This window comes from Hermetia illucens, chromosome 1 (assembly GCF_905115235.1).
Source record: "Hermetia illucens chromosome 1, iHerIll2.2.curated.20191125, whole genome shotgun sequence".
NCBI classification, from domain to species: domain Eukaryota; kingdom Metazoa; phylum Arthropoda; class Insecta; order Diptera; family Stratiomyidae; genus Hermetia; species Hermetia illucens.
In genome coordinates this window covers 139,293,150-139,348,573 of record NC_051849.1, presented here as the reverse complement: position 1 = coordinate 139,348,573, position 55,424 = coordinate 139,293,150, and the positions used below count along the sequence as shown (strand labels likewise).

At 39.9% G+C, this 55,424-nt stretch overlaps 2 protein-coding genes across 2 annotated transcripts; one reads left to right on the top strand and one right to left on the bottom strand.

Moving 5' to 3' along the window:
- Positions 1-1,347: 1,347 nt before the first annotated feature.
- LOC119650530 lies at positions 1,348-27,011 on the top strand. The gene is made up of 4 exons (XM_038053364.1): positions 1,348-1,499; positions 12,340-12,534; positions 12,594-13,174; positions 26,744-27,011. Exons 2-4 carry the CDS (start codon positions 12,358-12,360, stop codon positions 26,790-26,792), a joined length of 807 nt encoding a protein of 268 aa, XP_037909292.1. The 5' UTR covers positions 1,348-1,499; positions 12,340-12,357; the 3' UTR covers positions 26,793-27,011.
- Positions 27,012-27,646: 635 nt separating this feature from the next.
- LOC119650514 (dyslexia-associated protein KIAA0319-like protein) lies at positions 27,647-53,031 on the bottom strand. The gene is made up of 11 exons (XM_038053363.1): positions 52,506-53,031; positions 52,202-52,429; positions 41,988-43,154; positions 41,629-41,927; positions 41,436-41,567; positions 41,268-41,376; positions 41,017-41,207; positions 39,616-39,903; positions 39,273-39,510; positions 32,316-32,483; positions 27,647-32,248 (listed from the first exon to the last, which is right to left on the bottom strand). Exons 1-11 carry the CDS (start codon positions 52,642-52,644, stop codon positions 32,091-32,093), a joined length of 3,117 nt encoding a protein of 1,038 aa, XP_037909291.1. The 5' UTR covers positions 52,645-53,031; the 3' UTR covers positions 27,647-32,090.
- Between the last annotated feature and the right edge of the window lie 2,393 nt (positions 53,032-55,424).

Sequence of the window (55,424 nt, the reverse complement as noted above, 5' to 3'; positions counted from 1 at the left end):
CGCAACGCGGAACCCCATCTGCTACATCACTCTACAGACTCTACAGACTCGCCTGGTCTTTATTGTAATAACAAGTGCAAAATGAGTACACTTGACAGTGGTATTGTACTACAACGTCACTACCTTTGAGGTCATAAAGCAAGTTCGTTCGTTCTGTTCAGCTTCAGATGGATCCTCAGAAGCTGCTGATCTGAGCAGTCGCTCTTATTCACATATTTTCCACACAAAGCAATTTCGCATAAAACTCCATTTACACACAGCTTGATTCCTTGGGTCTGTCAAACTCCAACGCCTATCTACATAGTTGCACATAGTGGAAGAAATAGTAAAACAGTGTACAGTCGAATACAACCAGAAATGAAAAATTTAGGTAATGTACATAACTGGGGGGTTAATGGATTCAGGGGAGCTAGATTAGGTTAAGTTAAGCAACTAAAGGGAGCCGCAGCTCAAAGCACTCACGCCGCATATGTTGGGCCAAACGTGGCGTCTCCCGAAAATGTTACTCAAGCATATGCGCTCCTTTTGCATATTCTCCGGTCCCCTTAAACTTTCGAAAGATATCTTTATCTGAGCTGCATATGAAATATAGTATATGTGGGATGCTAATAAGTCACGGGAAGTTTCGATCAAGAGGAGGCATTTTGATTCCTTCAAAATTTGAATGAATACGTTAGATGTTAAAGCTACGAAGCTTAGACGAAAATTTACCTAATTAGTTGATGTATTCATTACTGAAATGAGAGAAGTTATGAATTCAATGGAGAAGCAGAAAAGATAGCATCGAAAGTTTATTTTATCTAATGTTGGATGATATACAGATAATATATGGCTCTTGTAAGAGGTCCGCTATGTGTTACTTCGAGCAGATGAGACGGCTGATACCAAGCGTACCGTAACTTGCAATGGAAATTTTTGCTACATTTTACAAATTATTCAGAAAAATATATGTACGATCGTATGTGTTACCACAAATTAAATTCTACCTGGTTACTTCTGGCAAATATTAGAATAGGTATGAGAATATAATTGCTCCATTCACTGTAGGTAACATCCATGGCGGTAGGTACCAATTATTGTTCCTCAGTTCTCGTAAATGGTTTAGTGTTCTCAAAATAGTTAGCAATGTACCTCTTCAGATCGTTGGTTCTGTGGAAGATTATGGATGGATGCATGTACACACAAACATTACGCATGTCCGTAATTCTAACGAAATGCAGACTAGCGAGGAATGCTGAAGCGCGTAACCAGCACTATTGCTTGGTACATTCTTCCACTACGTAGGACAAGCATTTCAATCTTGGGCTAGTTCTTGAGTCTTCTGCTTCGCGTCTTCAGCTCTATTCTTATCCACGGATAGATGTTCGCTTTCATGAGAAAGTCAATGTTTGCTGGCTGTATAGGGTTCAGTTAGAGACTAGTTCTTGGAAAAGGCGGATGCCAGTTAGAGTGTTGAAAGTCCGTTGATTGATAGAGTTCAGTGATTGTGTTTGACTGTGGTAAGCTGCAGTGTTTTTGGAATTTAGTAATTTTTCGTATATGCGCTATCCACTTAAACAGAATTTTTATAATCTCATTCTGATCCACCAGCTAATCTGGACTAGCCTTTGCTTGGAAGATTCATATCACATATTGCACGTATGTTTAAGATATATTTTTCTGACTCACAGACTTTCGCTATCAAGCATTTGCATTTCAAACTGTTAATCTCATTTCTGTTTTGTGATCCAGTAGATAAAATAAAATATTCCAGACTCTTGTTTGGAACAGTCAGAAGTAATTTCGGTTAGAATTAGTTGACTAATTTTAAAAGACGTTATCTGCTAGGAGTATTCATAAAGTTTTCTTCTAACTAAACTGGACTGAAAAGAGTCGTTCATCGGTATCTTGTCTAAATTGTGTGAAACGATTCTAACAAACTCTAACTGAAAGCCATAAAATTATACATTGGCCGCAATATAAAATGACATCTTTTGTATTGTTTAGAACTTGACTTTTATCTAGTAACCGAGATACGCCACAAATTACCAAATGTTAAGATTATCGAATGATGGTATTTGTAAAACTAGACTAGACTAGACATTTGGTCCAGTACCTAAAAATTTTAATTTTCTATCTAATCTCTGTCTGACCGTTCTGTATGAGTATAAATTTGGTCAAAAGAAGGAGGACATGAACCTGGTATTGAATTAGGGAAAATCTGCGACTTTTTCTTAGAAGGAAAGTGATATAACAAAAGAAGAGGAGATTGGTTCGCTAATATTGCCAAATTGTGAAAAAGGATGCTAGCGTAATGAAGCTTAGAACACAGGAAATTAATTCATCTGGAAGCATGTACAGTTCCTAAGAATTTGGTACATTTCTGATCTCCCCTGAATATCCACTTTTAAATTTTATAATTCTTTACTGAAGCTTATTGTAGAAACTTTAGCATTAACGAATGAAAGATAATACCATGCAAATGTCCAACACGCTCACGTTTGCAGATGTTAATATTTTAACAAATTTTGGAGCATGTTTTTGCACAATTCTTACTCTTTTTCACAGATGACGTCTTTGGTATTAGTTTTGAGCCATTGAATTGTTTGTGGAATATTCTTGTGAACATTATCAGACATGATCTTGGTGGCTGGTTGACATCATTTTCTGGTGAAATTAAACCTCTATCAAAATTTATTTTCAATAGATGAATTGTTTCTTGTGCTGTGTGGCATATATAATACTTAGCTCCGTACAATTGAAACCATATGCCTTTCATATCCATATCATTTAAAATAAGCTATAAAAAATAATTATGTCTCATGTTTCATTAGCACTCTTCATTTAGAGTGACGTTAGCTGGGGCTTAAGAATTTACTTATTTAAATGGAACAAATTATTCAGTATAGAGAGGGAGAAATAAGATACAAATAAGCAAATTACGCGGCTACGGTTCGATTTATAGGCCAAACTGCAACAATACAGAAAGTCATCCCCAGAAATGTTTTTTCATATACCATTTTAAAAAGAGGCTCAAACTTCGATTCAAATAAGCTCATCCTAGTGCCTACTCCGGGGATATACAGATAAATCGGTTGCAATGATCATTTCAATGTATCTTAGTATATATTCTTAATTAATAGTTTTTTAGAGTTAACACGAATAGAAACAATTTACATCCTTCATTTGCTGTGTTTTCTCCACTGCGCCCTCGACATTTGCATTCACCCATCAAAACTTATCGCATAAGCTCCGCCCGTTCATCAGGCCTTAGATATATATTTCATGCTCAACTGACATATGTAACTTTAATCATTTTTCTCTGCAATGAAATCCATTCGAAACTATGACTTACTATGTGAATTTGAATTGGAATTAATACCAACAACTATATATCGTGTCATCCGGAATTTTGGAAACATGGTAATTGTCATGTATATTTTCGAATGAAGAAAAGGCATATTAGAAATTATTTATGCCAGTTCCCTTATGGTTTTTGGAGTGGTTACACATTGCACGAAAACGAGGTCGAGGGCCCCTGGAATACTTGCTTTCTCCAATTTGAGTAAGAATTCCGGCTATCATCATTATCAACGGCGCAACAACCGGTATCCGGTCTAGGTCTGCCTGCCTGCCTGGAACTCCAGACTTCCCGCTTTTGCGCCGAAGTCCACCAATTCGATATCCCTAAAAGCTGCCTGGCTTCCTGGCCTAGGGCATCGTTCCATCTCAGGCAGGGACTGCCTCATTTTCTTGTTCTACCATAGATATTGCCCTTATAGGCTTTCATCCTCATCCATACGGATTAAGTGACCCCCCCCACCGCAACCTATTCAGCCGGATTTTATCCACAACCTGACGATCATGGTGTCGCGCATAGATTTCGTCGTTATGTAGGCTACGGAGTCGTGCATCCTCTTGTAGGGGGCCAAAAATTCTTCGGAGAATTCCGGCTATATCGATTGAAAATTTGGGCAAAGCAAACTAAGTGGAATTGGGGGCATTTGAAAACGCTTCTCTTCCTTTTGCGGAATTATACTTTGCATTCTGATAAATCTAACGGCAGTTAATATGAATCCACTCTTGGACAGATTAATTTGTGAAAGAGGTTTTCCGTAGAAAGGTCACTAGGAAAAGTGATCACTAAAGCTAACCGTTCAACCCTCAGTCTACATTTTTGTTCCTGTTTTTCTTTCGGTATGAATCGATTTAATTCTCAATATAACACCACAGTGAACAAGTGAAATTATGGACGCCGTTTATCAAATAGACAAACCGACACAAAGTATATGCACGTTAAATCTAATTTCCTAATTGTCTGTTTTACAATAGGCACGCAAAATGTATTTTCTATATTTTAGAAGAGCAAAACGTTCACAGCGCGGCAATTAGGAAGAGTAACGCATCGGTCTCGTGCCAGGCCCCCAAATATGCGGGCGGTAATTCAGTGCATTGGCGTTTGTATGAGTGCCTGCATGCTTTGTAACAGAGGCTTCCTAAAAGTCCTCCAACATAGACGTTCTCAAGCCTGTTAAGGGAAAAATGGAATATTGCCTGGTGAATTTGCAAGATATAAGCATTGAAAGCGCTATTATCAAATTATGTCTGGCTTAGGTAAATATCCCTGTCTAGCTCAGACAACAGACAAACAGGTGCCCATGTCTGTTTTAGACATCAGACAGACAAATGCCTGTCTCGGTCTGCATGTGCCACACAAATGGCTGTCTGATAAATGTTTATTCAACACAAACCTCTGTGTCAGCAAACATCTATACTTGTGTCAGACAAATGTCTCTGTCTATCATAGACATCAGACTATACTTCTTCTTCTTATTTGTAAGCCTTTGTTCAGTTCAGAATCAGATCTGTTGTACCATTTTCCTCTATCAAAGACCTGATCTGGATGCGGTCGCGGGGCCTTCAAATCACCATACAGCGTATGACGCTAACGCTTTTTAGGCCGGCCTTTTGATCGTTTCTCATCGATTTCGATGTTTAGACCAATCTTGGCGAGTAAATTCTCCTTAGCGTGTTGCATGAGGCGACAATTCAAGGCAGTGTAGAAAGCACTGGTTAGATATTCCGTGTGACAGTGTCCATAACAAGAAGAAAGAGGGATGGTGAGAGGGCGGTTCCTGAATGAACATCAACAGAGTCACGAAACAGTTTTGATATACCCGTCACTCTTCGTAGTTTACTTTTTGGAACGTGGTAGAACAATGTAACGCAGCGCACGAGTTGTTCTGGCACCAATTTGAGTGACGTATGTATGATAGTGTGTATGAGGTGGGGGAGGGGCAAAGCCTCTAAAGACTCAGACTCCAATGGCGCATTGCACTCGATTCCCCGTCTAACGGAATAACCAGCATTTGTTTATGTATCGTAGGATTTCCTTTAGTAGATGCGATGCCACAGTTGGAGCACATCAATACCAAAGATCAGATATCTGGTGCGGGGAACTCACATCAGAAATATTCCATAGATTCTACTTCTTCTTACGGGATAGGCACGTATCATCTTAGATAATTCCTATTCTGAACATATGCCCTGCTGGTGAATTATGGGTAGTCAGAAGGCCCACAACACCCCTACAAGTCTTCTTGCTATTCGACAGGATAAACTTTGCAGTATGTTCTTTTATTCCTGACAGAAAGAAACAGTGTATTTAGCAGCATTAAGGTTCTGCGACCTGCCATAATGGAAAGCTTGTTCCCAGTTTTTGATTGCAACATTGGCCAAGGGTACTAACACCTCAAACCAGGTATGGGGAAGATTAAACCCTCCTTCGCTGAACCATCCGAGATTTCATTTCCCTCCACACCATAATGACCAGGTAACGCGATTATTTTCACGGCACTGAATCTAAAAACAGAGTTCAATCGGTTTCTACATTCCTGAACGATTTTTGAAGTCATCAAAAGGCCGCTCAATGCAGCTTGGCTATCGCATACAGATTGCGATACGCCTGCCTTTCAACTGCTCGACAATCATCCAGGTTGTTGCTCTTAGGATTGCATACACTTCAGCCTGGCGGACCGCTGTAAAAATGCAATGGAACCAAAGCAATGCTTCTCACCTTGCATTGATAAACCCACCATAGTTATTTGAACGCAAGTGAGGTGTTTGATGTCCGAGTGCCGTAAAGATCTTTGTAATGGACCACTTGGGTAGCATCGATTGCTTTCTTTGCTTCCTGGTTGACATTCTTGTAAATTTGCCAATTCGAGGGCGTTTTATCGTCGAGAAACTTATATTATAATCGTTGGATGATTTTTAATAAGAGGGTGGGGCACGTGATCTGTGGAAATGAATGTTCTCTAGATCATGTCTTCATACGCGCTACCCCCGCGGTTTATGCCCGCCTGCGAACAGAACTCATTAAAACACTCCTCCTTATTCCGCTGGATGGCGAGTTTGAGGTTGTTGCGAGCTTCCTGATAGGCATGATCCTTTTGCCTTGATTGATCTTACTTACCATCCTCTGAGCTGTTCATCAAACTTGGTAGCAGGCTGATTGAAAGCTGCCTAATTCACTATTCCACCAATAATTGGATCTTCTACTGGGGAACGAACTAGGCTCGATGCGTCATATGCTTAAACAATGCATTGTGTAGCATGAAGACCTCTATCCATAGAGTTGCCTGCCTTGCTACCCATCAGGCATTTGAACTACCTCTTGAGAGAGATCTATTCCCTTAGACGGGAAACAATCTATTCTATTCCAATTATCCCTACAGCCAACAACTTTTGCGCTGCCTCTACTGGCAGTTACATTGTGGCTGTTTGATCCCGACATAAACTTTTTTAGACTCACTATAAATTCTTCTCCGAATTCCTCAAACTTGAACTGTTTTTTCAGTGCAGATTTCTTCTCTGCATGTCACTTCATCGAGATCCAAGTGAGTTTATAACTTGGTTGCGAAAACCGTCAGTTTTCTCATGCTGGATTTTTCCAGCTTAAACATGAGATTCCTTTTTGTGTGCTCTGGATTTCGCTAACATTTCCACCTCTTGGGTCAGAGTCAGCTTTGACCTTTTTTAGTATCGCCGCATACGATATATTTCCCTTGCCAGAGAATATAATTGCTTCTGGGCGAATTCGCACCTTGGATTTTGTGTTTTTTATTTACAACCTTAGTCGATCCATTTTTCCTTGAATTTCGGCCAAAAAGGACCATCATTTGATGATCGCTTACCTTAGCTTGTAAAGTTGGAGAGCTTCGTCTCTCTAAGTTTAATACTAATCAGACGTTTTTTCAAAGAAGCGTCCGCCGTAAGAAGTAGATGATTGCGGATGCATGCAAACGAATTGATGTTAGTTGAAATGATCGTAGTGAGTGGCGGCGAGTCTGACCAGCTGCAACTCCGGTATCATGACTAATTTCGCGAGACGCAACGAAGCATAATTATTATTGCGCTAGTAAAGAAAGCAGAAACTGCTACAAATAAGTGAGGCCGTAAGCGTTTGGATGGTCCGGTGAAGTTCTACCGAACACGGGCTGGTCCGGTAAAGTTCAACCGAACACGAACTGCAGAAACGAAGTCATCCTGGCATCAAGAAGAGGAAGCTACCGAGTTTGATAATTTCTCAGGAAATTGGTCCTTTCTGCGGAATCGTTACTTTCACTCATTGGCAAATCCCGTACATCTGAAATCATTCCCAAGGATTGGAAAATTGTAACAGTTGGATGGAATGTGGATCCTGCTGCAAAAATCCGCGGGAATCGAGGAAAAATTGAAAAGTAATTTGAAGTCGAAGCGAAGTCCGCCAGTCTATCATCGATACTTTTGCTTTTAATTATCAACGACGTCCTTCATGCTGTATTGACTGGAGGATGTGGAGCGTTTCTTTGGGCAATATCTTTTCTCAAAGACCATGCCGACGCCGGTGACATGTAGACTCGATGTATCGCGAGGTGATAGTGCTAAGTCTGCTTTCGCTTTTGGCCAGAATTTGGTAATGAATCTTTGTGAACACCAACATCAGGTTGAGATTGTTTTGCGCCAATGTTTTCTCTGTTTTCTATATGGAAGTGATGTGTATTGTAAAAAGCTGCTGTTACTCAAAAGCTCCAAATTTTCGTCAACACTTGTCTGTGTCCTGTCATCGAGGTATTCTGGCCTAAGATAAAACCTAATGAACTCTAGACATCCCGGTTTTCAGCAGGGTTCCACCGATCCCTCCATATCAGACAGAGTCTGTCACGTCTCTTTTTCTACCATAGATGTTGCCCTTATAGACTTTCTGAGCTGGATCATCCTCACCCATACGAATTAAGTGAATGCCCACCGCCGGATTTTATCCACGACCAGACGGTCATGGTATCGCTCATAAATTTCGTCGTTATATAGGCTACGGAATCGTCCATCCTCATGTAGGGGGTCAAAAATTCTTCGAAGGATTCTTCTCTCGAACACGACTAAGAAGGAAGGATTCATGCGGGCTGGCAAGATCCATTGTATATACAGTAAGAGCTTTGACCCTTTGGTGAGACATTTCGAGCGAAACAGTTTTTGTAAGCTGAAATAGTCTCTGCGTGCGCGGATTTCATCGTTATAGCTGTTATCAGTAGTGATATTTAACTCTAGATAGGAGGAATTATCAGCGCTTTCAAAATTGTAGTCTCCTATGCTGTTGTTTTTTTTTTTGTTTTTGGTGCTTATGTTGCTACCGTGTGCGCCGCCTGCCCGATCTGGATGAAGATAGACTATACATCTCGGATTGCGGTTGAGTGGACTTAAAGAGGATCGTGCCTCTCGCATTTACCGCAGTATCGCAAGTCACTTTTGCCAAGGTCAGGTTAAAGAGGATGCATCATAGGGCATCCTTTTGACTTGGATCGTTGTTGATGTTGAATGGTCTCGGGAGTGATCCTGCTGCTTTTATCTGGCCTCGCACATTGGTTAGGGTCAGCCTAATCAGTCTTATCAATTTCGTCAGGATACCGAATTCTCTCATGGCGGTGTTCAGTTTTATCATGGCTAAGTCGATGAAAAAATGCTGAACCTGATGTCCATATTCCAACAGTTTTTCCATCGCTTGCCGCAGACAGAAAATCTGATCTGTTGCTGGTTTATCTAGAGTGAAGCCACTTGGGTGTGGACCGATGATTTTGTGTGCATATGGGGCTATTTGGCCCAGCAATATAGCGGATATCTTAACATATAGATGGTACTCAGGAACTGCGTGATATCCTCCTTTTTATGTATGGGGCAGATAATGCCTTTTTGCTAAATATCAGTTATTGATTCCCCGTAAACCTGAGCATAAGCTGATGAACCGCTTGTTGGTTTGTCGCCTCCATATTTAACCAATTCGGTTGTAATTCCATTGGCTCTTGACAACTTATGGTTTTTAAGCCGATGAATTGCATGAACTGTTTCTTTCATGTTTAGTGGTGACAGCATTTGGCGGTACCTCCATTTCTCTGATATTTTGGCTGTTGCTCTTTCAGTTGCAAATCAGATTTCTCTTTTTGTTTTGACAGGATGAGCATCGAGGTTATAAGGCTTTATCCGGGGGCTTTTTAGTAAAACTTCCGCACCTGGTGCGATTACCCCCTGTACTTTTCGAGTCAACAGACTTGTTGATTTTCCCAGGCCTTTTTTTGTCCGTGAAGTCGCTTCTCCATTCGACGGAATTTGTAATTGGCGTCTGCACGTGCCCGCGTTCCTTAAGGGTGTAGTATTGCTCGGCATGCAACATTCATTTACATTCATCTTCGAACCAGTCGTTTGGACTTTTCATGCAACTGGAGCCAATGATAACGTTCTTCAGATGGTTGTCATTTGGCAATGCCTCATCTTCAGGACCTCTGCTATCTGCGACTATTGCGGCATCTATTTCCCTCTTATTGGTGTTACGGAGGGCTTCGTTGTGGTGGCTTCAGTATTCACACTTACCTGATTATCAGGTAACACCATACCAACGAGATAGTGATTCGAGTGTATATTGGCCCCCTATATGTTCTAACATTCATCAAGGTTCAGAGTTGAGCGCGGTCAATTTGATTGAAAGTGGTACCGACTGAAGACCGCGTTTGTTTGTAGACTGCTTTCTGCGCAAATCAGTATTTTGTGCGATACTGCTAACTGACTAATCCGCAGTCCGTTATCGTTGGTGTTTTTAGGTAAACTATGAGAATCGACTGTTAAAATCCGCTGCATTACCTCATAGCAGATATCCTCCTATTCAACAATATTAAAACCTATCAGTTATTTATTTTAATTTAGTTTTATTACTATTTTTGTAGGTTCCTCTGTGGCCAGCTAATCTTAGGACACGATTATGACCTAATCGCTTTTCATGATCTATTTCTTGCAATTTACGAAATTTAACTAGAGTATATTCAGCATTCCGGTCATACGTATTGATCTGACTTTATGAGCTTTTCGGAGTTATGTTCACTCATTATAATGTTCTACCTTATAAAGTTAGTTGTTGCTGACTCCAATCCTCGGTACATTTGCTTCACACGGGTATGGGTTGAGCAGTAATATCTTTCGTCATCTATGTATGCCAGTTGCAAGGATTTTACATGGAGGATACCACTGTTGTTACTGAGGTCACCTTCCTGACTACCATATTGGGTGTCCGGATCGCTGAGTGGTTAGAGCACAAGGCAGTCGTACGGAAGGTCGCGGTTCAAACCTCACTGGTAGTGAGAGTAAAGGTGTACCAGAGAGTAAAGCAGGGTAATAATCTCGAGCGAACGCAATGCTGTAAAGTGCACGTTGGGCATATACTGGCAGTTTACTACTTTTTCCCTAGATATCAGCCGGTCATAATAATCGATCAACATTCTTCAGTAGCCGGCTGGAATTCAAATGGGGAGCTTTATTTGATTTTAAACTGACTAGATATATCTGTATTACATGGTCCTAACTTGCGTCGTCTGTAATGACAAAAGATTCAGTATATAGGGACGCCAAGCCTATGAGTTTTCTAAAGTACTGAATCCATTTTATTTTCGAGATTCTGTCACTTACATTCTTATCATCCGCGGCCTTACAAAGCGTCGTTCGCATTTTGTTACATTTCCCATTTATTTTGCATTGTTCGTCAATGAAGATGGACAATTCCGTAGCCTACATAACGACGAAATCTATGAGCGATACCCTGACCGTCCGGTTGTGGATAAAATCCGGCTGAATAGGTTATGGTGGGCGGGTCACTTAATTCGTATGGATGAGGATGACCCAGCCCGGAAAGTCTATAAGGGCAATATCTATGGTAGAAAAAGAAGCCGAGGCAGACCTTGCCTAAGATGGAGCGATGGCGTAGGCCAGGACGCCAGGCAGCTTTTAGGGATATCGAATTGGTGGACCTCGGCGGAAAACCAGGATGTCTGGAGTTCCTTATTAAGGCAGGCCTAGACCGGATACCGGTTGCTGCGCCGTAGATGATGATGATGTTCGTCAATTAATACATTTCTTCCTAAAAAGTGTTCTTGTGTGGCAGGTGTTCGCCTTCCAAGAAATAGTATTCGTTTTTCTTTGCGAACTTTGCTTAGCACTCATTATTAAACCAGTTATTTGCTTTTCTTCGCTTCAGCTGTGAGAAGGTCTTTTTGGCTTTATACGGAATGTCCCTCCTAAAGTTCTGTCTGTTGGGTGGTACCCACTTTATCTTGCCCAAATGTGCAAAATAGTTAGAGCCTACGACTAAGGTTTTACTGCTGGTAATGACAAAAGTTTTTGGGCGTTATTGTTCGTTTCGTTATGTAAGCTATGTCCTCCCGTATTCTCCTCTAAAATGATTCATTGCCTTTCGCATTGAAGCCTCCCAATAAAATTGGCGGTTAACCTTTCAAAGGTATTCTCCAATAAGCACAAAATTCGTCTTTCATCTCATCCTGCCCAACTAGGTAATATTAAACCATATATTAAAAATGTTTATACTTGTTAGCCTGTAGTGCTCGGAAGTGGCTCCCCCATTAAAATTTTTGCTAAAATGTTTTGTCTCTGGCAAATGTAACTCCCAATTCCTTGTTTCTGCGTTATTTGCTGTTGGAAAAATTACATGGAATTCACCGTTATCAACTTCGCTATAAATCCATTTGATATAAAGTCCAAGGACACCTCTTCGAAGAACCCGTAATGCACCACTTCGATGCACAGACCACACATATAAAAACTCACAAGATTTGTTTAGTTTCCACCATAATAGTGGGTCTATTGCAAAATACAGAGTTCTCACTTTATTGATTTCGCTGAAAGATAGCGTTTTCCTGTGGAATGCTTCAATACTGCGCAGTCCTTGTTCTTCAACTGGTCCCAAAATATATTTTTTCCAATAGGAATAAATAAAATTTCTGAACTCAAATGAGTTACGCTTTAATATTGACTCTTTTTCTACAGTATCCGCGTGACTGTAAGATGATTATTTGGGGGATACTTTCATTAGTACTTGCAAATCACAACGGCTTGTTCGTAAAGGCAGAAGAAACAGATCGAACGGCTACATTCGATCAACGACAGAGTGGTCATTATAATATTCATATTAGTATCCAAGATGTCGCTATCTTTGATTTAGAGGGAAACGATTTTACCGACGTAAGTTTATATGATTGACCAATTAAATTCTTTAATAAAACATTTCACTTCACTTTTAGAAAAAACCTGGACTCGAGGATTATTACTACGATGATAGTGATCTCACGATTAAGCCAATAGGTGCTTGGCTTTCGTCCAAACCAACTTTAGCGCCCACAACACCTACTCCTATAGCTTCTCAGATTGATACCAACATAACATCACAGAGTAGTTTAAATGCAACATCAGATATTCCAGTTATGTCTTCCACACAATCTACTATCGAAGTAGACATCACCAATCACTTGAATACCACGCAACAGTTCAACGAGGAAGTCCCTAAGCCAATGCTAACTACTAAAAAGCCAAATGTGGTAATCCTTGAATCAGAAGCTTCGACACCAAAACCGGTCAAAATAATGCACTTTCCTGCCACTCTCGGAACCTTGATCCCGGTTCAGGTGATATCTGAACCTCTTATACAACGGGGACGACATACAGCGGCGAGGCCGGCAGTAAGGCACAGTGATAGCATGAGAAATGGAACTTTTATTAAGTCTGGAATCCCATCGAGTACGCGACAATTTGCAAACCACGGATGCCGTCGTGGTCAAATCAAGGATGCAACGGGACAATGCCGCAGCAGGCGATCCACACTTCTGTAAATATTTTTTTTCAAAATAGAACAAATATGGAAATCTAGATTATAAGTAGTATAAAATTTTTATGGAATGAGTTTAGGCTTTGACGACAAAATTATATGCATAGTTTTATTATGACATTCTTTCCTATTTTTCATGATCAATAGCGTAACTTCGATGAGAAGGTATGCCCCATCTCGAACCATTCACACTTACAATTATTTACGAGCAACTTATCTATCATACAATCATTAGATAACCGAATGCTAATTTTCCTCTTCCTTCATAGTTATTATCTATTATATTTTGTGGATTAGTGATGATCAGGCGAGGATTCTGCTCAAATTTCAGGATCGAATAATTAACCAGATATGCTACACCAAGCCATTGACTGATTGACTACTGCCTGTAGACAATTCGTTTATCTGTCAATCGATGGTAATGGAAACCCTGCCGGTAAGAGGTCTGTGTCTGATAAGGATTTAGTGTAATGACTATACTAACCTTTGGAGGCCTTCTCCTTTCTGTTGCCTGTTATAGCTGAACATGTGACTCTCATCTGGCCAAGCAACCCTCCTCCCTACATTAGATTAGAATCGTAGCTCCAAGTACTCAAACCACATATGTTAGATCTATTGTATTATCCTTGAGAGTCTACCTGCAGTAGACGGCTTCCTTCTTTTGCTAGTTCTATGCTTTTCCTAGTCTAACGACGACCCCTACTCGCTTAGCCTTTTTTAAGGTTTTGTGTAAAAGAAAACCTTATTAAAATCGATTCAATGTCAACCGATCCGAACGAAATTTGGTGAACAGATGGGAACTATGAAATCCCACGCATACAGCGAGTGGCATAAATTTAGGTGGAGTTTAAAGGGGGGCTCCCCATACATGCAAAGGGGGGATTCATAAATGTTTTTCACCGGATATATTATATATAGTTGTGTAGGGTATCAATTGAAAGGTCTCGATTTGTACCTTCCGAAACTAACATTAGTTTTGGCATAAATTGCCAAGTGCGTGAGTAAGGAGTCAAAATGTACGCACTTGAAGTGAGACAGGACTCATTTTCGGAAACTACCCAACCTAAAAATCCGAAAAAAATCAGGGTGGTGCGCCTCGATGAAATCTAGGCCTCCAAATATGTCCCATTCCGATATCTGCTCAAATAAACTCACTAATAGTATATTACTACTTTCTAGAAATTTACTGAAAAACTCCCCTTAAATTTATACTAGGACTTCCGAATTTTTCACCAGCATAGAGGTATATATGTGAGTATATATGTGCTGAATTTCATGGAAATCTGGCAATTAACGCCAAAGTTATAGCAGTTCAAACTTAGCAATTTCGCGCGAATTTACTGCTTCCAAAGCCATGCAAATCAGATGCTGACGTCATAATTACCAGGAATAATTGACATTCGCGTGACATATTAAAGTCGCATTTATGAAGAATCTATTTATCTGCAGTCCTTTTTAAGGTTTTGTGTAAAACACTTATGTGAAATCTAATCTTCGAGAGATGTCCCATTCCAGTATCTGCTCAAATAAATTTACTAATAGTATATTATCAACTTTTAGAAATTGACTAAAAAACTCCCCTTAAGTTCATCCTAGGTGTACCAAATTCCACCGGCATAGAGGACAGTCTCGTGCATACACATGCCAAGTTCCATGAAAATGCAACTATTAGTGTCAAAGTTATAGAAGTTCAAACTTATCAATTTCGTGCTAATTAACAGCATCCTAAGCCATACAAATAAGATGATGATGTCATAATTAACGAGAATAATTGAAATTCGAGTGAAATATTAAAATTCCATTCAAGAAGAATCTAATTCTTCCCCAGCCCTTTTTAGGGTTTTGTTTGTAAAACAGAACCTTATTAAAATCGGTTCAATGTCTGTCTGTCCGTTTGTCGGTCTGTCTGTCTGTCCGTTTGTCTGTCTGTCTGTCTGTCACAGGCACTTTTCTCAGAAACGGCTATACCGATTGACACGAAATTTGGTGAGAAGGACCCCCCAGACATGCAGTGAGTGATATCCTCCTACGTTGAGATTTAGGGGGGGTCCCCATACATGTAAAAGGGGGGTGTAAAATTTTTTATCACCAAATGTAGGCACGTGGAGTATCAAATGATTAGTTCTTTTCGAAGCCAGTCTTAGTTTTGAGATTCGTTAAAAAGGGGGGAGTGGGAGGGGTGCAAAGTGATGATTTCTTTAACGGACCCATTCTCAGAAACTGCCAAACCGAAAAATCTGAAAAAAGTCATGAAGCTGCCTCTATACGGCGTCCAGGCCTCAAAATACTCTCCATGTCGATATCTGTTCAAATTAAGTTAATAATAGTATATTACCATATTTTTGGGAAAATTGAGTAAAACCTTCCTGAAGTTTATCTCAGAGTTATAAGAGGTGGTAGTAGTATAAAATATAATATGAAGCATATTATCTCCAAGTTTGATCAAAATCATACTATTAATAACAAAGTTACAGTAGCTCAAAGTTGTCTTTACCATGTAAATTTACAACCCGAAGTACTAAATCTGACATGCTAAATGCATATTCTTAACGGGCTGCGTACAAATGGGATAGTTCCACACTCAAATATACTCACACAAGAAGCAAACAAAACCTTTCATACCTGAAGCGCCCAGCTTCCGGTTTCCTGACTTCTTTTATCTTCATATTACGTTTTCTTCTTTTAATGGGTTAATGGAATTTCGCGTTTGCCAATTGTAAACGACATAGGCACGCACGGAGTCGGAATCCTCTAGCTGTTCATTCTTTATTGGCCTTTGTCCCGTTCGGTAGCAGGGTCCAGATCAGATTCGCCTCTTTCCTGGGTCATAATTATGGTCCGCGTGGAGACGAGAGGTTCTTAAATCACCATTTAGCGGATCAACTCATAGCTCTTTTGGTTGGTCTTTCCCATTGACTTCGATTTTTAGGTTAATCTTAGCTAGTGAATTTCCCACCCCCTTGTGGTCTTGACTACGATCGGCGGAACTGAATTTTTTGCAATCTAAAATTTGCTTAAACAATGAATTTTTGCAAAAAAAAATTTCACGCCCAATTTTTTGCCCTTTTGGGGGCTGTAAAAATAAAAAAAAATGAAAATCGTGCTGGGTCGATCAGAGAGGAATGTTTACTGAACAAAAAAAAATGACTAGATTCGATAAATATTTCTAGTGAAAGGTATATAAGCAAGTCCAAGAAAAGTAACTTTTAGGAAATCAGAATCAGATAAAGAACGGTAGAAAACTTGATTGGGGAACTTACACATTAAACTGTCATGGCAGGGTCATAAATCTCACCCTCCTCGTCCCGAATTTGCTCCAGGTTGGCTACATTCTTCTCCCTCTGCTCAACCCGGGCCCGTTCTGCCGCGTCACTGACTCTGCGCTCGGAACGGTCTATGCGGTTTTCGTCGAGTGGCGTACATTTCAGCTTGAGATCCCAAGGTGACTTCCATGGTTTGTAGAATCGATAAAAATCCCTCGTTGAAGATCATCACCGTCAAAAAAGTCAAAACTTCGATTACCTGTCTCCCCGAATGCAAATGTTTGGGACACAAACTCCAAATACAGCCATTGAGTGACACATTGTTATGTATTTTAGGTATGGGCGCCTAAACATCCTTCTAGTAGTCATCTGATGAGAGACTTTCATAAATCGGTTTTAGTAGTTCGACGATTGAGGGATTTATGGTCCCTTGGCCTCGGCTCAACTATCTTTGCCTAGGGGGCATTTGGAGTGTTGGTGGTTTTTATCTGATGAGGAGAAGTGCTGATCTATATGGTGCCCAGGCCTCAAAATACTCTCCATATCGATGTCTGTTCAAATGAAGTTAATAACAGTTCAAATTAAGTTAGTAATAATCCCCATACGACCGCGGATCTAGAATCTCTTTGAAAGTCTCACTGACCCCATCGCCGACGTATCGAACGTACCTGATACCGTGCTTCGGTTGAGACGCTTCAAAAATGGATCGTAAGCATGCGCATGCTTCAATTTCCATCTTTCCCGGATTTCCTTCATTCATCATCATCAATGGCAACAACCGGTATCCGGTCTAGGGCTGCCTTAATAAGGAACTCCAGACATCCCGGTTTTGCCCCGAGGTCCACCAATTCGATATCCCTAAAAGCTGTCTGGTGTCCTGTCCTACGCCATCGCTCCATCTTAGGCAGGGTCGGCCTCGTCTTCTTTTTCTACCATAGATATTGCCCTTATAGACTTTCCGGGCTGCATCATCCTCATCCATACGGACTAAGTGACCCGCCCACCGTAACCTATTGAGCCGGATTTTATCCACAACCGTACGGTCATGGTATCGCTCATAGATTTCGTCGTTATGTAGGCTACGGAATCGTCCATCTTCATGTGGGGGGCCAAAAATTCTTCGGAGGATTTTTCTCTCCAACGCGGCCAAGAGTTCGCAATTTTTCGGAGGATTTTTCTCTCCAACGCGGCCAAGAGTTCGCAATTTTTCTTGCTAAGAACCCAAGTTTCCGAGGAATACATGAGGACTGGCAAGATCATAGTCTTGTACAGTAAGAGCTTTTACCCTATGGTGAGACGTTTCGAGCGGAACAGTTTTTGTAAACTGAAGTAGGCTCTGTTGGCTGACAACAACCGTGCGTGGATTTCATCATCGTAGCTGTTATCGGTTATGATTTTCGACCCTAGACAGGAGAAATTGTCAACGGTCTCAAAGTTGTATTCTCCTATCCTTATTCTTCCTGTTTGACCAGTGCAGTTTGATGTTGTTGGTTGGTATTTTGTCTTGCCTTCATTAATGTGCAGCCCAAGAACTCGCGCCAATTGCCGCCTGCTCGATCTGGATGAAGGCAGTTTGTACGTCTCGGGTGGTTCTTCCCATGATGTCGTTATCGTCAGCATAGGCCAGCAGTTGGGTGGACTTCAAGAGAATCGTACCTCTTGCATTTACCTCAGCATCGCAGATCACTTTCTCGAGGGCCAGGTTAAAGAGGACGCATTATAGGGCATCCCCTTGTCGTAGACCGTTGTTGATGTCGAATGGTCTTGAGAGTGATCCTGCTGCTTTTATTTGGCCTCGCACATTGGTCAGGGTCAGCCTAGTCAGTCTTATCAATTTCGTCGCGATACCGAATTCTCTCGTGGCCGTGTACAGTTTTACCCTGGTTATGCTATCATAGGCGGGTTTAAATTCAATGAATAGGTGGTGCAACTGTTATTCATATTCCAACAGTTTTTCCATCGCTTGCCGCAGAGAGAAAATCCGATCTGTTGCTGATTTGCCTTGAGTGAAGCCTCATTGGTATGGGCCAATGATGTTCTGGGCGTATGGGGCTATCCGGCCTAGCAAGATAGAGGAGAATATCTTATAGATGGTACTCAGCAACGTGATACCTCTATAATTGCTGCACTGTGTGATATCTCCCTTTTTATGTATGAGACAGATAATGCCCCGTTGCCAATTGTCAGGCATTGATTCGCTGTCCCATACCTTGAGCACAAGTTGATGAACCACTTGGTGTAACTGGTCGCCTCCATATTTAACCAGTTCGGCTGTAATTCCATCGACTCCTGGCGACTTATGAAGTCAATGAATTGCACGGACTGTGTCTCCTAAACTTGGTGGTGACAGTATTTGTCCGTCGTCTTCAGTTGCGGGACCTCCAACTCGCCGATGTTCTGGTTGTTCAGTAGTTCATCAAAGTACTCAACTCATCGCTCCAATATGCCCATTCTGTCGGAAATCAGATTTCCCTCTTTGTCTCGGCAGGATGAGCATCGAGGTGTATATGGCTTTATCCTGCTGACTTGTTGGTAAAACTTGCGCGCCTGGTGCGGTTGCTCCCTGTACTTTTCTAGTTCACAGACTTGTTTTTCTCCCAGGCTTCCTTTTTCAGTCTGTGAAGTCGCTTCTCCGCTCAATAGTGATCCGAGTCTATATTGGCCCCCCTATATGTTCTGACATTCATCAAGGCTGAGAGTTGGCAGAGTTCGATCAACACGTGGTCAATTTGGTTGAAAATGGTCCCATCTGGAGAGGCCCACGTGGAACGCTTTCCGCGCAAACCAGGTACTTCCAACAACCATTTCGTGTGAAATTCCTTCATTATTGATGGAATAATCTTCCTCGTGATTTGCGAACCACTCTTCAAATTCGTCGGAATTTGCGTCCCCGACTGCTTTTTGATACTTTCATTTAATTGGTTTCCAAATATTCGTTTCATCTTTGTGCCCGATCCACATGTTTGCCAAACCTCAACAAGCCATCACAAATTCAAATGTGTCAATATAGTACATCCGTTTGCCGCCGACCCGAACAAATCAAAGGGAATTTGTTTGCCTGATCAGAAAACACGAGCGCACTTGCAAACGTGTGGATGGAGATATGTGGGCGCCAAACATTTGTGGTTGTTTGGAGTTTGCGACAAGGGCCAAACGCCGACATTATACCTATCTAGTTTCAGAAAAAGCTTTTTTTGTTGGAATCACTTAATACAATTAATACGTGCTTTTTATATTTATGCCTATCGAACATATTTATTCCAAGCCTTTCTGTGGAACACCCAAATGGTTCAATTCTCATTATTATAAATTTAACAAGTCGAAATACCGGAAGCTCGCACTTCGGTATAAAGGTTTTGTGTTCACCTTATGTAAGAAACTTCAACGCACATTTTCTACCTGTATATAGCTGCAAATCCAACAACATATTACAGCCACAGATATTATCCTCACCCTAAAAAAACAAACTGCCTGTACATTACTATGCACGTATATAAATTGATCCTACTCATATAATATTTCCGATTTACTTCGTGCCCAGAAGCATACATATGTACATATATATCATGTGTATTAAATGCGGCTGGTTTACTGTATAAATATATCTATCTGGATTAGACACTACCCGCAAACTTCGTTAGCACGCATATATTATACTATATACCTACATACACACATGTCTGTTTGGAGTAATTGATATTCATTTACAAATGACAAATGAACAACAAATGAACTAAAACAAAATAATTCTTTCCCACCCCATTCATACGGACTCACTTCGTTGCGGTATTGACGAATTGATATATAATGATGACGTCATACACGTTGTAGAATGCACAAAACTCACCAAAAATGGCAAAATTTCACCCCCTATAACTTTGTTAACAACAGTTGGATTTTCTTCAAACTTGACCAAATTGTGCACTATATTATCCCTTAAACCCATGCCAAACTTTATTTGTGTAGATATCGGAATCGAATGTATTTTGAGGCCTAGATTTCACAGAGATGCACTACTGTGATTTTTTTTCAGATTTTTCTCCTGGATAGATTCTGAGAGCGGGACCTGTAACACTTTTGATGGTCATATTTGAGTCTCACTACCTTATGTTTCGCCCGATATCAAACGTGGAACCAGTTTCGAAAAGTTCTAATTGAGCCCTTTCATGTTTCAGTTTTATGAAAATGGGTACATTTTATGAAAAAAAATGTTGCACCTTCCATTCACATGTATGGTAAAGTCTCCCTTAAACTTAACATGGAATGGCGCCACTTGCTGCATGTAAAGGGAACAAGAGATCACACGCTCTTACCATGCATGACTATCGGTCTAGCCGTTTCCGAATAAATCGAGCGTGACAGACAGACGGGCAGACAGACACCGACTCGATTATAACCTAACCTGATATAACCTTAAAAGGCCCAATTAGTTCATTGTTAAAGATGCGAATCACTTCCTTCATTGCCCCGTTCCACTTGATTTCATCGCTACTTTGGGGCACAGCATGGCTCCTAAAGGTGAATAATGTCAGAGACGAGCGTTTTAGAAGCAATCCCCCTAAGTAGGATCATTCTGGATGTCGTTTTATACCAACTCGGCTAACATAGAAGAATTTGTCCCTCTTGTTACCAAATGAATGTAATGAGTTAAGGTTGAATTAGACTTTTCCTTCTACGTTAGGCCTTGTCCTAATTACAAAATCGTTTTCCAATTAGTTATTCCCAATCCTTATCCTACTGCCTGATTATGGGATCTTTCCTCCTATTATAGTCGGTAGCCAATGATGAAACTTGTAACCCTGCTAAAGTAATTGTACACTCCACGGTCTGTAGATCGATTAGTTGAGAATATCTTCCCATATTGTACGGAGTTCTATGGCATATCTTTTTGCTGTTGAATCTTGTAGGATCCTCCCCATTCTCTCTGAAATGCATGGGGTGTAGTTGGTAAACAGGTAGCCGTTGGGGGATGTGTTCCTCTCGGTCTCTTCGGAGGTGTTGGATAGGGCTTTCGGTATCAGGCGCTTTTTTTTTTTGGAAAGTCATTCCTCATTGGAATTGGAAAACGCCTGCTTCTGCTGCCGCTGTGAAACTGCACATCATTCATTGCGGGTATAAGACTGTAAGCAGCATTCATTTCCTGCCCAGTGGGAAGGGAGAGTCGAAAGTGAATCGTCCTGATGCCGTTCCGTATGACAAGTGTATCTAAATATAGTAGTTGATGGTTGGATTCCATTTCTAGAGTAAACTGTAATTTATCGTGTAATGTACACCTCTGGTCTGAAGAGGATCAGGCATAGGTCATCAATGTATTTAAACGCTTTCCGGGCTATGTATAGTTTTCTAAGGCATTTTGCTAATCCGTCAAGAACGTTGGTAAATAGACTTCCTTTATCGATGAAAACAATCCCCTCGCTCCCCTGATTAGGTTTTCATTTTTTCTCTGAATTCTACAGATTTGTTTGTAAAAATTCGAGCCTACGTCGTCGCTGAGCCTATATGCGGGACTACTTACGCTAGACACAATTCATCTCAACGGACAGTCAGCTTTGTTGAATTTTGAAAGTTCATAAATTTTGGACATGACAGTTGTGTACGACGTGAGTTCTACTCTTTCGTTCTCTTCGATATCTCCTGTTACTGGTAATGATTCATTATAGGAATTGCTTTTAGTTTGCAGTTGGCTGTTCTTTTGCTTTTACAAGTTACTGTGTCATCTAAAAGAGCCTGATTTTTAAACGTGAATGCGTTTTCTTCATCGTTACGGTGAGATTTCCCTTGTCTGAGGTTAAAATCAGGATGTCCTCCTGGAATTTTAGAACATATAAATAACAGAACTAAATATATCTTCACCTTGATGATAATAAGGCGACCTTTTGAAACGCCGGGTTTCTTGTACTGGTTTCCTTTGGCCATTATCGTGATTATGTATACAGTGCTGTGCTAACGCCGCCTTGTTTTCATTTTTGTTTTCAAGATCAGACTTGTGCCCAGAAATTCTGGTTCTCATTTTTCGCATGGAAACTTGTAGACTACATTGGACTGATTGAGGACAGGTGTTGGATCTTTTAAAATCGAGAACAATCGCCCTATATTATAACGAGTTCTGGAACTTATGCTTTTTCCGGGGGGCTCTACACAATCCTTCTTTGATATCCCTGAAACACGCAAGATATCCATTGCAGCTTATATTTTTTGTTCTTGTTGTTCTGCTTTTGTTTTTTGTGGTAGAAAGGTCGGAAATGGATGATATGTCCCGATGCGGTTTCTTTTTGGTTATAATTAAGTTTCATGGATCCTTTGTCCTGTTTGACTAATGTATCCAGATACGGTAATTTGCCTTCGAATTCGATCTCCACAGTAAACTGCAACTTTTGGTGGTACGAGTTAAATTTCTGGAAGGTATCACAACCTTCGTCTTGGGAAGAATCAAGGGCAGATCGCGGACTTATTTTATTAACGCTTTCGGAGTGAAATTTAGTTACCTCAGACAGTTGTCTAGCGAATCTTCCAAAACCATGTCTACACGGCGGTTGAATGCAGCCTCCTCCAATCCAGACATTTGCTTATACCGTGGTGGGAAAAAAGTCCTCACATGCAAACACCCGCAAATTTACAACATGCAAAACACTTTACTTTTTTGGAGGTAAATCACAATTGTTTCCGAAACTACGCACTTTAAATCCAACAAATTTTCACAATTTATTGGGAGGGCTTAAATAAAGTAGATTCTCAAGGGATTCCGCTTACTTATTTATTTATATTAGAAAACCAGATTTTGTTTTTATTGATGTTTATATAAAAAATTCAGGCAATTACATTATTTCATGGCTCCGTTATTATTTATCCCATTGACTTCTATCATAGCTCATTCTAACGATTTTCTCAAGCCCTTTTAAAGAGCTTTAGATCAATTTCCACTAAAAGTTACTAATTTTATTTTTATTTGATCTTGAAAGTATTAATTTTTTTTAGACATTGCGAATTTACTCTCTACTCTCAGCCAGTGAAAAGACTCGTTCTTTTTGTTACTAAATGTGCTTTGTTTCCGCTTAACATCATTTCTACATAAAATACATAATTTTTCAATGGACCGTCGCATAGGCAGATTTTAAAATGCCCTTTAAGGAATGTGTGTATCTGTGTATCTGTCTAACTCCGGATAAGAAGTAGAAGTTTACGCTGTGTAACATGTTCTTAGAGTAGTTTCTTTTGTTATTTTTCTGTTACCATAATTTATTCAGTTAAGCAAGGGAAGCAATGCTTCCGTTGCTTCCAATGCTGGCTCGCCACTGAAAGGAATTAATTAATCAACTGAAAGCGAAGAGTAACTTTTACACAGAACTACTAAAACAAGTAGTTGGGGAAAGAGTGAGGTAACATCTTACCGGTATTTATGGATTGCCAAAAGTCTAAAAATAAAATCCGGCTCAATAGGTTACGGTGGGCGGGTCACTTAATCCATATGGATGAAGATGATCCCACCCGGAAAGTCTATAAGGGCAATATCTATGGTAGGAAAAGAAGACGAGGCAGACCCTGCCTAAGATGGAGCGATGGCGTGGGCCAGGACGCCAGACAGCTTTTAGGGATATCGAATTGGTGGACCTCGGCGCAAAACCGGGATGTCTGGAGTTCCTTATTAAGGCAGGCCTAGACCGGATACCGGTTGTTGCGCCGTTGATGATGATGATGATGAAAAGTCTAAAAACCCTACCATCCTACTTTGTACGTAGACCCGGCTAGTGATCAACGTCTAACCATTGTATAGAACGTCGACGTATATCATATTACCCAGTTCCAAAATTTCCAGACGTTGAGCTATACTAGCTATGGAAAGAGCAGACAGATCTTCAAAACGAAGATAAAGAATCAGAAAGCCGGACGATCGGTGCCTCAAGTGTTAAAGGTTTTGGGTATTTCTTGTGTCGGAATATTTGTTTGCAGAACGGTTCTTTTTATACGTATCATGTAATACATATGCATTTGGGTATGTCAAACTATTCATTTTAATGTGGTATTGGTACTCAGTGTTTTGGGTTGCAGCAAATTTACACAAAATAAACAATTTTGAGCTATGTACTATAATTCTGTCGGTAATATAGTAGGATTTTCACTAACCATTACTGCATTTTTTGATTCTAATATGAACTTAAGGATTAAATTATTTGAAATAATAATAGGGTTTTTGCTTTTTCGCAAGCGTTTTATTTTGAAAGAGATGCGTGTCACTAATGCAGGGAATATGTGGTTCCCGAAATATTGGTATATGCGAACACTAAAAAGTGCCAGCGAAAAAGCAAAAACCATATCATTATTTCAAATAATTTATTTGAGTACTATTGATATGAAGAATATTTTAGGACAAGATGGACTATGAGGGCAACTGCTTATTATTTTCAGAGTTTCCCTTTCGGTAGTTTCTGAGAATGACTCTGTGAAGTAATTGATTACCTTCTAACGTCCAAACTCCCTTTGGCTCCGAAAAGTACTATTTATATTTGGTGGAAAAACACTCTTTTGCTTGAACGGGGAACCCCTCAAATTTAATGTAGAATGATGCTACTGCATGCGTGAGCGTTCACAGTTTCAACCTAACTATAACCGTTTCTGAGAAAATTGCATGTTAACGTTGAATCGGTTCTAATAAGGTGTCGTTTTAAGCAAAGCCTTAAAAGTATTAAGAAAGCTAAAAGGATAGAATTAAAAGTGTTACATCCTAGTACTATATAATTGATTTTGTAATATAACGAAAATGTATCTCATTAAAATGAATAAATAAATTTGCTCTCGTCCAATTCGAGCTTGGGCTCCATTTTTGAGGTTTTGTGTAAAATAAAACCTTATTAAAATCGTTTTACTGTCGGACACACGCACATTTCCCAGAAATGGTTGTACCGTTTGGCACCAAATTTGATGGGAAGGTGGGAACTGTGAGCGCCCACGCATGTAGTGAGTGGCATCGTTCTACGGGGAATTTAAGCGGGAGTGTGAAATTTGTTTTCACCAAATATGGTCAAATGAATTAGTACTTTTCAAAGTTGATCTTAAGTCTAAAATTTAACACAAAACGGTAACTGGAAATTGATTATTTTTCACGGACTATTCTCAGAAGTTACGAAACTGAAAAACCTGAAAACAATCACGAAGCTACCAGTATACGCCTAGGCTCCTTCTATACCGCTTTATGTATCCAAATAAAGTTAATAATGATATATAATTTTTACTAATCAACTGCAAAATACCTCTTAAGTTCATGCTAACATCATCGAATTTTGCTGTAATATGAATCATGATTCTACCAAGTTTGGTCGAAATCGCACTATTACTAACTAACAATGTTATAATAAGTCAAATTTGTCGCTTCAGTGCAAATTCTAAGGCTTTGAATGTAAGTATCACGCTAAAGTGAATATTCTGACATAATAAATGCGTATGCATTACGTGACTCCTTACTGACCGGAATATTTTTATATAAGAAATGCAGAAAACCTTTCTTACCTGAAGCGACCAGTTTCGGTTTTCTAGATTTGTTCTAGCATCGAGGTTGAGATGAAGTTGCATTTCCTGCAAATAATTCAAAGCTACCCATATGTAGTTGCAAAATGTACTATTAGCAAATCAGCAACTACGAGTAGATACTGTCGATGAGCGACGAAGAGGAGAAACTGACGATTTATTACAAATATGGATGGTTTGACGCAATCGAAAGATATTCCGAACTATGTTGTTAATAACAGCAGTTGTGCTTTACGGGGTTTAGTAGGATTCGCAGCATGGTTTCAGTTAAAGTTTGTGCAACCATGGCACAAGTAAAATGTTTCCTACAAGTAACGTTATCTATAACCCATAATTTAAAGAAATAAACACTGATTGCATCATCAAACGACTGATGTATCTAGTGCCCATTTCACCTTCTCTCTCAAGAGCAGCTTTCCTATCATTGTGTTGTATAATTGTTATCTATGGCATTGTTTTTCATGATTTCAGGCTGAATTGCATGAGGGCTCCCTTTAATTTTAGGATCCAGACTGAATCTTCCCAGGATTCGATAGGGCGCCTAATAGTTAGAATTCCTTACTCCTGAGTCATAACGTTCATATTAAAACTGGCGAAGGAAAAAAAGAAAAATTCCATTGAATCTGTTTCAGTTTTGGATGTGATGATAATCTTACTGTAATAATAAACAAATTGATTAATCTATATAGATTAAAATTATTTTATGAATTAATATATTATTTGCTAATATTTTTGTTTCGTGTAAATGCTCCATATTTAACTCATTTATTTTCGTTATTAATTTCAGAGGAAAAATACTGAGTTTGATCAAGTCTCTAACTCCCAGTGAAACATAGCATAGGATAATAGAGGAAGGATTAAAAGAGTGAACCACCATTTTTGTCTTTTGATTTTGATCTATACCTTTACATCTAAATGAAAAGACTCTTTGTATTTATTAACCAAAAGCGCAATATATATTTCTATCAAAGTTTAAAGATATTTCAATATTCTGCTTTATTTAGACTAGAATGTGTTTTCTTATGATTTGGCAAGTTTTCATCGAAAGAAAATATTCTGTCTGGATTTTCGAAAGAGTGAAATAAAAGAAGTTTGTGCTCGTAAAATAACGCTGATGATGAAATTATTAAATAAAATTAAGTATGTATAGAAATTGTTGGCTTTAATTAACTGAAATATATTTGGTGATCGCAAGCCTCTTGTGAAGTGAACGAGCACGATTCATGGGTGTATGGTAATAAAGGCAGTTAAATATTCGAATAAGTTCAGGTGGTTTCTTATACGCGTAACTAAAAAAACCTTACACTATTGTAAATTAGTGCAAACTAAAGATACGTCTAACCTTGCAGTTGTTGAAAAACGAAGCTTAAAAACAAAAAGTAGAAACAGCAAAATATTTCTAAAATCGAAGAGTGGGTTTTGTAAACAGGTTATTGTGATCGGTGCGGAACAAGTACAAAGATAAACACACAAACATCCATGATCAACCGGTGGTTCACATCTGGGGTAACGAAATCCGAAAGCTGGCAATTAAGCAACAACGGTATATAATGGACCGGATGGTCTTTGCAGCCATACTGACAACAGTGGTTGATTTGGAGATAATTACATGCCTTTTACCGAAACTGACAATGGATTCCGTTTGACATATTGAGAACATTTAAGGGAGCAATCAGTTGATCAGTAGATAAGAATAGCAAAAGAGGAACTGACTTGACGTTTTCTTTCGTACTTCGCCGCCAGGAATTCAACATGCAGTGATTTACATATCTCCAAGTCCAATGCGAAATGGTCACCTTGTTTCTATATTATTCTGTACCGTCAACAAGCTTGAATAATTTAACATGGATAAGCAATATAAGAATTTTGATCAATCAATGCCAAGTTCGATAGGCTTTCACAAAACTAGGTTAAATGGGAAACAAATCGGGAAATCGGCTCGGGACTTCAAGTATGAAAGGTTTTTTTGTTTCTTGTATTTGAGGACAGAACTACCCCATTTGTACGTAGCCCGTTATGTACATGCATTTAGCATGGCAGACCACCCACTTTAGGGTGAATTGATATCTAATTGCAGTAAATTTGCACCGTAAAATCAACTATGGGCTACTGTAACTTTGTTAGTAATGGTATGATTTTGATCAAACTTGGGGATAACATGCTTTATATTATATTCTAAGTTAATACAAATTTTTATAACTCTAGAAAAAATTAATGGAGAATCGAAATCTACTCAAAATATACTATTCTTGGCTTAATTTGAACAGATATCGAAATGGAGACTATTTTGAAGCAGTTTTGGTTTTTTTTCCAAATTTTTCGGCTGGGCAGCTTCTGTGAATGGGTCCGCTAAAGAAATCATCACTTTCGACTCCTCCCACTCCCCGCCTTTCCAACAAATATCAAAACTAAGCTCAGCATCGAAAAGTACTAATGAAAAAAAATGTACACCCCCCTTTGCATGTATGAGGACCCCTCTTAATCTCAAAGTATGAAGATGTCACTCATCGCACGTATCGCAAACAAAACCTTGAAAAGTATCGATCAAGAAGCGAAAGTGCATAAGGCGTACCCCATATAAACGAAGAACTTGTTGTTTTTCGAAACTTTCCAAACAATTTTTCACGCATGATTCCAAGCATCTCGAAAAATGACAGGAGCAAAAAATCAGACATGGACATAGGTGACGTCGAAATGCTAGGAGAGGATCATTATTAAGATGCTCTTGAAAAATAAACTGATCTGAAATTGAAACGAAACGGGAAATATTCTATTTTGGACCGGAAATTGAGCCTGAGAGCGGATCGGAAATATAATGACAATGGAAAGTGCATTCTCTCTTTAACGTGTGGTTCTAGGACATTCATCGGACAGGTTGAAAAGTACAAGATAGGTGCTTGGGCACGCTATAAGATGAAATTATTAGGCAGTGATTCTTAAGCACACTATTTTAAAAGTCGAAAAGAGCAAAAGTCTTAAATTAGGGAGGCTAATTAATGAAACAATTTGTGTGTTTGTCTCCCTCATTGCAGAATCCACGACCGAACGTGGGCTTCATCAGATGAGCTAATATTCAACCAGATCAATTATGTTCTCATTGTACCACAGAAACGAATTACATTATTGTCAAGCGTTCATACCACAGGGCAAATTGCACCAGCGACCACTATCTTCTTAGAGTAAGATATGGAGACTGGTTAGCAAATAATGCGAGTAACGGACTCAGTCCCACCTACCAGGTTCGATATTGGAAAGCTCCATAACGGAGAAATGGCATGGAATGTGTCACGACATACCACGAACCCGAAGAGGAATCAGCTGACAAACGCAATCAAGACGTCGGTAGAAAAAACCACCGAACACGAACGTCGATGCAAAAAGAAGGTTGGACGAAGATTGCCAACACTCTAATGGCGAGAAAAATGTTGCAAACAATACCAAAAGCACTTCACAAGAACTAAACGAAACAAACGCATAGAATTAAGACGTATCATTAACGAGATCTGCAGGAAGAAGAAACGCAAACGTATAAATGACCACATCTGCAGATTGAACGATAACATGACAGACAGAAGAAGAGAAAAGTTCGGTGGAATAAAACTCGATGGACAAAGTGCAATCAAAAATAATCGAAAGGAGACTCGAACTCTTCTCAAAAAATATTGGCGAGTATCAACGATATCCACGATAGATCAGATATTCTTAGTGAGTTTCTGGGAAAATGGTGAAAATGCAACATTGATATATTCATTTCAATCAAATTTTCGTTGATTTCTGCTTTGGCACAGACTCCGGATTAAAGCAAGGTGATAGGTTAGTCCCAACACCATTCAAGATCTATTGGGAGTACATAATTCCAAAGATACTAGTGGATCCAGATGGTATGCTACTATACAAATCATCACAGATAGTTACTTATACGGATGATATAATTATCCTGGCACGATCAAAAGCGAACCCGAAGATGGTCCTGGTGAAGCTTGACACAGTAGCCAGAACAAACTATAAGAAAGATGCCAATCAGACAAAATCTGACATAAAACTGTTACTATTTGCGGCAAGTCGACATATATATTATACCTCTTACTGTCAATTTCCAAAAATAAAAATTTGATCAGGAACTCAAAGTTGATAATATTATATAAAAAAACATTGATTCGACTGGTCCTCTGTTATGAGTCGATAAACTTGGCTGGAGGGCAAAAAATTAATGTTTCGAGCGTCTAGTCCCCTGGAGAATCTTCCAATCAGAAGTCGTCATCTACTATATATCAAGATTTGAAAACTTCAATATGCCATGTGAAACGTATACACAACAATGGAGAGGTAAACGACCACCTGGAAAGCCCCGTAACAGATGGCAGTTTTCTTTCTCGTTTTCCATAAGAAGACTTCGGGATGTCAAGAACCGACATCGAACTGTAACGCTATAGAAGAAAACGAGAAGACAAATTAGTCAGAACGTGATGAATAGAACACGCTTCTTGAGAATAAAGTAATCTTTAAAAATATTTATTCTTATAAAAGCGAACAATCGCAACTGATTTGTCTTTTTAACTTATCACACTCTTGGGATCTGTAAGGTATAAGCATTCTCCAAATGGAGTCTGCTAAAAGCCGATCAAGATTGCAATGCCAAAAATCAGAAATGACTCTGCCTGTAAAGTGAAGAGGAAAGCGAGATCAGTTGAACGGACTGGCCAACTTAATCACAAAGTGTTAACTTAATGGACATTGCATGGGCTTTAATGAAGCAGGTCCAAATAGCAGTGACCAGTAACGGCACGCTAGAAATAGTAAAGCTCAGAAATCTAAAGAAATAAAAAAAAAGATCATTTAAAAAACGACTGCCTTGTTTTTATTCGATTATCCCAACTGTATACCTATGCTGACGATATTGATTTAGGAGGAATCGAGCAGGCGATCGGCGCGAAATCTTGAGCTGCAGATTAATGAAGGCAGGGCTAAATACGCAATGGCAACGTCATCACCAGAAACGAAAGGAAAACATCGAAACATAGCACTGCTCAACTAGGTCAAAAGTCATAACGATAACAGCTATGACAACGAAATTCGCGTACTGTTGTTTTAGTAGATCAGATCTACACCGTACACCGGTTGTTGCGCCGTCGACGATGATGGTCGTTTTTTCAATAAACTAAATTTAATCACTTGAATTATTTTGCACTTGGAGCTTATTAAAGACTTGCCATCACTCAAGGTTGTAATTTAACGTCAGGCAAAAGTCAATAATCAATTTCATTTTTTCCTTCCAAAATCAGGCAATCGTTTCTCTTGAAAGCAGTGGATGCAATTCATTATTGCTTTATTCATATCCACCAGACCAAATTAAATGCAGCTTTCGCCTGATCTTGATTCCATATTCTAAGTCATGATTGTGTTGGCTGAAAAAAAAATGGAAGAATGCAAAGAAAAACATAATGAAAATTAAATAATAAGCGTTTGTAATTGTTAAGCTTTTAGCGTACAAAAAATAGGAATTAAAGTATTACATCGTCGATAGGGAATACCTCTGAGGTCTTCCCTTTTCTTTCCTCATGGGTCTCCTATTTCGGAGTCTGCCTCTCAACTTTTAGGTAAGGTTTTACGTAGACACAACGAAATAAGCAGCGACGAAGAACTCAAAATATCACACTTTCAATCACGTGTTCGCTACAAAACTCACAAAAAGCGTGCTCGTCTATCGATCGTGGAATAAATATTTTACAATTTCTAACTTATAAATGCTTTGCACTTAATTTAAATTAAAATACAAATGGTAACATAATACTTTCAAAATACAATTAAGGAACATCTAACAATTTTTTTTTTGATAATTTTAAGGCCCTTTCTTACTATGTCATCGTGGTAATTTTCTTTAAATAAGTTAAGTACAAAATTCCTACTTTGTTGCCTATCCCCACGAATAGTTGGCGTAGCGCTCGATCCGAACGTAGTCGCTTGGAATTCTAAATATGTATCTACACGTCCTATTTACTGTTGATTGAGATACTTCTAGGTTCGGTTTCGAGCGCTTGACTTTGTCGTAAGAATAATTGTTTTACAAAATGATCAGTTCAACACACAATGATTCGAAAATAATATATTCTATAGATTTAGGGATTATCTTGAAGTTAGGTTTTGATACGACGTCCCAATCGTGTTGTTGAAAATTTCGGACCATTTTTCGAAACACCATTCGAACGCAAAACTCCATTTGTAGACTTTGTTCGATTTTCAAAGACAACATCTGAATCGGTTTCAGAATCGGTGAGGGATGTATTTCGCGTGACTAGTAGAGAACAAGCAGACAATTTATCAATATACTTGAGTATTGGTTTCATAAACAGTACACTTACATGATGGAATGTCATCTTCTTGTGTGCCTAGAAGAGCATATTTTTGTACCTTTGTTCGTGTTCGCGGTTTATGAGACCGACGGCACAAGCAAGTAATTCCCCAAAATATTCCCGATAGTAATAAAAATCCAACGAAAATTCCTATGGCAACGTACAGGATGGACCAATCTGTAAATTTAAAGTGTTACAAAATTAGTAGGGAATAGTTTTATACATAGACGATTGGCATATACAATGCTTCTTAAAAAGTAAATTGAAAAATATTTAATACTGTAGCGTATCTAGAAATTTTAGGTTCACTTCAGTTTAAACCTATTAATTTAAAACTAACACTCCTAAAAGAGTGATTATGTGCCAAACGTATACTCCAAAAAATGTAATTTTCAATTTTTTGCGTTTGGAGAAAAACAACAGTAGTCAGATGTACGCATTGTATATATGTAAATAGAAAAATGTGATGACTAGTCAAACTCAGAACCCATCACATCGATAAAGTGAACATTGCATTTCGTCGAATTATTCAAATATGCATTTTCATTATCGTCAATGGCGAAACAAGCGGTGTCTGCCTAGGCGTGCCTAAGTAAAAAACTTTTAACATATCGGTTATGAACTGAGGTTCACCAATTTTATAGAATATACTATATTTGAGTGCATTAATGATCGAGATGAATTCTCTTCTGTTCGGAGGAACAATCCATATCTGTATGTTACGGTAACTAGCCATTTCATCCACAAGAGGTGAATCTTCATCGAATGTGATACGGGTGCGAATCACCGTGAAATGTTCCTTCCACCTCTTCGGTTGCCCGAAATCGTGGTAAAGGACGTCACGGGACGAAAGGTTTGTGATCACTCGCAAGTACTTTCGTGTTGTAGTGCTTGTGTAGAAAGCCGACAGTGTGTGCCAGTTGCGCCAAATTGTTGGGACCTCTTTCCCAAAGTGTAGTAGTACATTTAAAGTTTTTAGCTAGCTTCTCTAGTTTATATACTTGTCTAGATAGCCCCCAGTCTCATCTGGGTTTTACCCCGTACGGTCACTGTTCGTAAACCAAGTGAAAGAAGAACCTCGTCTATTATAGATAGTTCTTTATTAACCTTTTCTGTTATGTAGAACCAAAACCTATGTTACATATAGAATTTTTTAAACTACAGTTTCGGGCCAAAATTTAATTATGCTACGCCTTTCCTAATGTAGAGTCTCCGGCATGAAGCCGGCAGAACCCTATCCTGGAGACGAACAGAATCTCCTTGGAACTAGTGACCAACCTGTCTAGTGTAGGACTATGACGGGCACTTTTCCCATCCTCGACACGACTTTTATTTCAATTTTGGGTTTGTTAGAATCAGCAAAATTCATAATTACCGATTTTGCAATTTGCAATTGTAGCAATAAAAAAACGCAATTCATCAATATGCAAGAAGTGCATAAAAATGTAAACACAAACAACAGCTACTACTTGAAGTACATGGTGAGAACTGGTGGGCGTGTGAGTACTCGGAGCGAAGCAGCATGGGAGATTCATTCCCTCTCTATGCTGGCTCGTTTCGGGATAGTAGTCTCAGCCGTGGTTAATCTGATTGTTCGTACGGTTTCGGTGAGTTGAAGCCTAACAGACCAATGACGAGATGATAGAAACTGCATAAACTTCCCACTATTATCGTTACGGTCTCAGAGACTGTGTTTTCCCATCAGGATTCCTAGGATCCGACCTAGGTATTGTCAGCAGACCTTGGCATTCAGATCACCTACAATGAACCATTCTGATATCTACTCAAATAAAGTTTGGATGTCTCCTATTCACTCCTTTATGAAATATGGAGCATCCACACAGTATGTTTTCATATTGTTTTTTTTCCTATTGCTGTTTCAAGTAAAGCTAATCAAAAAAATCCTCTTAAGTCCTCGAAGTACAAAATGGCTTGAATAAAAATGATGTTATGTTATGAAAAGTTTGATTGAAATTCTACTATTACTAATGAAGTTATAGTAGGCCAAAGGTTCCTTTTCAATTCGGTTTAAGTTGACAAAAATAAGGAACTCCACATATCTCGGTTTTACACCGAGATCCACCTATTTGATATCGCTAAAAGCTGTCTGGGATCCTAGGCCATCGCACCACCTGAGGCAGGGCCTACCACGTCTTCTTTTTCTACCATAGATATTGCTTTTATAAACTCTCCGAGCAGGATCATCCTCATCTCTAAATGAGCCACCAATCGCAACATATTGATCCGGATTTTGTCCACAACCAGATGGTCATGAGGATCGGTTATAAATTTCGTCGTTATATAGGGTACGTCGTCCATTCTCTTGTAGGAGGCCAAAAATCATTCAGAAGATTTTTCTCTCGAACGCGACTAAGAGTTTGCAATTGTTCTTGCTAAGAGCCCAAGCCTCCGAGGAATACATTAGGACTGTTGTCATTGTCGTGTACAGTAAGAGATTTGACCCTATGATGAGACGTTTCGAGCGGAACATTTTTTGTAAGCTGAAATAGGCGCTGTTGACTGCTAACAACCGTGCACGGATGTTTTTGGTTTTGATAGGATAGACAGGAGAAATTATCAACCTGTGCTATTTGATGTTGTTGCCTCTTTGATTTTTGGTGCTGACGTTGCCACGATATATTTCGTCTTGTCTTCATTGATGTGTAGCTAGTGTTGTTATATATTTTAGTTGTCCCACGACGTCCTGGCAAGCTAACAGAGAGCCAAGTTCTCTAGTCCGGTCGACGAAGATCGTACGTGGGGACGAGAATTGACCAGGCCTTCGGCCTATGGATGGCAGCTGTTTGTGGGCACTGGGCCCTATGGTGCTATACTCGTTGTAGGTTAGATAACCCGCGTATGTCTCAATACGTTTTGTGACGACACTTGCAAGCACAATTGTGTCGGAGACTGTTCGAACAGGCAGGACACGTGTTACAAGCTTAGACACAGACATCGTTTTCAAATGTTTATGATTAGGTTATGTTGTCTATTTTGCTTTGCTCGTCCGTCATCCAGGTCTGAGAAGACCCCAAGTGAGAAGGACTTTGACGAAAATTAGGGTCAGAGGGCGTTATTTTTTTTTAAAAAAAATAAGGCTAAAATTTTTGTATTTAAAGCACGTGCTTATTAATGATACTTTTTACTGGGATTTCTTTTAACTATTTGTTAAAACTATTATACCACGGGTATACTGAAAACTACCAGCTTTAATGAGCAATAATTTGAAAGATATTGCTCTACGAAAACAGTCGGTAGTATATGCACTGATATCCCACTGATGGCTGTGTCCGAAGGGCTTACAGAACAGCGAATCGATCTAACCGCAGTGAGGGCCGCATCGTAGCTGGTGCAGATTATACATCTTGGATTGTTCTTCTCATGGTGTCGATATCGTTAACATAGGCCAGTTGTTGGGAGGACTTAAAAAGTATAGTTAAAAAGGTTAAAAAAAAGGTGCACGATAGGATCTCCCTGTTTTAGACCATTGTGGATGTCGGATGGTGTTGAGAATGATCCTGCTGCTTTTATCTGGCCTCGCATATTAGTCATGGCCAGCCTAATCAATCTTATCACTATTCTCGGGATACCGAATTCTCGACTGGCCACCTACAGTTTTACCCTGGCAACGAGATACTGATTCAAGTCTATATTTGTACCCTATATGTTCTGACATTCTTCAAGGCTAAAAGGTGGCGGCGTTCAATCAGCATGTGGTCAATATAGTTGAAAGTGGTCCCGTCTGGAGAGACCCACGTTAGTTTGTGGACGCATTCCGCGCAAACATTGCAGTTCGCTATTATTGGCATTCCTATGTAACTATGGGAGCGAAAGTATCCTCTGAATACGGGCTCGGTCCTTACTTGACTGTCAAAATTTCCAGGTATGATATCAAAATCATACCTGGACAGGCTTCGAGGGTTCGTTCTACTCACTCGTAGTAGGTATCTTTCACCCACTTTGCAGTCTCCTCTGTAGCGGCGTGTATGTTGCTGAGGCTTATATTTCTAAATTTGCCTCAGAAATGCAGAGTGCATAACATTTCGCTTATGGTTTCAAAGCCGATAACAGTAGGTTTCAATATTTGGCCGGCTAAGAAACCTACTCCGAGCACATGGTTTACTGGATAATAACAATAATAATCATTTTCGCAATCAGGATTATAGGAGGGGATTATAGTACCCTATAGGAGGCAATGTGGTCAGCACACCAAAAAGTCCAGTCTTCCACCGATGAAAATAAGCTAGTACGTATCGAAAGAACTCACCAGCTCAAATTCAAAACATACCAATTTGGAAAACTTAGAGTTGGACACTTTAAATATGAAGGATCTGAGTTTCCATATGAACTTTGAGGGCATGATAGCGGCGTGTGAACACAATAAAAATTCAATTGCGCCATGCTTATTAAACAGCCATTTATGCAAATAATTTGTTCTATAAAATACTATCATGATAATACTCTTCATACTGCATATACTTCACACTCTGAGTTCAATATTATTACCAAGTGCGAAGACACAAGCCAGTCGAAATGCCGGAAGCTCGTTTTTGCGTTCATCTTATGTGAGGAACTCTCTATGTATGTTTTTCCATTCTGCCATATCTTAGAATGCCAAATATTCCTTCATATATTGCCAAGCTCCAAGATATAAATATGTACAAACATTGTCTATTACTGTATACCGATTGCGTTTCACCCAATATCAAAATTTAGATCGAAAAGTGATAATCGGGATCTTTTATTTGATATCCCACATGATTATATTTTGTGAAAAAAAAAATACGCCTCCCTTTCGCATATATGGGGGCCTCCCTTTATTCAAATGATGCCACTTGCGGCATGTAGCAGATACAAAATTAAATAAAACTCGAGTCGAGGATAGGAAAAGTGTCTCTCTTAGTTCCTACACTAAACAGCAGCAACACCAGTTGGCTTCAAGTCAAAAACTCGAAGCTCGGCGCTTCAAGTATGACAGGTTTTGGTTGTTTCTTATTTAAGTACCCGCATATTTGAACTAGAACTATCCCATTTGTATGTAGTCCGTTACATATACAATTTACAAATGCAACTTGAGAAGATATCGATATGATTCTTTTCAGATTTCTTGGTTGGATATTTTCTGAGAATGAGTTCGTTAAAGATATCATCACTTTCGACTCCCGGCCTTTCCAACAAATGTCATTGTTTTACTAAAAGGGACGAAGACGGCTATGGTTTCGTACCAGAAGCAACTCATCAGACGCTACCTCACCTCTGCTCTGGGAGGAGCGTGACCGAAGCGGCTAGCAGATGTTATACGCTCCCTTTTATAATTTGCAAAACATGTCATTCATTATATTCAAAGGAAATCCGCCCACAGTTCGAACCAAAGCTTGCCCGGAGCTAGATAGATAGATAGAATTCCTAAACAAAAATTATTTAAAAAAATGTTTACTACTTCCTCTTGCGTGAATGGTTTTACGCGAAACCTTAATAATTAAAAACCCCTGGCCCGCAGAGGTTGCTGGCCTATCGGTATTCATGGTTTCAAATGTACCACCGCAAAATATTGCCGCGCTCGACGTCACTTCAGCGATGCGGATAAGGCGTACCAACTAAATTCCGCTCCCGCCCATGGACCAAAAATGGATTAAGAATGATATACGGCCAAATTTGAAAATTTCATCACGTCTGAAAAATGATCGTTCTACACACCGGATTTCAATCCGGTTTACTATAGTGTGCGGTAGATTTTGGAGATTGGAATCTGCACTAAATGCTACAAACATTTGTATTCGCTAAGCAATCGCCACATCAGCAGTGGGACCAATTGTCACCTGAGGCAGAGTTGGGTATTGTATTCGTAGATGCGAATACGAATATATTCTTTGAATACCAATGCGAATGTATTCGCAATGGAATAAGTGAATATTTTCGTATTAACACAAAACACAAATATGAATACGGCTGTATTCTTACTTCCAACCGTGAATCAAATGTAGTCATATTTTCGAGTGTGAATACGAATTTTGTTGTGTTCATATTTCCAAGTGCCAATGCGAACTATTTTTTATTTAAATGTTAGTTTTTGCCTGAACAATGAGGCTGCCTCAAGCTCCACACAGCCAAACGCCTGTGTCTATGCCAAACAAACGCCAGCCTAAGCTAAATGTGTTTCAAGCAAAACCCGTTTTTGCCTCAAACAACCGGGAGATAGATACCTGAACCTAACGGGTTCCGTCTGAATTGGACAACTGATATACAATATGTGCATATATAAATTTCTGGATTACCAGATGAGTGTCCAGATGGCTCAAGTGGTTAGAGCGCTGAGCTGTCTTAGCGGAAGATCGCGGTTCAAATCTCACTGGTGACAGACGGATTTGTTATGATAACTGGATGTCGGATACCAGTCGACTCAGTAATAACTTTGGGCGAGCGTAATGCTGACCACATTTCATTCTACAGTGTTAACTGTAGTGTACCGTACCGGTCTGGAATGAAGTGCTCTAACACACTTTAATGGCTGGATTGTTGTGGCAACGATTATTTTATTATAAATTACGAAATAGACTGGACTATTGTCCAGCTCACAGGTCACGCATATATTTGTGCGCATCTGTTGTTAATTTTTTTGTTAGGTGTTTTTTTTAAATAAAAGTTCATACGAAAATATTTGCCCGACGTTTCTTCGTACGAAAAAATCGCTTGTGAAAGCAGGAAAATGTTTTTTAAAATTGAAAAGAAAACGTTTCAAACGTTTCAAACAATCACCTGACAAAGTGCTTTAATTTTTGTTAGAATAAATGAAGAATTTTCGAAATATGTATATGTAATTCGCCGTTATAAGGATGTGTTCAATAGTATTGAATATTATTTAATTAGCTTTTCAAAGGAGGAAATGCCATCAGGCAGAAATGATTTCCAATCAATTGACCGCCACTGTTTCTGATCCAAATTATAAGAAAATAGCGTCGTACTTACCACAATTTGCTTCATCGATGCCCCAGAAGTAGAATATTGAAGGCATCCAAAATGTATCACACATGCAGGCTCGTGTAACAGAATTACAAAATCCATGTTCTGAACAATTGTATTGACAAATTGTCGTTCGAACATCCGTGAATGTTGTTCCCAAGATCGATGCATCTCGCCAGAATTTATCTTTCAGAATTCTTTCAACTTCAAGTCCAGAAACCGGCGTTGCCTTCCCATCTGGCCCCTGATATGAATATGATATTTAAATTATTATAGTCAAATGTTTATAGACCAATTTCTTAATCTTAATCATGATTAATCTTTCAGCCACAAGACAATTGATACTCACAACTCGATCAACATAAAAGATGATAATTGCATCACCAGTTTTTGGTTCTGTTCGAAGATCACGCACTCTGACTTTCACGTCTCCAAGCAGCAGACTGATTTTTTGGACTAACGAATCTAGTTCAGATTGTGTTAGTACTGATATACCCATGGAAAGAGTCAATTCGACTAGGTTGAGTACAAGAGGGTCGGGATGAACTATTATACTGACCGTGTCAGTACTAGTAAGACCCTGATCATCAGTTACTGTTAACTTAAAGATGAAACGACCAGGAACGACGTTGGTGAGCTGAAAATAAAGTTGATTTAATTCGATGTTCCTATCAATTATAGGAAACATTCAATAAGACAGTAAATCACGTCAATCCGATTAACCCCAATTTACGTTTTAGACGAGATTCGTACAATAAAAAAAGGCAGAGAATGGCATTTTAAAACATATCATAGGAACCTCCTTGTCCATTTGCCTGAAGTGCAGAGAAGGAAGTTTCTCATCATAAATACAGGGTGTCCTGTTGACGATGGTAGAAATGTTATTGGTAAATAGCACCACTTGTTTGAGAAAAATTGTTCCCTGGAATTGTCACTCAGTTTTTTACCGCCACAGAGTTATAGCGTTTTTCCTCAATGGCATCTACCCAATAGAATCACAACTTTCCATCACTTTCCCAATCATCTAATTTCAAATTTGACACTATTTTCGGAGACCACATAAGATTTCATATAAATGGATACCTTTTCAGTTGCAAAGGGTACTGCCACTTCGCAGATATTATTGTTCAAACTTTAAAGAAACTTCAAAATGCAACATTGTAACGGTAATCTAAATTTGCAAACTTGCAAAGTTTACAAAAGTTGCCTCCTTATGTAAGCCTTCGAATGATATGCAATAAAGATAGGCTTAATTTACGAATATTATACATTCAATGGGTGAAAACCTGGTGTTGATGTGGAGGAAATTGACGCGGGTATTCAGTTTAGTTGGTTATTCCAAATGAAAAGCGTCAGAAATACGTTGGATTCGTTCCACATCAATACCACCACGGTTCCGACTCGGAAAATTTCAATTGGATAGTTAATTGATATGCAGAGCAGATCTTAAGAAGTAAATTATTTTGAAGTTGACAGAGAATACAATCTATGTCAAGCGCAAGTGACGTTTATATTAGTCTGAACGTTGATGAGTAAGTCATCCGAAAAAACATGGAGGTGTTTGTTAGAAGATACAAAAGGAGATGGGAACAATTCCAGTAACTATTAATGATGGATTCTTCTTCGAGTCGGCAAAAACGTCAATCCATGTAAAACCAAGTACCCGTAAGGGTTCACAAGCTCACATATGTTGACAGAGAATAACCATCAAATTATGAAGTAAATATGTCGATTGCATAAAGTAACTCACAATTAATACGGGCTCGTAATTAGTAGTTCCAACGATATTGCCTGTCGCTAAACTTGTACCGTCGCGTGACCATGTGTAATTCACAATGCCTAAGTCATCGTAGGATTCGCTCCCATTCAAATAGATGGCACTCACTGGAAGGGTGACGCTTTTATCCCCGCCAGCTTTGGCAACAGGTGGAGAATTTTTCTCTAAAAAATAAGTTTTTTATGAGAATCATGATCCCAAATTTTCTGAATTATAAGCAATACCTTGTATAACTTTAATCCAAACTGTATCTGAGGAGTTGTTTTGGTTTTCATCACTCACTACCAATTCAAAAACGTAGAGTCCAAGTGTTAATGACGTAGCATTGGCAACCTGCAGAGAACATTACTTAGCTTTTAGGCTTATAGAATCATTTGCTTTGGCCTACTTACCGCGCTGTTAGCGTTTATTATAGTAGCGGTGTTTGGACCTGATTTTTGACGCCAGTAGTAATTCGTTACCCGAATATCGTCAGTGGATTTGGAGCCATTCAGCGTGACCCATGTTAGCGGCAAGTTAATTGTCTGTAATGGTAATTAGTTCTATATCAAAGTCGATGTTTAATTTTGATCAAACTCGTCGCACCATATTTGCTCCAGCATTTGCTGTTGGTGGGAGATTAGTTGGAGGCTTTACAAAAACATGGACTTTTGCCGTGTTGGATTGATTGCTTGCGTCTGTTACTTTCAATTCAAATGTATAAATGCCTTCTTCTAAATTGGAAAGTTCTAAATAAGGCGTGCGAGTGTTCTGCATGTCAACAGCTTTCCCCTGGTCATTGGCGTCTTTCGTCCATTCCCAAGAAACGATGCCACGGTCATCAGTACTCAGCGAACCATTCAATGTAACATTGTTATGGGGTAAGTAAAGAATAACATCAGCTCCTAAGTAAGAAATTACCTGTTAGTCACCATAAACTATAGTGAAAAGAATAAATAACTCGCCTGCATTAGCTTGTGGTGGATAGTCCTTTTCTTTCAATACAGTTATATTTGCTGTAGTCGAGTCCTGTACGTTGTCGGAATCCGTAACAGTTAGTTTGAATTCATAGTTGCCTGGTTCTAAGTCGCTCAATTGTAATGTTTCCGTTTCAGGCAACTTTTTCTGATATCCAATCGGGCCTTGAAGAAGTTCCCAATGCCAGTTCACAATTTTATCATCGTCCGTACTAGTGCTGCCATCTAAAATCGCTTGACTACTTGGCAATTTAACAGTTTGTTCTTTTGGGGTGATGACGGCAACCGGTGGTTTGTTAATTCTTCGTTCCGGTGTCACCGTAACGTTCGCCATAGTTTCACCGTAAGACCCATTTCCAGTAACGGTTACTTTGAATATATAGAGTCCCTCAGATAAATTTGATAGTTTAATTTTGTCTTTAGTCTGATCCGATATTGTTCCATTTACAGCCCCTTGTGGCTGTGTGATTAATGTCCATTGATATTTATAGATGTTTCCACTCGTTTGCTCGTCTGGAACAACGTACGCAGCTAGGGTTACTTCCTTTTCTGGGAATCGGACTGTTTTGTTCTTTACTGAGACAGTTAGCTGTTCAAGCAGCTTTTTTGATTCTTTCTCTTTCTTATCATTGGAATCAGCGTTTGAATCTCTATTCACTTGGCTTTCATTTTCTAAGATTTTCTCAACCAAACTTGTTCCACTGAAAAGTGGTGCACCTGACACACATTCTCCTATCTCATTTCGTCTATAGTTTCGCTTACATTCGCATATTCCGCCACGAGACTTTGCCAAAAGTCGTACACATTCTTCGTTTGGTTGGCAAGCATTGTCGACTCCTACTTCACAAATCACTTTAGTTTCTGGTAAGTAAGCAGACTCTTCAGCCAGAAGATCGTTTTCATCAATTGCGTATTGTTGATCATTACCGAAAGAATCGAAGCCTTTTCGGGCTGTGAACAACTGTCCAATCCGTTTTGTAGGCAGTTGTTCTTCATCAGGAATAAATGGTAAATTGTTTTCTAATGATTCAGACAGTGAATATTTCCTGGAATTTGGCCAGTAACGCAGAGATTTATCTTGTAACGAAGGTAAGAAGTCGTTGAAAGCTTTTGAGTTTTTCAGAATATCTAGCCATGATAGATCTTCAATGGTACCTGGAAAGAGTAATGAATACCAACATATTAATATTATTATAATCGAATCAACGTCTTTTGGTCGTATGATCACTTTCTTTTTAAGGTTTTGTGTAAAAACAATAAAATCATTTCTAAGTAGAGACTCGATTTGTACTTTAGTAATCAGATCTTAGAATTAATATCGGTCGCGGTATAGATGAGTGAGGAGTTACAAAGTACACACACATAAAGCGAGATAGGACTCATTTTCAGAAACTACCCATCCGGTGCTTAAACAAAATTAATAATAATATATTACTCTAATTTTCAAATTAACTAGGCACCCCTTCTAATGCATTTAGCATTAAATGATTACGAAATTTTGCGGAAGCATAAACCATGACGGCGCGATGGCCGAGGAGGCACAGCGCTACCCTCTCAATCTCGTTGCTCTGGGTTTGAATTCCAGTCGTCTTGGATGTATGTTTGTCTCGTTGCTGTGAGCTTATCATTTGCACAGCATTAAGTGTGATCTGATGAAAATTTAAAATGGAGTGAAAAAAGCAATAACGACGGAGAGACTGTGTGGATGCATACATAAACCATAGTATAAACCACTATTTCGATGGAAAATCTATAAGGGAAATATCTATGGTAGAAAAAGAAGATGAGGCAGATCCTGCCTGAGATGGAGTGATGACATAGGTCAAGATGTCAGACTGCTTTTAGGGATTTCGAATCGGTGGACCCCGGCGCAAAACCGGGGTGTCTGGAGTTCCTTATTAAGGCAAGTCAGGGAATTTACTGCATCCAAGACATTATAGAAACAGAGCTCTGAAGCTCCCTTCACGTTTGATAATTCACCAGACTGAGCTATCATGTGCAATCCATTATGACATCATCGAAGCACAAGCACAGAACATGGATGGCGAACTTAAATCCCTCAACGTTGTTTTTGTTGAATCTTATGACCTCCAGTCAATACATTTGAAGTAATACTCTACCTGCTATTTGCGACTCATATTGATTTAAGGTGAATGTTTGTGTAGGTATATTATATAGGTATGTCCTCTTCGGACACGGATTAATTTGGCGATCACAATCAGAATCTTGTAGTGACTAGTACAATGGCGCTGGTTTATACAGCATGCAGGTTCAACATTCATACCAGTAGTTGCCACGCCTATCTAACACCTGAGCCGCAACTAAAGGGTATGGCACCGAGAGCATATCCTCTAGGGATTCTCCTGGAGCATATGCTCTCGATTCCCAGAGATCGAGGTTTCTTTGGTATTTAATAACCTGTGGCAATGCTTCGTGGCAAGCAGACTATTGTCTGTTCGCCTTTTTTATCCTTCGGAGGACAAGAAGGCGTTATTTGTAACTTTTAAAGTAACCGGTACATCTACAGCAAATTAAGCAGCTCCTATTTGATCTCCTAACTTGATGACTTCTAATGGATTTACTGAAAGTAGGATTAATTTGTTTATTGCCTGTGTGTCACAGATAGATCAACTCGATGATGAGAAAGGCACCGGCTAGCAACAATCGGCACATATATTGTAATATGTTTGACGACGAGAATAATGTTGATTACCATCTTGTGAATCAAGCCACCGTTAAAACAACGTGGGAAGATCATCGGCCGACTGAACATTAAAATGTGGCGATTCGTAACCAAATAGAAGAAGGGATCGCGCTTACGCGCCTGCCGACGATTAAGATATAACACGAAATACGAAGGAAAATGTTGGTCCATTGATAAATTTACATTAATATGAAGCAAGGAAGGCGATTGCTTCTACCCGAGCAGCCTGCTGCAAAGATCTTTAGATAAAATACCTTTCCAAGGAAATGCAAGACTTTCTTTGGCGAGAAAGAGTGGAGTAGCAATTCACTGTAGCATACACGCTACAGAAGAACGGCGAGGCGGAAAGAAAGAACGAAATGCTGATTGAATCTACGTGTGCATGCTGCTTGAAGCTGTACTGAACAAGCGCAACTTGCAAAACTTGATAATAGCAAGGCTATCGAGAAAATACCAAGTAGGATGGCAAAGAACGAGAAGAAGTCTTGGCAGGCTACGATGGGAAGGGTATAAGATCCTGGATCCAGCGGCGAAAGAAGTCTGGGTTGGAAGGTCCGTGAACATCGTCGAAAACTCACTCAAGCGGAATAAGAGCGGTGATGGACAGAAGAAAACAAGACATAGTTAAAGCCGTATATCACATATAAGAAACCATAAGATGAGGAACCAGAAGACCAAGAATCAGAAGGAGAAGCCAAAGATATCCGAGCATAGATCAATAAACAGATGATGAGTTCCGAACATTGTCGCCAGGGCGGAGAGCGTCCAGCGACACAACACGAATGTACCGCTGAGGCTAGGGTACAAGATAGAAGCCTGTATTGAGAGGTAATCGAAAGATTGGAATGATCTGTTTCGGGGGGCATCGGCAGAGCAAGACCTGTGGCGATCAGTACCAAAGAAAGAGATGAAGACGAGGGGCGAATATCAAGTCTGGAAAATAGCAGATTTTCCTCCAGGCAGATAATCAACTTGTGAAAAACCGACAGTGAAGAGGAGATCTACAAATACAGGGTTCGCTTGGTCGCAAAGGGGGACACTTCCAAATAAAAGACTTTGGCGAAGTTAGCCACTACCGGGGGATTCAGATCGAACGAAAAGATGACAGTTCACTTTAGCTAAATCGTAGGGCAAAAGTTGTCAATTTATTGGAAGAGAACGGCTTACAAAATCAGCTGAAAGAGAAGATGCCATGGAGCTGGAAAATAACAAGCTGTACAGAAAAGAGGCCAAACAGTTGGAGCATCAAATTTAAGCTGGCTGGAATAGAGCCAAGCTGATGATGCGATACCTAGCGACGACCACTGACGCAAAATTGAGACCAATCACCATGTTCAAGGACAGCCAAGGTTATATATAACAGATTTCAGTTTCAAATTAACCGGGGCAAGCACATTAAGTACTGTTACTACCAGGTATACATGCTAGAGAAGAACAAAGTAGATGCCAGCTGACATCTTATTGAAGGCATTGGGGCAATTCTGCAATTCTGTAGTTCTGAGCATCCTAAAATGAGAAGGACCGTTAGAATTTGGCGCTTGCAGAATGTTCTGACAACGTTCAGGTGTCGGTTAATGACCTCGCGCTATATAAAAACAAGTCGGGAAACCGGAAGCTGGACGCTTCAGGTACGAAAGGTTTTGTGTATTTCTTAGTACGTAGCACGTAATATATGCATATGTCCACTTTCGGGTGATATTGACATTGATAGTCTTCAATTTTCAAAGAAGCAACAATTTCGACGTATTATAAATTTGTTAGTAATAGTGCGATTTCCATCAAACTTGGTATGATCATGCTCTACATTATAGCCTACATCACTGCAGAATTTCGTGCCGCTAGGATGAATTTAAGGGGGGTTTGCAGCCAATTACAAAAAATTATAGTAATATACTATTATTAACTTTCTTTGAACAGATATCGGTATGAAAGGTATTTCGGAGCCAAGGCACTATATAGTGGCAACCTCCTGATTTTTTTTCAAATTTTTCGGTTTGGTAGTTTCTGAGAATGGCCCCCTTAAAGAAATGATCACTTTCAACCCCCCACACTCCCCATATTTCCAAGAAATGTCAAAACTAAGACCGGCTTCGAAAAGTACTAACTGAGACCTTTAATTTGATACCCCACATGACTATATTTGATGAAAAAAAATTTTACACCCCCCTTTTGCATGTATGGGGACCCCCCCTTAAATTCGACCTAAAAGGATGTAATTCACTGTATGCGTGAGCGTTCACAGTTTCCAACTTTCTACCAAATTTGGTGTTAATCGCTATAACCGTCTCTGAGAAAAATGCGTGTGACGGACAGACAGACGGACAGACAGACAGACAGACAGACGGTGTAGGAGGCCCGCGGCATACTTGCAGGCTGCTCATAGCCAGGGTGGTGAGCTCTATCATGCTGTATGCAGTCCCAGTTTGGGGAAAAGCACTGCAGGTTTTAGGCAATACACATAAACTGAGTGCGGTCTACAGAAGAACATCCCTAAGGGTGTGTTCTGCCTTCAGGACCGTCTCAGACGATGCAGCGTTCGTCATCTCGGGAATGATGCCGATTGACATCCTAGCAACCGAAATGATAAACATTTATAACACCAGGTCCATCTCTCCCTTATCTCAGGTGAAAAAAGCCGAAAGGGAGAGATCCATAAGCAGGTGGCAACAGCGATGGGACCAGTCAGAAAAGGGTCGTTGGACTTACAGGTTGATCCCTTCCATCGGGGAGTGGCTGGAGAGAAAGCATGGGGAGATCAATTATAATCTCACACAGTTTCTCACCGGCCATGGAGGATACCGTCAATACCTGTACAGGTTTAAATTGGACACCTCGCCTAATTGTCCAAACTGCGGGGTCCCAGAGGACCCGGCGCACGTTTTCCTCCAGTGTCCTAGGTTCGTGGAAGAAAGGAGGAACCTGGAGGAAACTCTAGGTGAAGTGCTATCACCGGAAAATTTTGTCCGAAGAATGGTAGCCTGTCAGGAAGACTGGGATGCGATCAATTCCATGATCGCTGTAATAAGGTTTTGTGTTTACACAAAACCTTAAAAAGACTAGTGATCTCGTTCTCTTTTACCAGAGGCCGTTGTCAGTCTCATTTGGAGTGCACTGTTACAACACATAGTGCCAGATAAACTCACATCTGATAAATTGTTCTCCTACAATACGAGGAGTAAAGCTCGAAGTGTGGGATTCATTAAGGAAGCGCCCAGCTGTAAGTGTCTCACATTGATGCTCTTAGTCAATGGTAAATTGCACCATGCATTCGCGGAGCATTGATGAAGTGCATCCCTGTCACTGCCGTCTTTTGCGATCGACGCATCAATAAACCTCCTGAACCCCTAAATTTACCACGTTATCGTGCGCCCTATCCTCTTCCTTTCTATGATCCCCAGTGTAGGGTGTTTACCAAACACAATGAACGCCGCTTTACAATAATGGAAATAATGATGTTACTAAATACACAAAACCGTGTGACCCAATAAATAAGTATTCAAACTTATCAAAATACTGCTCTTCCCGTCACCTCAAGATTACCTTTGTCGGGGAACAATCGGCTGGCTATAAGTAACCATAAAAACTTGCTCACTAAGCAATATTTAGTAAAATGATCATTCCTACCACTATCGAATAGAGAAAAGATTACCTCTTCATAGTATTAGGTGCTCCGCTCACCTGTTTTGTACCGACTGAACTCATACTTTAAAATATTCGAACTTCCTTGTATTCAAGGACTGTTTATTTATATCTGTATACGTATTTCAAACGGACAAACGGCAGGTCTGTGGACCAAAAGAAATGATTTTTTTCTAGGATGTACCTGTGACTGCAGAATTGATGCGTGTTCTTCTGCCCCGTTTACCAATTCGGCTTCTTTCAGATGCGACGATTGGTTTGTCCTTTATAGATACATGGCCTTTTTGTCTTCACCACATTCGACGCAACATGAGGTTCTGCGAATGTCGCGTCTCTAACACTTAGAAGGAAAGCTGTCATTGTTCAACTGCACTATGAGAAAGTCCTAAAGCCGATAATGAAACTTAAACCCAAAGCGATATTCAAGCGACAACCGCATGCTGGATCACTACAAGAAAACCCTACCCTAATCAATGAAAGCTACCCTTGCCCAGATCGATCGTATCTGTCCCGAAACGACCACAGCATTTAAAATTTCTGCCCAGGGTGTAATTATGTATACCTTCATGACTTTGTTGAGTAAATTTTCAATTGCTCGGGAGGCTCGCTGGGATGACGGCGAAAACAGACTTCTAAAATTAAACTGAATACCCATATACACGCGTGAATTCGAAACAACCTTATGCCGTTCAGGCAAATGTATCTGCCTATATGAGACGACGGGAGGAGGTTTGTGGGTGCACCCGATATAATAGCTCTGTTGCCTTATGGGGTAGTTGAATAATAGGAGCCCCGCTGTGTGTTAGAGTCCAAATTAGTTTGGACTTCTTCAAGATAGGAATCCTCAATAAAGGCATCGATTTCTGCATGCTCTCAGACTGTCGATTAAAATACTGCACGGATTGCAAATTTGATGGCGGCTAACTCAGCAGTGAGGTTCGAAGCTTCACCGAAATTGAAAAGTAAACATTTCCCAGACCTGGAAAAAACAACAGTGCGAGTACATCAATGCCAATGTGAGTTCATCTACAAATCAGAAACATTGTGCTGCAATTTAAGGCGGAGAAGGGTTAGTTGGAGCGCTCTTTCAATGCGGTTTGGAATTTGGTGGACTTGGTAGGTATTTGATTCAACTTGATCTGGTGAAATATGTTTCTAAAGGTTCTGAGACAGGGCGTGTAAACATTTTCAGCTGCAAGGTTTGGATAATTATCCTCAAAAACTTTCCAGTTGAAGGTTTTTAATTTGACGATTTCTTTTTCAGCGGGAATCATTCTTCGGTGTTTGGTTGGCATCGCAGCTGCAAGGCTGTAAAATTGTCCAGCTTTTTGTTAATGTAACTTGGGCTGTTGGCAGTGGACGCTGCAGCATATTCAAGCCTGAATCTGATAAAGCCCCTATTGAGTATTGAGCTTTTGTTTCGAGTGGTGTCCACTTTTAACATCGGACACTGACCCGATTTGTTAAGACGTCGTCAAAGTGAAGTTTAACAATGAGAGCGCTGGTTATCCTTCTGCTAAAGGATTTGATGTGTGACATCAACTGATCTCCTAACCTGTTACTGAGTTATTCTTTTTGATGTTTGGCAAATCTTATGGTGATGGACTTGTTGATGTTGATGGGAGTGCTAATTTGTTGCACTGGCTGACAAATTGATTGGCCGTCAATTGGAGGTTGCTGACTGACAATTCTCTGGTCATACCAGACAAAATGACGAGGAAGTCGTCAGCAAATTGAAAGATTGCCGTTGACTACCTTCTCGTTGCATTTTGGAAGTCAAAAGAGATGGCTGAAATGTACAACTTTTTCAGTTTTTCCGAAGTTATATGTAACAGAAGTTGATTTAGACATGTACTTGTGATTTTATGCTTTCTATAAACATAGCTTCGGATCGGCAAGCATTCAAAATCTCCTAGGAAATTGTAAAGCCGATGCATTGAATGTTTTGGCAAAAAGTTGATTAACGAAATTGTCCGTGAGAGCTTTGTTTCTTTTTGGGGTGACACCAATTTTCGAATCAATAGAGAATTTAAGGCCTCTAATAGCTGTGTTTGAGTGGAATCATTCGAGCTACGCATCATGTCATCGATGATGGCATCCATCTCTGGACCTCATCCGCAAATGAGGAAGGTTGGGGTACATCAGCCATAGTTGGTTCAGATGGAAGCAGCCGCGGCGGTGGATGGCATTGACCCTTTAGTAGATAAAAATATTTGAAGTTATCTTTGTCATTTCATGAAAATTTTAGTTGAGTTTCCTGCGAGGAGTTCCTAATTCGTTTTATCAAGGTCCAGAGTTCTGAAAGATTTGAGGAGGCTTATCTCGTCAATTTTGACGTTCCAATGCTAACTTAGGCATCCTCAATTTTTGTTTTCATTCCTCTGGAGCGTGTTTGAATAAGTTAAAAATCCTTGAATGTGGCACGAAGCTTTGTAGCAATGCTCCTTTTCGTTGGAAAAAGTTATTAGGACCGGAATCTACCAGCCTATCGGCTTCCTAGAGTTGTTTTTAGTGCGCTTTAGTGGCTTTCGTATTCCAAGTCACTTGAAGTCTTAATTTTATCTGCGGTTTTGGGGACAAAAAATGGTAGTTGGATTCCAGCTTTTTATCATTCAGTTTGTTAGGAATTGTATTAAATGCTTTTAGTAGTTCGTTTAATAGCTTTTGCGGCAAAGATCCTCTGATTGCTGGAATGGTTGTAGACGAAGATCCTGCTATTGAAGGCCACTTGCACAGGTGTGGGGAAGTTTGTGAAGTGGAATTGCGTTCAACATTACCCTGAAGGAGTGTTTCCCTATTACTATTTTGTTTATGCCCTTTTGTGGATTTCTGCTGCGTAAAACCCCCTTTTTAGCGAGAGAGGGGAAGTTTTGCACTTCTCCAATTGTGAAAACGAGCCTGGTTCAACAATCAGGGCGGGTAGACATACGACCTGGAACTAGACAACTTATATATGTTAATCGTATTGCTAATCGCATCCTCGAGTAAAGGGGACCAAATGGTAATGAACCTCGAACAATGAAACGTAAATAATAGGATGAAATGGGATGCCACGTTTGGCAATAATTTGGTAGGACAGCAAAGGAATAATAACAACAGAAGTACAGAGTAAGGTCCACCAAGCCATACCTTGGGTAGCCACTATCGGTAAATGAAAAAATCCCAAAGTAGGGGATGCCGACAGAACAAAAACTAAATATGAAAAGAGAGATGCCAATCAATCTCCAAATTTAAGGTAGAAATGGCAAACTATTCAAGTAAGTTCGTAATATTCTTACCAATGGATACGAGGAACACATAATATGGCATCGTTTTCAAAAGGTAGAAAACATGAAGAAATAAATCAGTTATTTGGGGAGGCTATTGGGTTTGGCAAATGAAAGCAACACAAAGGAAATGGAAGATAGTCATATAATTCTTCTGAACCTATTTTTGTTGCCAGACCGGGTGAATCGCCTCAGTGTGAAATCACTGGGAACATTAGAAACGCCACACTAAAAGCAAAAGCTAATACTATTCCTAAGAGGAACGCATTGCATGAAAATTCTTGTTTTCCACATCGACTGGTTCTACGGAAATTCAATCACGAATAACAAACCGCGGATTATCAGATCACTATCACAATCAGCTAAGATTAGCCCAAGCTGCTGATAACATTATCTGGATGATTCCTATCGCATAGATAAGCCCAATTGCATATTTACTCCCAAATACAATTCACTGCGCCTTCGCTTGCCTCTTCTATTAAAGTTAAAACTGGACTAATAAGATCCAAATCTATGAATATGAAATTCTCTGTTTTTCGTCACTTTTTGGAGATTTTTTGTTCAGTCGCCACATAAATTGATAAACAACTCACCGTCATTTACTGGAGTGACTAAAACCATTTGTAAATTTGTTGATAACCCGTCCGTCCGCTGCTTCGGCAGGCACAGTTCGTTGCTGATGCACTTGATGTGGTAGCATTTCTTATCGTACATAAATGCAACGTTGCATTCGCTCTTCTTCAGACAGCAATCTTCCACGCACGTCTTTAGGTCAGGGTCGTCCTTCGTCACCTCCGTGTAATTTCCAGCTTCCATTTTGCCTGCAGACAAAACAAAGTGTGACGTGGTTGCAAAAGCCACCCCGGGGCAGTCCAAGGACGGGATTAATCTACATACCAACAGGCACCGAGCCCTTGAACACTTTCTGCAGGATAAACGGGCAGATTTCGCCAAAGTTGACGGGTTCGTCGACATTTTTCGTGCCATCGGAGCTGGCCAAAACAAACAACAGGATCAGCACTAACCGCTCCATCATGTCGCCGGGGGTGGCACTCTGCCAAACAATTATCGCGAGAAGAATAACACGGGCTCCCGGCTATTTATCGAGAGTTTTTCCTGAGCGGGAATTATCACAAATTGTTTTGAGCGATAGCAATCAGAATGTTGTGAAAAAAATTGCGGTGGTAGGGAAATCCGTTGCAAACATCTGCGGTCACAGTTTTCACATAGCGCGCACGAACCCGCGTGGCTGGCTACCGAAAATCTTACACCTCTTATCGTACAAATCGATTCTGAGTCATTCTGCATTGAATTGCCCTCATAAAAACTTAAATTGCGATTTTTTCAACGAATCAAAACGACCTTCGCGTACGCAGCGATAGAAATAATTTGGAGAACTTTCTGTCAGTCTGAAAATTTGAAATCAGCTGTTAGGGGACCATGCGTACTGACGTTCAAAATAGGGTTGTTCAAGGCGTTGGTGAAGGCGCCAGCATAGTTTGTGGCGTTGGTGTAGTGACGTCACAAGTTCGTTATGGGATTGCTTTACGGTTATTTTCATATAAAATTAATTTTTGGAATAATATAGACATGTAATGTTTTATACAGCAAAGGCTACGATTAGTTTAATTTCTTTTTTTTTGCCATAATCCCCTACAAAAAAGGAAATAACCGGAGAACCAGAGTGTTTTTGCATAAGCTGTCGCGGCCAAAGCACGAATTTTGGAGGCTTCACCAGATTCGTGTCCCCTCGGTGGAAAGCCTGTACCCAGTGTCTACAACGCGAATAACCAGAAAAGAAAGTAGAGCAACTTCCTTAACGAGGGGAACTGGAAACCTGTCGGTATCACGGGAGAGGAAGCCTCGGGTTGAATGAATTTCAGCCGCAAAGAGAGGGGACTGCAGGCTTATCTGTCAGAACCTTTTCTTCTTCTTCAACTAGGAACAGCAGAAAAAAGGAAAGCTAGGGATGTGGATCTAACGCCGGTGTTTGGAAACAGATCCATGCAGCCCGGACATCGTGAATCCGACGACAATGGAAGGCACAGTAAAAGCGCGAAGGTTCTTGGGAATGAGAATGGATGGATGAGAACTTTGGACGGAAGGCGGTAGCCCTGGTGAGACCCATATTGGACTTAGCTGGCTCTTCAGTTTGTGGCGTTTTAGACTACACTTATGTCCGCAAAGCACGCCAAAGCGCCAAAGTCGATTGCTACCTACTAACAGTAAGGCTGGCAAAGCTGCAGGACTGTTCTTATAACAGTTGTCAGTAGGCTAATATAGAAAAAAAAAATCAATTTTTATCAAATTTGACTTTATTTTTCAATAAAGTTGTCTTCGAAGGCGATACAACGATTTTAGCGGTCATACAAATTTTCGATATCATTTTTATAGTTCGATTTGTCTTTAGCCTCAAAATATGTCTCAGTTTCGACGATTACCTCTTCACCGGCACCAAATTTGTTTCCAATGAGCATTCTCTTGAGGTTTGGGAATAGGAGAAAGTCGCTGGAGAATACGATGGATGCGGAAATAATTCCAAGCCCAATTTATACAATTTTGCCAGCGTTTTCATTGACTTGTAACACGATACATAGTCTTGATGGAACAGCGCTTTTTTCTTCAACTGAGGCTGTTTTTCCGCGATTTTATTCATCAAATGCTCCAATAACGCTATGTGATAGTCGCTGTTAATGGTTTTTCCCTTCGCAAGAGAGTCGATGAATATTATACCATGCGCATGCCAAAATACTGATGCCATAGCCTTGTCAGCTGACTATTGCATCTTTGCATGCTTTGGAGTCGACTCACCACGTGCAGTCCACTCATATAATAAATAATTGAGCTGTGTTTCGTCCATTGCCACATATCCATGCATAAATTCGGGTTTTTTATGGAGGAAGAGATTCAAAGGGTAGTATAGGTCCAAGGGCGAAACGTGGATTGGTACCCACGATGGAGCATAAAACGTGGGAAACGCCTGCTGAACCAACACCAACAGCTTTACTATCAAACCCTATCTCCACCTCCACGTGATGATCGCTGGGAATTCTTTCTTTATGAAAAATTTAAGACGGAGAAGGATGAGGTCCGCGCCTAAAAACGGTACAAAATATACCAACTGGTCCTCCAGGTTAGGGGTTGGGTAGGGCTGACAACCTTACACGGAAAACTGATGTCACGAAGCCACGAAGGGAGCCTCGGACAGGATAGATTTTACAACGACGAACCCGGCAGGGACTTCACAGAAGGAAAAAGGGAAAGGGAGAAAGGGAAAAAGCCTGGGAGAACCAACAAATCTGTAAACTAGAAAAGTACGGGGAGAAACCGCACCAGGCGCGGAAGTTTTACCAACAAGTCAGCAGGATGAAGCCTTATACACCTCGATGTTCATCCTGCCGAGACAAAGAGGGAAATCTGATTTCCGACAGGTTGGGTATATTGGAGCGATGCGTTAAATACTTTATTGAGCTACTGAACAACCAGAACATCGGCGAGTTGGAGGTCCCGCCAACTGAAGACGGCGGACAAATACTACGACCACCAAGCATAGGAGAAACAGTCCGTGCAATTCATCGGCTAAAAAATCATAAGTCGCCAGGGGCCGATGGAATTACAGCCGAATTGGTTCAATATGGAGGCGCCTAATTACACCAAGTAGCTCATCAACTTGTGCTCAAGGTATGGGACAACGAATCAATGCCTGACGACTGGCAGAGCGGCATTATCTGTCTCATACATAAAAAGGGAGATATCACACAGTGCAGCAATTATAGAGGTATTACGTTGCTGAGTACCATCTATAAGATATTCTCC

Coding starts and splice junctions, on each gene's coding strand:
- LOC119650530 (XM_038053364.1), top strand. CDS start 12,358: ATGATTATTTGGGGGATACTTTCATTAGTACTTGCAAATCACAACGGC. Junction 12,535..12,593: donor AGGGAAACGATTTTACCGAC/GTAAGTTTATAT, acceptor CTTCACTTTTAG/AAAAAACCTGGACTCGAGGA. Junction 13,175..26,743: donor AGCAGGCGATCCACACTTCT/GTAAATATTTTT, acceptor TATTAATTTCAG/AGGAAAAATACTGAGTTTGA.
- LOC119650514 (XM_038053363.1), bottom strand. CDS start 52,644: ATGATGGAGCGGTTAGTGCTGATCCTGTTGTTTGTTTTGGCCAGCTCC. Junction 52,430..52,505: donor CAAGGGCTCGGTGCCTGTTG/GTATGTAGATTA, acceptor TTTTGTCTGCAG/GCAAAATGGAAGCTGGAAAT. Junction 32,484..39,272: donor CATCGATGAAGCAAATTGTG/GTAAGTACGACG, acceptor TTAAATTTACAG/ATTGGTCCATCCTGTACGTT.